The sequence below is a fragment of the Pseudophryne corroboree genome, chromosome 6 (assembly GCF_028390025.1).
Source record: "Pseudophryne corroboree isolate aPseCor3 chromosome 6, aPseCor3.hap2, whole genome shotgun sequence".
NCBI classification, from domain to species: Eukaryota; Metazoa; Chordata; class Amphibia; order Anura; family Myobatrachidae; genus Pseudophryne; species Pseudophryne corroboree.
In genome coordinates, this window is record NC_086449.1 from 107,783,630 (window position 1) to 107,855,718 (window position 72,089).

Consider the following 72,089-nt stretch of genomic DNA (forward strand, 5'->3'; position numbering starts at 1 on the left):
CGTTAGAGAAATACAGATAGAAATACTTTATTGAGAGCGGACAGCTTTCACCTCCAGGCAACTATCAATAGCCTTCCGTACTCTCAATTTTTGAGAGTCAAGAGGATCACTAGTGATGAAAACACGCTGGAAAACAACCTTGATATCATGTCCAACAAATTTAGAGCACGAGGTTATAAGGACGTGACAATAAAGGCTGCTAGAAACAAAGTCTCCTTAGGATCTAGACAGAGTACCCTCTTAACAAGCAAGAGGAATGATACTGCCAATGCTTTAAATTGGGTTCACAGATACACTGTAGCACACAAAAAAAATCAGAGAGAGTAGTGCTAATTTATGGCCCATGATACAGAATGACATCAAAAGTTTGAAACACACCAAAATTAGACATTGTTACCAGAGAGGAAAAAATATTCGAGACTGGATCGTACATGCCGACATTACTAAACAAATACAATCCAGGGACGGTATAACCAGACGGAGCAATGGCTGCCATAAATGTACAGGGTGCACTACTTGCAGCCACATGACAACTGGTAAATATTTTTTTTCATCCTCACACGGGCCGTAGATATGAAATTAGACATTCTGCAACGTGTACCAGTTCTTACATTGTTTACTTGATAAAATGCCCGTGTGGACTCTGTTATGTGAGGAAAACCATCCGTACCTGTCGGGAACGGATGGTCCTACACAGATCCGCAATTAGAGCAGCACTGAGTGGCAAAGGGTCTGATCAACCTATTGCCAGACATTTTAAAGAGGCCAGACATAATATGGCCAATTACCGTCATATGATCATTGATCATATTCCTGATGATGGCAGACAGGGGGATCAACACAAGAAGCTTCTACAATGTGAAGCAAAGTGGATCCACTTGTTGGACAGAGTGAAACCTAAAGGGTTGAATGATCATTTAAATTTGAGTATATTTCTATAAAGGGTCATACACAAGATTAGTTTTCACGATGATGAAATTGCCTTTGTATATTATGGTTCATCTTCATAATCTGTTTTACCTCTATGATTGAGTATAAGCTGAGTATCTATTTGTTTTTAATGTTCATGTTTGTTTTTGAATGTATTGTTTTTTCACATGGTGCTTTTCCACAACAGGTGTCTAAATACTCCTGATCCCGCTGACAGCAGGCTGTTGTGTACACTGACTCCGGGGATTTGCTAGGATCCCTACATGCGATCACTGTTGAGAAGACTGGACGACCTGGGTTGTTTTTAACAACTGCGGGTTGCTATGGTTACCCACGGTGATCGATGAGCGGTAGGAGAATAGCGATGTACCCGGAAACTGGAAATGACGCGTGCCGGATGCAGGAGGGAGTCTGAGACACGATGTGTGGAGGTAAGGGTATATAATATTTAGATGTATCACGATTTATTATGATTATGCTGCTTGAAAAAGGCTCAATAAAGCCGAAACGTTGCTCTGCAAGCTGTTGCTGTAATTGTCATTTCTTGAAAAAGACCGCTGAGTGCCGTATCTTGGATGATCTACATATACATACATCTATATATCTATCTATCTATACACACACACACACACACACACACACACACACGCGGAATAAATAATAAATCTGCCTGTTAATAAAGGATAATTACAGGGAAATTTTGTTTGTTTTGCATTTTATTTTTCAATCTTTTCAACTACAAAAAATAATCAAAAGTAACGCTGACATCTAAATTCCACTTTTTTTCTTCCTTAAACAATGTACCAATACAATGAAACAGCACCATCCTATGTCATCAGCAGTATAGGTTCAAGATTTGTTTGTTTTAAATAGAGTCTAGTACATTTTTCTAAAAGGACTTTTAAACAAAACATTTTAAGATGAACTCCCAACAAAATGTTACTCTAAAGGCCCATACACATTAGACGATGTCGCTCTGTGAGCGACATCGTCTAACGTTTCCCCCTCCCGCGCCGGCCGGACGGCGGCCGCCTGTACGCACTGAGCGATATGACCGCTCATATCGCTCAGTGACGTCACGCCCCCGCCAGCCCTGCATGAAGGTCGTGGACGACAGTCCACATCCTTCATGCATGCCCTACCGACAGCGACAATCGTTGCCGACCCGCGGGGCCGCGCATCGGTCGTCGCTGGCGGCATACACACGCAACGATAAAATGAGCGACGTCGCTCAAGGAGGGGGAAAATGAGCGACGTCACTCATTTTATCGTTAAGTGTGTATGGACCTTTAGTGACAGGCATTTTAAAACCACCACCACGTAATGTCAGGCAGCCTGCATCTCCTGGCGAGGATTATGCCCTTACTGGTGATATTTCTAAGCCAACCTCTTCGATGTCACAGTGTGGTGGCAACGATCTGAATGGGTCTCTTGGTGTTTCTCCAGGTTGAACCTTTTGGAGAACTTTTTCCCACACTCATAGCAGGTAAAGAGAGTCTCTCGTGAGTGGGTTCTCCGATGTTCCTCTACATGAGAGCCATGAGAAAGCAGTTGCCCACATTCCTTACATTTATACTTCTTCTTTTCCCGGATGTATTTTTCTGCTTGAAGCAAGTAGTCTCCAGCATCCTTAAGTACGCAGGTTCCACGTTTGACGCCCAATTTCTGCTGCTTTTTATCATTTAATTTCCCTTTGGTTATATCGGCAGAAGTGCCACTGGCCTTTTTTATTGATTCTTTCTTCTTAGAAGAATCGGATTGTCTCAGGTGATCCATTGTAAAGTCTTTGCCCCACACAGTCAACGTGTGCCATTACTATTAGGTATACATTGCCTGTCATGAGGGACACAAAGAACAGGAACACAAACATGAAAAGCACAAAAGGGACATAAATCACTCCAAACTACTAGGCGGCTATAATATAAAAAGATTAGGAAATCCTATAGTAAAATATTGATATTTTATTCACCTCCAATGGAAATTTCCTATGGAACTACAAAGCATAGATACAATTCATCTGTGATTGTATCCTCCATCCCCACAGACCTACACAATTTACTCACAGAGCACAGCCTGGTGTCGTAATAGTACAATATAGTGACCTGGATGTCCAGAGAATGCTAGGTTTCTGGACCTTCAGTCTTCTGTCCAATAACCAGAGAACCTAAAGATCCAGAGGCCCTTCTAGCAGCTGCGTCAGGCGTTCCAATGGAAGGAGACAACGTGATGTAGCGGATCCTAGCAAGTTCCAGCAGATGTGCTGTGTCACTGGGATCTGATTTCCAGCTTAATTTCTTAACCACTTAACTGGCATGGTCAGATCTCATGCAACTGCGCCGTCCCACCCTATCCCCCCATTTTTGACGAGGAAATCCGTTCTGCAGATGTGCATAATATAATGTTTAAATATTTTTAAAAATACTTTTTCGACTTTCTTAAATAAAATAAATGTTAAAAAATTTTGTTAACGCTTTTGAAGGGAAAAATCGTCAGTTAAGTGGTTAAGGATTAGATCTGCCAGCCAATAATAAGGCGGTACTTTGCCACTGCTAATAGGATAGCCGCGGGCTATCATATTACCCCTGATGCCGGCATCGATTTCTCCCGATGCCGGCACTTATCAGGGGATTATGCTTCAGGTGCCTTAGACACCCTTAGCACGATTCGCGATAACGGGCCGCCGGAGCCGCAAAAACACATGGGATCGAGGACTCCACGATCCCAAGTGTTATCACACAATCGCGGGTCCAATTTCGTCCAATAAATTTTTTTTTCTCTAATTGGATACAGTGATAATGACCATCGGTCACTAATCACTATGGGGGTAATTCTGAGTTTATCGCAGCAGAAACTTTGTTAACAGTTGGGCAAAACCATGTGCACTGCAGGGGAGGCAGATATAACATGTGCAGAGAGAGTTAGATTTGGGTGGGTTATTTTGTTTCTGTGCAGGGTAAATACTGGCTGCTTTATTTTTACACTGCAAATAAGAATTTACTTACCGATAATTCTATTTCTCGGAGTCCGTAGTGGATGCTGGGGTTCCTGAAAGGACCATGGGGAATAGCGGCTCCGCAGGAGACAGGGCACAAAAGTAAAGCTTTCCGATCAGGTGGTGTGCACTGGCTCCTCCCCCTATGACCCTCCTCCAAGCCAGTTAGGTACTGTGCCCGGACGAGCGTACACAATAAGGGAGGAATTTTGAATCCCGGGTAAGACTCATACCAGCCACACCAATCACACCGTACAACTTGTGATCAAAACCAGTTAACAGTATGATAACAGAGGAGCCTCTGAAAGATGGCTTCTTAACAATAACCCGAATTAGTTAACAATAACTATGTACAATTATTGCAGATAATCCGCACTTGGGATGGGCGCCCAGCATCCACTACGGACTCAGAGAAAATAAGAATTTACTTACCGATAATTCTATTTCTCGATCGTCCTAGTGGATGCTGGGGTTCCTGAAAGGACCATGGGGATTATACCAAAGCTCCCAAACGGGCGGGAGAGTGCGGATGACTCTGCAGCACCGAATGAGAGAACTCCAGGTCCTCCTTAGCCAGAGTATCAAATTTGTAAAATTTTACAAACGTGTTCTCCCCTGACCACGTAGCTGCTCGGCAAAGTTGTAATGCCGAGACCCCTCGGGCAGCCGCCCAAGATGAGCCCACCTTCCTTGTGGAGTGGGCCTTTACAGATTTAGGCTGTGGCAGGCCTGCCACAGAATGTGCAAGTTGGATTGTGCTACAGATCCAACGAGCAATCGTCTGCTTAGACGCAGGAGCACCCATCTTGTTGGGTGCATACAATATAAACAACGAGTCAGATTTTCTGACTCCAGCTGTCCTTGCAATATATATTTTTAATGCTCTGACAACGTCCAGTAACTTGGAGTCCTCCAAGTCACTTGTAGCCGCAGGCACTACAATAGGCTGGTTCAGATGAAATGCTGACACCACCTTAGGGAGAAAATGCGGACGAGTCCGCAGTTCTGCCCTGTCCGAATGGAAAATCAGATATGGGCTTTTGTAAGATAAAGCTGCCAGTTCTGACACTCTCCTGGCCGAAGCCAGGGCTAGTAACATGGTCACTTTCCATGCGAGATATTTTAAATCCACCTTTTTTAGTGGTTCAAACCAATGAGATTTTAGAAATTCCAAAACCACATTGAGATCCCACGGTGCCACTGGAGGCACCACAGGAGGCTGTATATGCAGCACTCCCTTAACAAAAGTCTGGACTTCAGGAACTGAAGCCAATTCTTTTTGAAAGAAAATCGACAGGGCCGAAATTTGAACCTTAATAGATCCCAATTTGAGACCCATAGACAATCCTGATTGCAGGAAATGTAGGAATCGACCCAGTTGAAATTCCTCCGTCGGAGCACTCCGATCCTCGCACCACGCAACATATCTTCGCCAAATGCGGTGATAGTGTTGCACGGTTACTTCCTTCCTTGCTTTAATCAAAGTAGGAATGACTTCTTCCGGCATGCCTTTTTCCTTTAGGATCCGGCGTTCAACCGCCATGCCGTCAAACGCAGCCGCGGTAAGTCTTGAAACAGACAGGGACCCTGCTGAAGCAAGTCCCTCCTTAGAGGTAGAGGCCACGGATCTTCCGTGATCATCTCTTGAAGTTCCGGGTACCAAGTCCTTCTTGGCCAATCCGGAACCACTAGTATCGTTCTTACGCCTCTTTGCCGTATAATTCTCAATACTTTTGGTATGAGAGGCAGAGAAGGAAACACATACACCGACTGGTACACCCAAGGCGTTACCAGCGCGTCCACAGCTATTGCCTGCGGATCTCTTGACCTGGCGCAATACCTGTCCAGTTTTTTGTTGAGGCGAGACGCCATCATGTCCACCATTGGTCTTTCCCAACGGGTTACCAGCATGTGGAAGACTTCCAGATGAAGTCCCCACTCTCCCGGGTGAAGGTCGTGTCTGCTGAGGAAGTCTGCTTCCCAGTTGTCCACTCCCGGGATGAACACTGCTGACAGTGCTATCACATGATTCTCTGCCCAGCGAAGAATCCTTGCAGCTTCTGCCATTGCACTCCTGCTTCTTGTGCCGCCCTGTCTGTTCACATGGGCGACTGCCGTGATGTTGTCCGACTGGATCAACACCGGTTTTCCTTGAAGCAGAGGTTCTGCCTGGCTTAGAGCATTGTAGATTTCTCTTAGTTCCAGAATGTTTATGTGAAGAGACGTTTCCAGGCTCGTCCACACTCCCTGGAAGTTTCTTCCTTGTGTGACTGCTCCCCAGCCTCTCAGGCTGGCGTCCGTGGTCACCAGGATCCAATCCTGTATGCCGAATCTGCGGCCCTCCAATAGATGAGCACTCTGCAACCACCACAGAAGAGATACCCTTGTCCTTGGAGACAGGGTTATCCGCTGGTGCATCTGAAGATGCGACCCTGACCATTTGTCTAACAGATCCCTCTGGAAAATTCGTGCATGGAATCTGCCGAATGGAATTGCTTCGTAAGAAGCCACCATTTTTCCCAGGACTCTTGTGCATTGATGTACAGACACCTTTCCTGGTTTTAGGAGGTTCCTGACAAGCTCGGACAACTCCTTGGCTTTTTCCTCCGGGAGAAAAACCTTTTTCTGAACCGTGTCCAGAATCATCCCTAGGAACAGCAGACGAGTTGTCGGCATTAACTGGGATTTTGGAATATTCAGAATCCAGCCGTGTTGTTTTAGCACTTCTTGAGACAGTGCTAATCCCCTCTCTAGCTGTTCTCTGGACCTTGCCCTTATTAGGAGATCGTCCAAGTATGGGATAATTAATACGCCTTTTCTTCGAAGAAGAATCATCATCTCGGCCATTACCTTTGTAAAGACCCGAGGTGCCGTGGACAATCCGAACGGCAGCGTCTGAAACTGATAGTGACAGTTTTGTACAACGAACCTGAGGTACCCCTGGTGTGAGGGGTAAATTGGAACGTGGAGGTACGCATCCTTGATGTCCAAGGACACCATAAAAGTCCCCTTCTTCCAGGTTCGCTATCACTGCTCTGAGTGACTCCATTTTGAACTTGAACTTCTTTATGTACAGGTTCAAGGACTTCAGATTTAGAATAGGTCTTACCGAGCCGTCCGGCTTCGGTACCACAAATAGAGTGGAATAATACCCCTTTCCCTGTTGTAGAAGAGGTACCTTGACTATCACCTGCTGAGAGTACAGCTTGTGAATGGCTTCCAAAACCGTCTCCCTTTCGGAGGGGGACGTTGGTAAAGCAGACTTCAGGAAACGGCGAGGCGGATCTGTCTCTAGTTCCAACCTGTACCCCTGAGATATTATCTGCAGGATCCAGGGATCTACCTGCGAGTGAGCCCACTGCGCGCTGAAATGCTTGAGACGACCGCCCACGAGTCCGCTTGAGAAGCCCCAGCGTCATGCTGAGGCTTTTGTAGAAGCGGGGGAGGGCTTCTGTTCCTGGGAAGGAGCTGCCTGTTGGTGTCTCTTCCCCCTTCCTCTGCCTCGTGGCAGATATGAATATCCCTTTGCTCTCTTGTTTTTAAAGGAACGAAAGGACTGCGGTTGAAAAGTCGGTGTCTTTTTCTGTTGGGGAGTAGCTTGAGGTAAAAAGGTGGATTTCCCGGCTGTAGCCGTGGCCACCAAATCTGATAGACCGACACCAAATAACTCCTCCCCTTTATACGGCAAAACTTCCATATGCCGTTTTGAGTCCGCATCGCCTGACCACTGTCGCGTCCATAAACTTCTTCTGGCCGAAATGGACATAGCACTTACCCGTGATGCCAGTGTGCAGATATCCCTCTGTGCATCACGCATATAAAGAAATGCATCCTTTATTTGCTCTAAAGACAGTAAAACATTGTCCCTATCCAGGGTATCAATATTTTCAATCAGGGACTCTGACCAAACTACTCCAGCACTGCACATCCAGGCTGACGCTATAGCTGGTCGTAGTATAACACCTGTATGTGTGTATATACTTTTTTGGATATTTTCCATCCTCCTATCTGTTGGATCTTTAAGTGCGGCCGTCTCAGGAGAGGGTAACGCCACTTGTTTAGATAAGCGTGTGAGCGCCTTATCCACCCTAGGAGGTGTTTCCCAGCGCGCCCTAACCTCTGACGGGAAAGGGTATAAAGCTAATAACTTCTTTGAAATTAGCATCTTTTTATCGGGGGCAACCCACGCTTCATCACATACATCATTTAGTTCTTCTGATTCAGGAAAAACTATAGGTAGTTTTTTCACACCCCACATAATACCCTGTTTAGTGGTACCAGTAGTATCAGCTAAATGTAACGCCTCCTTCATTGCCAAAATCATATAACGTGTGGCCCTACTGGAAAATACGGTTGATTCGTCACCGTCGCCACTGGAATCAGTGCCTGTGTCTGGGTCTGTGTCGACCGACTGAGGCAAAGGGCGTTTTACAGCCCCTGACGGTGTTTGAGGCGCCTGGACAGGCACTAACTGATTGTCCGGCCGTCTCATGTCGACAAACGACTGCTTTAGCGTGTTGACACTATCCCGTAATTCCATAAATAAAGGCATCCATTCTGGTGTCGACCCCCTAGGAGGTGACATCCCCATATTTGGCAATTGCTCCGCCTCCACACCAATATCGTCCTCATACATGTCGACACACACGTACCGACACACAGCAGACACACAGGGAATGCTCTTAACGAAGACAGGACCCCACTAGCCCTTTGGGGAGACAGAGGGAGAGTTTGCCAGCACACACCAAAAGCGCTATATATGACAGGGATAGCCTTATAATAAGTGCTCCCTGTATAGCTGCTTTTATAATATAATTTTTGCCACTATTTTGCCCCCCCTCTCTTGTTTTACCCTGTTTCTGTAGTGCAGTGCAGGGGAGAGACCTGGGAGCCGTCCTGACCAGCGGAGCTGTGTAAGGAAAATGGCGCTGTGTGCTGAGGAGATAGGCCCCGCCCCTTTTCCGGCGGGCTCGTCTCCCGCTCTTTAGTGTATTCTGGCAGGGGTTAAATATCTCCATATAGCCCCGGAGGCTATATGTGAGGTATTTTTTTTTAGCCAAATAGGTTTTCATTTGCCTCCCAGGGCGCTCCCCTCCCAGCGCCCTGCACCCTCAGTGACTGCCGTGTGAAGTGTGCTGAGAGGAAAATGGCGCACAGCTGCAGTGCTGTGCGCTACCTTTAGAAGACTGAGGAGTCTTCTGCCGCCGATTCTGGACCTCTTCATGTTTCAGCATCTGCAAGGGGGCCGGCGGCGCGGCTCCGGTGACCATCCAGGCTGTACCTGTGATCGTCCCTCTGGAGCTGATGTCCAGTAGCCAAGAAGCCAATCCATCCTGCAGGCAGGTGAGTTCACTTCTTCTCCCCTAAGTCCCTCGATGCAGTGATCCTGTTGCCAGCAGGACTCACTGTAAAATAAAAAACCTAAGCTAAACTTTCTCTAAGCAGCTCTTTAGGAGAGCCACCTAGATTGCACCCTTCTCGGCCGGGCACAAAAATCTAACTGGCTTGGAGGAGGGTCATAGGGGGAGGAGCCAGTGCACACCACCTGATCGGAAAGCTTTACTTTTGTGCCCTGTCTCCTGCGGAGCCGCTATTCCCCATGGTCCTTTCAGGAACCCCAGCATCCACTAGGACGATAGAGAAATTTAGATTGCAGATTGAACACACCGCACCCAAATCTAACTCTCTCTGCACATGTTATATCTGCCTCCCCTGCAGTGCACATGGTTTTGCCCAACTGCTAACAAAGTTCCTGCTGCGATCAACTCGGAATTACCCCCAATATCCGGACATTTTTACCAGCCGAAAGTGCTTCAGGGCTAATAGGATACTGCCCTAAGTGGCAACAGTGCTCAGAAGGGACTGAGCTAGGGATGGACATCGAAAGCTAATGGTTAGCAACCATCAATTGCCCATGATCCAATGGAAGTACTTTTCCAATCAATTCCATGTTTTTGACGGTTGCCAGCCATCGGATGCTGCTTTCCAATGCCCATCAGAAGGCTGACTGTTTTCAGCTGCAGAGGCCCAGAAGTGGGCAAGAAGCTCAGCTAGTATGTGCAGAGCTCCGACTGATTCTGCGTATGAGCACGCTGTAACCATTGATGGAAAGTCGTAGCCAGAGCAACCACCAAAGACATGCCACAGCAGCTGCATATGACTCAGTATTGGCCTGATTCTGAGTATGACGCAATGCTGATGGGCATGCGTCTAAAGGTGCACAACCACTCACACAGGATATCATAGTCAGGCAGAGAAGCTGCACCATAGCGCTGATGCAAGTTTTTAAAAGAAGCAATGAGACGGATTTGCTCCACCGCAAGGCGCTGCATGTAGGCACCTCAGTTTTTAAGAAAATAAGAATTTACTTACCGATAATTCTATTTCTCGTAGTCCGTAGTGGATGCTGGGGACTCCGTCAGGACCATGGGGAATAGCGGGCTCCGCAGGAGACAGGGCACATCTTAAAAGCTTTTTAGGTCACATGGTGTGTACTGGCTCCTCCCCCCATGACCCTCCTCCAAGCCTCAGTTAGGTACTGTGCCCGGACGAGCGTACACAATAAGGAAGGATCTTGAATCCCGGGTAAGACTCATACCAGCCACACCAATCACACCGTACAACTTGTGATCTGAACCCAGTTAACAGTATGATAACAAAACGAAGTAGCCTCCGAAAAGATGGCTCACAACAATAGTAATAACCCGATTTTTGTAACAATAACTATGTACAAGCATTGCAGACAATCCGCACTTGGGATGGGCGCCCAGCATCCACTACGGACTACGAGAAATAGAATTATCGGTAAGTAAATTCTTATTTTCTCTAACGTCCTAGTGGATGCTGGGGACTCCGTCAGGACCATGGGGATTATACCAAAGCTCCCAAACGGGCGGGAGAGTGCGGATGACTCTGCAGCACCGAATGAGAGAACTCCAGGTCCTCCTTAGCCAGAGTATCAAAATTTGTAAAATTTTACAAACGTGTTCTCCCCTGACCACGTAGCTGCTCGGCAAAGTTGTAATGCCGAGACTCCTCGGGCAGCCGCCCAGGATGAGCCCACCTTCCTTGTGGAATGGGCATCTACATATTTCGTCTGTGGCAGGCCTGCCACAGAATGTGCAAGCTGAATTGTACTACAAATCCAGCGTGCAATAGACTGCTTAGAAGCATGAGCACCCAGCTTGTTGGGTGTATACAGTATAAACAGCAAGTCAGACTTTCTGACTCCAGCCGTCCTAACTATATATATATATATATATATTTTTAGGGCCCTGACCACGTCTAGTAACTTGGAGTCCTCCAAGTCCCTAGTAGCCGCAGGCACCACAAGAGGTTGTTTCAGGTGAAAACGCTGACACCCCTTTATGAAGAAACTGGAGACGAGTCCCAGTTCTGTCCTGTTCAAATGGAAAATTTTAATATGGGCTTTTGTAAGACAAAGCCGCCCATTCTGACAATCGCCTGGCCGAGGCCAGGGCTAACAACATGGTCACTTCCCATGTGAGATATTTGTCAACAGCATGGTCACTTTCCATGTGAGATATTTCAAATCCACAGATTTGAGCGGTTCAAACCAATATGATTTTAAGAAATCCCAACACTATGTTGAGATCTCACGGTGCCCCTAGGGGCACAAAAAAACTGTATATGCAATACATCCTTTACAATCTGGACTTCAGGAACTGAAGTCAATTCTTTCTGGAAGAAAATCTACAGGGCCGAAATTTAAATGTTAATGAACCCCAATTTGAGGTCCAAAACACTCCTGTTTTCAGGAAGTGTAGAAATCGACCTAGTTGAATTTCCGTCGTGGAGCCTTCCTGGCCTCACCCACGCAACATATTTTCACCACATGTGGTGATGACGTTGTGCGGTCACCTCCTTCCTGGCTTTGACCAAGGTAGGTATGACCTCTTATGGAATGCCTTTTCCCCTCAGGATCCGGCATTCAACCGCCATGCCGTCAAACGCAGCCGCGGTAAGTCTTGGAATAGACATGGTACTTGCTGAATCAAGTCCCTTCTTAGCTCCCCAGGCCCTTAGTCCTCTGTGAGCATTTCTTGAAGTTCCGGGTACCAAGTCCCTCTTGGCCAATCCGGAGCCACTAGTATAGTTCATACTCCTCTATGTCTTATAATTCTCAATACCCTGGTTATGAGAAACAGAGGAGGGAACACATACACAGACTGGTACACCCACGGTGTTACCAGAACATCCACAGCTATCGCCTGAAGGTCTCATGACCTGGCGGAATACCTGTCCCGTTTTTTGTTCGGGCGGGACGCCATCATGTCCACCTTTGGTCTTTGTGGACCGTTGGCAATCATGTTGAAAAACTTCCCTATGAAGTTTCCACTCTCCCGGGTGGAGGTCATGCCTGCTGAGGAAGTCTGCTTCCCAGTCGTCCACTCCCGGAAAGAACACTGCTGACAGTGCTATCACATGATTTTCCGCCTAGCGAAAAATCCTTGCAGTTTTCACTGCCCTCCTGCTTCTTGTGCCGCCCTTCTGTTTACGTGGGCGACTGCCGTGATGTTATCCCACTGGATCAATACCGGCTGACCTTGAAGCAGAGGTCTAGCTAAGTTTAGAGCATTATAAATTTGCTCTAAGCTTATTTATGCGGAGAGAATTCTCCAGACTTAATCACACTTCCCTGGAAATTTTTTCCCTGTGTGACTGTTCCCCAGCCTCTCAGGCTGGCCTCCGTGGTCACCGGCATCCAATCCTGAATGCCGAATCTGCGGCCCTCTAGAAGATGAGCACTCTGTAATCACCACAGGAGAGACACCCTTTTCCTTGGATATAGGGTTATCCGCTGATGCATCTGAGGATGCGATCCGGACCATTTGTCCAGCAGATCCCACTGAAGAGTTCTTGCGGGAAATCTGCCGAATGGAATTGCTTCGTAATAAGCCACCATTTTTACCAGGACTCTTGTGCAATGATGCACTGACACTTTTCCTGGTTTTAGGAGGATCCCGATTAGCTCGGATAACTCCCTGGTTTTCTCCACTGGGAGAAACACGTTTTTCTGGACTGTGTCCAGAATCTTCCCTAGGAACAGTAGACGTGTCGTCGGAAAAAGCTGCGATTTTGGAATATTTAGAATCCACTCGTGCTGTCGTAGAACTACTTAAGATAGTGCTACTCCGACCTCCAACTGTTCTCTGGACCTTGCCCTTATCAGGAAAGCGTCCATGTTTCTTTTAAGAAAAATCCTCATTCCGGCCATTACCTTGGTAAAGACCCGGGGCGCCGTGGACAATCCAAACGGCAGCGTCTGAACTGATAGTGACAGTTCTGTACCAGGAACCTGAAGTACCCTTGGTGAGAAGGGCAAATTTGGACCTGTAGGTAAACGTCCCTGATATCCAGTGACATCATATCGTCCCCTTCTTCCTGGTTCGCTATCACTGCTCCGAGTGACTCCATCTTGATTTGAACGCTTGTATGTAAGTGTTCAAATATTTCAGATCTCACCGAGCCGGTTGGCTTCAGTACCACAATATAGTGTGGAATACTACCCCCTTCCTTGTTGTAAGAAGGGTACTTTGATTATCACCTGCTGGGAATACAGCCTGTGAATTGTGTGAGGGGGAGACGTCTCGAATTTCCAATGTACACCTGGGATATTACATGTAGGATCCCGGAGTTCCCTTGCGAGTGTTGCTGAAACTCTTGAGATGACCCCCTACCGCACCTGAGTCCGCTTGTACGGCCCCAGCGTTATGCTGCGGACTTGGCAGAAGCCGTGAGGAGCTTCTGTTCCTGGGAATGAGCTGCTTGCTGCAGTCTTCTTCCCTTTCCTCTCCCCCTGGGCAGATATGACTGGCCTTCGCCCGCCTGCCCGTATGGGGACGAAAGGACTGAGACTGAAAAGACTGTGTCCTTTTCTGCCAATATGTGACTCGGGGTAACAAAAGGTGGATTTTTCAGCTGTTGCCATGGCCACCAGGTCCAATGGACCGCCCCTTTATACGGCAATACTTCCATATGCCGTCTGGAATCTGCCTCACCTGACCACTGTCGTGTCTTCGTCTGGCAGATATGTACATCACATTTACTCTTGATGCCAGAATGCAAATATGCCTCTGCGCATCACACATATATAGAAATGCATCCTTAAAATGCTCTATAGACAATAAAATCCTGTCCCTGTCAAGGGTATCAAAATTTTCAGTCAGGAAATCCGACCAAGCCCCCTCAGCGCTGCACATCCAGGCTGAGGCGATTGCTGGTCGTAGTATAACACCAGTATGTGTGTATATACTGTTATGATATTTTCCAGCTTCCTATCAGCTGGCTCCTTGAGGGCGGCCGTATCTGGAAACGGTAACGCCATGTTTTTTTATAAGCGTGTGAGCGCCTTGTCCACCCTAAGGTGTGTTTTCCAACTCGCCCTTACTACTGGCGGGAAAAAGGGTATACCGCCCATAACTTTCTGTCGGAGGAACCCCACGTATCATCACACACTTCATTTAATTTATCTGATTCAGGCAAAACTACAAGTAGTTTATTCCCACCCTACAAAATACCCTTATTTGTGGTACTTGTGGTATCAGAAATACGTAACACCTCCTTCATTGCCCTTAACATGTAACTTGTGGCCCTAAAGGAAAAATACGTTTGTTTCTTCACCGTCGACACTGGGGTCAGTGTCCGTGTCAGTGTCTGTCGACCGACTGAGGTAAATGGGCGTTTTTACAAGCCCCTGACGGTGTCTGAGACGCCTGGACCGATACTAATTTGTCCGCCGGCTGTCTCATGTCGTCAACCGGCTTGCAGCGTGTTGACATTATCACGTAATTCCATAAGTAAGCTATCCATTCTGGTGTCGACTCCCTAGAGAGTGACATCACCATTACAGGCAATTTTCTCCGTCTCCTCACCAACATTTTCCTCATACATGTCGACACACACGTACCGACCTACAGCACACACATACAGGGAATGCTCTGATAGAGGACAGGACCCACTAGCCCTTTGGGGAGACAGAGGGAGAGTTTGCCAGCACACACCAAAAGCGCCATAATGTATATAACAACCCTAGAAGGTGTTGTTTCTATATATGGGCTCTTAATATATAATTATATCGCCAATTTATGCCCCCCTTCTCTTTAACCCTGTTTCTGTAGTGCAGGGGAGAGTGGGAGCCTTCCTCACCAGCGGAGCTGGTCAGGAAAATGGCGCTGAGTGCTGAGGAGAATAAGCTCCGCCCCTTTCACGGCGGGCTTTTCTCCCGGTTATTAGGAAAACTGGCCTGGGTTAAATACATACATATAGCCTTAATGGCTATATGTGATGTATTTATTTGCCAAATAGGTATTTATATTGCTGCCCAGGGCGCCCCCAGCAGCGCCCTGCACCCTCCGTGACCGTGTCAGTGAGCCGTGTAGCAACAATGGCGCACAGCTGCAGTGCTGTGCGCTACCTCTCTGAAGACTGTGAAGTCTTCTGCCGCCTGTTTCCGGACCTCCGTTCCGCCGTCTTTCTTCAGCGTCTGTAAGGGGGATCGGCGGCGCGGCTCCGGGACGAACCCCAGGCTGACCTGTGTTCCGACTCCCTCTGGAGCTCAGTGTCCAGTAGCCTAAAACTTCAATCCTCCTGCACGCAGGTGAGTTGCAAGTCTCTCCCCTAAGTCCCTCGTTGCAGTGATCCTGTCGCCAGCAGGAATCACTGATTAGAAACCTAAAAAAAAACTTTACTAAACAGCTCCTTAAGAGAGCCATCCAGTTTGCACCCTTCTCGGACGGGCACAAAAACCTAACTGAGGCTTGGAGGAGGGTCATGGGGGGAGGAGCCAGTACACACCATGTGACCTAAAAAGCTTTTAAGATGTGCCCTGTCTCCTGCGGAGCCCGCTATTCCCCATGGTCCTGACGGAGTCCCCAGCATCCACTAGGACGTTAGAGAAATTGGCAGCGACATTATCATAAAAATGCACCCACATCTGCCTGAGGCACTGAATCAGGCCCTAAATGTCGGTGAAGGAACCCAATAGTGGCAGTGAGTAACCACCTATAACTGGGAGCACCACACCGACACCCACAATCTACAATTGCCTGGCTTGGACAAGTAGAGCCATTAGGAGTGATGACTACGTTCTGAAAACCAGCTAAATAAAAAGTACAGAGTCACAGTAAGCCCATACAGTCTGAGAGGATGACTCGCCACACCATCATCCACCACAATGTAAGAGGTTACACTGGTAGTCAGCAACTAGCCGTCACTAACTACTCCCTCGGCCACCAGCCTTTCACTGGCTGAGGGTCAACTAAGCAGAAATGTGGTCCCCACTTGTAGCAGGGTATCGTTACCACAGGAAGCTTCCTTCACAGGCACCTGCAACCTCATACGCATACGCTCGGCTATGTGGATAGCTGCTACTGCACCTCTTTACTGGTCGTTCCGGCCGATTCCTCCTGATTGCCAACTCTGGCTCAGGCACTGCCGGGTACTTGGCAAATGAGGATACCACCCAACCTGTGCAATTCCATCTGCTGTCACGGGAATAACATTTATTGTTAATGATACTAATTTAACAGAACAGGTATTGCGAATATATTAACCTACTTGTATATCCTCCCCTCCAGGAAACCCTAAAGTGGAGCAAGCCGCATCCCAACCCCCCTACTACTCCATGCCACAATTTGTGCCATCAGACAGCAGAGGGTGGAGCTACGGTTACCACTTCAAGTTGCCAAGCACACATGCCACCCACTTCACTGTTGTCTGCATCCAGGTGGCTGGTCTACTCTCCCAGGGGGAGCTGAAGTTTGGGAGAATGGGCATGTATGCATTGGAAACCACCCAGCCAGAAATGCAGCATTTGCCCCTGACGTCCTGTGTCACTTACGCACTGTGCATCAGTTAGAGGTGTCAGTATTGGTGGTACAGTAAGACAAATACACACAAAATATTATCTACGAATACCCCTTTCACACATAGCCTAACAAACTGCCCAGATTTTTCACACTGCACAAATAACCCGGTATATTGCCTGGTTGATGTGTGGTGTGAAAGGGGTAAGTCCCGAATTACTGGGTCACCTGACCCGATATTTCAACCCAGGGATAAAGCAGGGTTACCCGGGCGATGCGATCCAGGACCCGTTCACACTAAAGAGAAGGCGGCACGGAGACGACCTTATCTCCAAGCACCGCCTCTGCACCTGATGACGCCAGCGCCACATCCGCCCCCGATGATAACTTGACCTGGCATATTGCTTGGAGATACCATCACACACATAGTTGCCGATTCAGCTTAGAACAAGCAAAATTGGGCTTGTTTTTTTTTCCGAAGTTGCTTTATTTTTTTGATGGTTGCTTGTTTTTGGGCTTATAATTTTTTTTGCGGATTGTGTTTGGGCTTTTTTATTTTATTTTTTTTAAAGGTACCACTGGCACCGACCATCAGAGGTAGTCATTCAACACAGATACCCACAAAGACATAGGTGAGAAGCTGTGGATGAATAGATGTATTGGGGTTTTTTAAATTGTGTCAAATGGCTGTGAAGTGACAGTGAAAGAATGATAGTAAGCGAGTGCTTTTCTGCAAGATAAGGAGATTATTCAGAGTTTGTCGCAGATTTTGCTATTTTAGCATAATCTGCGACCACCAAAATCGCACACTGGGGGCCGCCCAGAATAGGGCAAGGCCACCCAGCATGTGTGGTGCTGCCCCGCAATGCGATCTCAATTCAAATAGCGATTGACTCCTGCCTATGCAGCATAGCTCCATAAGCAGGGGCACCGCCGCCATGTTTCCAATCGCAGAAACGCAGGAGACATCATTGGCCGGCCCTGAAAACAGCCATGACACGTCTGTGTTTACTGTGACACTGCCCCCCCCCCCCCCCTTCCCAATGTCGCAACACCGCCCATAGACACCCGTCGCCTATCATTTATTATGCGAATGCACCCTTCCGGGATGCGATCCCATCATGATAGCATGCGCAGGTGGCTGAAAATCAGTCTGTGTCAGGCCCATAATGTCTACCACCGATTGGAGGTGATGTAGTTAACCCGGCTGTCGGGATCCCGGCATTAAGGATCCGGATGTCGAAATCCTGACAGATGGGAATGCCGACAGCACTCGCCATGGGTTTTCCCACTCGTGTGTGTCCACAACACCCATAGAGTGACAATAAAACCTGTGGCGAGTGCAATGAGCCGCCGTGCCATGGTGATCGCACTCTTTGCACTTGCCGCACTGCCGGTATTCTGGCAGCCAGGATGCCGCTGTTGGTTTATTGACGGCTGGCATCCCACCTGCCGGGATATCATTACCATTCCGACTGGAGAACCAGATACCAGAAGAAAAAGTTCAAGAAAGTGAAAGCTATCCACTTGATTTCAGGTTCCACAACTTACTGTATCTTCAGTCCATCCAGCAGCCAGACATAGCACTAATAATTATATGTATTTTAATTAGGAAACCAAAAACTTAAGTTGGGCTTTTTTGGCGGCTTTTTAGGAAGGGTTTGGGCTTATTTTTTAGTCATCAGTTGCTTGTTTTTCATTTAATAGTTGGCAACAGTGATCACAGCATACACTGCCAGAAGGAAGGCCTGTGTCACTGGAAGACCCGGGTCTGATGTTAACAGCGACAACACGGAAATAACCCGGGTCCAACCAGCATGTGTAAAAATAAGAATTTACTTACCGATAATTCTATTTCTCATAGTCCGTAGTGGATGCTGGGGACTCCGTAAGGACCATGGGGAATAGCGGCTCCGCAGGAGACTGGGCACATCTAAAGAAAGCTTTAGGACTAACTGGTGTGCACTGGCTCCTCCCCCTATGACCCTCCTCCAAGCCTCAGTTAGGATACTGTGCCCGGACGAGCGTACACAATAAGGAAGGATTTTGAATACCGGGTAAGACTCATACCAGCCACACCAATCACACCGTATAACTTGTGATCTGAACCCAGTCAACAGTATGATAACAGAGGAGCCTCTGAAAAGATGGCTCCCAACAATAATAACCCGATTTTTGTAACAATAACTATGTACAAGTATTGCAGACAATCCGCACTTGGGATGGGCGCCCAGCATCCACTACGGACTATGAGAAATAGAATTATCGGTAAGTAAATTCTTATTTTCTCTAACGTCCTAAGTGGATGCTGGGGACTCCGTAAGGACCATGGGGATTATACCAAAGCTCCCAAACGGGCGGGAGAGTGCGGATGACTCTGCAGCACCGAATGAGAGAACTCCAGGTCCTCCTCAGCCAGGGTATCAAATTTGTAGAATTTAGCAAACGTGTTTGCCCCTGACCAAGTAGCTGCTCGGCAAAGTTGTAAAGCCGAGACCCCTCGGGCAGCCGCCCAAGATGAGCCCACTTTCCTTGTGGAACGGGCTTTAACAGATTTTAGCTGTGGCAGGCCTGCCACAGAATGTGCAAGCTGAATTGTACTACAAATCCAACGAGCAATAGTCTGCTTAGAAGCAGGAGCACCCAGCTTGTTGGGTGCATACAGGATAAACAGCGAGTCAGATTTCCTGACTCCAGCCGTCCTGGAAATATTTTCAGGGCCCTGACAACATCCAGCAACTTGGATTCCTCCAAGTCCCTAGTAGCCGCAGGCACCACAATAGGTTGGTTCAGGTGAAAACGCTGGAACCACCTTAGGGAGAAACTGAGGACGAGTCCTCAATTCCGCCCTGTCCGAATGGAAAATCAGATAAGGGCTTTTACAGGATAAAGCCGCCAATTCTGACACGCGCCTGGCCCAGGCCAGGGCCAACAGCATGACCACTTTCCATGTGAGATTTTAATTCCACAGATTTAAGTGGTTCAAACCAATGTGACTTTTGGAACCCAAACTACATTGCGATCCCAAATTGCCACTGGAGGCACAAAAGGAGGCTGTATATGCAGTACCCCTTTTACAAACGTCTAAACTTCAGGGACTGAAGCTAGTTCTTTTTTGGAAGAAAATTGACAGGGCCGAAATCTGAACCTTAATGGACCCCAATTTCAGGCCCATAGACACTCCTGTTTGCAGGAAATGTAGGAATCGACCCAGTTGAATTTCCTCCGTCGGGCCTTACTGGCCTCGCACTACGCAACATATTTTCGCCAATTGCGGTGATAATGTTTTTGCGGTTACAACCTTCCTGGCTTTAGATAAGGATATGGATGACTTCATCCGGAATGCCTTTTTTCCTTCAGGATCCGGTGTTCAACCGGCATGCCGTCAAACGCAGCCGCGTTAAGTCTTGGAACAGACAGGGTCCTTGCTGGAGCAGGTCCCTTCTTAGAGGTAGAGGCCACGGATCCTCCGTGAGCATCTCTTGAAGTTCCGGTTACCAAGTCCTTCTTGGCCAATCCGGAGCCACGAATATAGTGCTTTCTCCTCTCCATCTTATCAATCTCAGTACCTTGGGTATGAGAGGCAGAGGAGGGAACACATACACTGACTGGTACACCCACGGTGTTACCAGAGCGTCTACAACTATTGCCTGAGGGTCTCTTGACCTGGCGCAATATCTTTCGAGTTTTTTAATCATGTGGACGACTTCTGGGTGAAGTCCCCACTCTCCCGGGTGGAGGTCGTGCTGAGGAAGTCTGCTTCCCAGTTGTCCACTCCCGGAATGAATACTGTTGACAGTGCTATCACATGATTTTCCACCCAGCGAAGAATCCCTGCAGCTTCTGCCATTGCCCTCCTGCTTCTTGTGCCACCCTGTCTGTTTACGTGGGTGACTGCCATGATGTTGTCCGACTGGATCAACACCGGCTGACCTTGAAGCAGAGGTCTTGCTAAGCTTAGAGCATTGTAAATGGCCCTTAGCTTCAGGATATTTATGTGAAGTGATGTATCCAGGCTTGACCCTAAGCCCTGGATATTCCTTCCCTGTGTGACTGCTCCCCAGCCTCGCAGGCTGGCATCCGTGGTCACCAGGACCCAGTCCTGAATGCCGAATCTGCGGCCCTCTTGAAGATGAGCACTCTGCAACCACCACAGGATGGATACCCTTGTCCTTGGTGACAGGGTTATCCGCTGATGCATCTGAAAATGCGACCCGGACCATTTGTCCAGTAGGTTCCACTGGAAAGTTCTTGCGTGGAATCTAACGAATGGGATTGCGTCGTAGGAAGCCACCATTTTTACACAGAACCCTTGTGCATTGATGCACTGAGACTTGGTTCGGTTTTAGGAGGTTCCTGACTAGCTCGGATAACTCCCTGGCTTTCTCTTCCGGGAGAAACACCTTTTTTCTGGACTGTGTCCAAGAACATCCCTAGGAAACAGAAGACAAGTCGTCGGAACCAGCTGCGATTTTGGAATATTGAGAATCCAATCGTGCTGCCGCAACACTACCCGAGATAGTGCTACACCGACTTCCAACTGTTCCCTGGATCTTACCCTTATCAGGGAATCGTCCAAGTAAGGGATAACTAAAATTCCCTTCCTTCGAAGGGATATCATTTCGGCCATTACCTTGGTAAAGACCCGGGGTGCCGTGGACCATCCCTACGGCAGCGTCTGAACTGATAGTGACAGTTCTGTACCATAACCTGAGGTACCCTTGGTGAGAAGGGTAAATTTTGACATGAAGGTAAGCATCCTTGATGTCCCGAGACATCATGTAGTCCCCTTCTTCCAGGTTCGCAATCACTGCTCTGAGTGACTCAATCTTGAATTTGAACCTCTGTATGTAAGTGTTCAAAGATTTTAGATTTTAGATTTAGAATCGGTCTCACCGAGCCGGCTGGCTTCGGTACCACAATAGTGTGGAATAATACCCCGTTCCCTGTTGCAGGAGGGGTACCTTGATTATCACCTGCTGGGAATACAGCTTGTGAATGGCTTCCAAAACTGCCTCCCTGTCAGAGGGAGACGTCGGTAAAGCCGACTTTTGGAAACGGCGAGGGGGAGACGTCTCGAATTCCAATATGTACCCTTGAGATATTACCTGAAGGATCCAGGGGTCTACTTGCGAGTGAGCCCACTGCGCACTGAAATTCATTGAGAACGGGCCCCCACCGTGCCTGAGCTTGTAAGGCCCTAGCGTCATACTGAGGGCTTGGCAGAGGCGGGAAAGGGTTTCTGTTCCTGGGAACTGGCTAATCTCTTCAGTCTTTTTCCTCTCCCTCTGTCACGAGCAGAAAAGAGGAACCTTTTGTCCGCTTGCCAACAAAGGACTGCGCCTGATAATACGGTGTCTTATTTTGAGAGGCGACCTGGGGTACAAACGTGGATTTCCCAGTTGTTGCCGTGGCCACCAGGTCTAAAAGACCGACCCCAAATGTCCCTTTTCAAAGGCAATACTTCCAAATGCCGTTTGGAATCCGCATCACCTGACCATTTTACTGGTAGAATTGGACAACGCACTTATACTTGATGCCAGTCGGCAAATATTCCGCTGTGCATCATGCATATATAGAAATGCATCTTTTAAATGCTCTATAGGCAATAATATACTATCCTTATCTAGGATATCAATATTTCCAGTCAGGGAATCCGACCATGCCAACCCAGCACTGCACCTCCAGGCTGAGGCGATTGCTGGTCGCAGTATAACACCAGTATGTGTGTGAATACATTTTTGGATACCCTCCTGCTTTCTATCAGCAGGATCCTTAAGGGCGGCCATCTCATGAGAGGGTAGAGCCCTTGTTCTTACAAGCGTGTGAGCGCCTTATCCCCCCTAGGGGGTGTTTCCCAACGCACCCTAACCTCTGGCGGGAAAGGGTATACACCAATACTTTTTAAGAAATCATCAATTGTTATCGGGGGGAAACCCACGCATCATCACACACCTCATTTTATTTCTCAGATTCAGGAAAACTACAGGTAGTTTTTCCCTCACCGAACATAATACCCCTTTTTGGTGGTACTCGTATTATCAGAAATGTATAAAACATTTTCCATTGTCTCAATCATGTAACGTGTGGCCCTACTGGAAATCACGGTTGTCTCTTCACCGTCGACACAGGAGTCAGTATCCGTGTCGGCGTCTGTATCTGCCATCTGAGGTAATGGGCGCTTTAGAGCCCCTGACGGCCTATGAGACGTCTGGACAGGCACAAGCTGAGTAGCCGGCTGTCTCATGTCAACCACTGTTTTTTTTTTTTGTTTTTTTTTTTATACAGAGCTGACACTGTCACGTAATTTTCAACAGTACATCCACTCAGGTGTCGACCCCCTAGGTGGTGACATCACTGTTACAGACACTCTGCTCCGTCTCCACATCATTTTTCTCCTCATACATGTCGACACAAACGTACCGACACAGCACACACACAGGGAATGCTCTGATAGAGGACAGGACCCCACTAGCCCTTTGGGGAGACAGAGGGAGAGTATGCCAGCACACACCAGAGCGCTATATATATATATACACACAGGGATAACCTTATATAAGTGTTTTTCCCCTTATAGCTGCTGTATGTTTTAATACTGCGCCTAATTAGTGCCCCCCTCTCTTTTTTTAACCCTTTCTGTAGTGTAGTGACTGCAGGGAAGAGCCAGGGAGCTTCCCTCCAACTGAGCTGTGAGGGAAAATGGCGCCAGTGTGCTGAGGAGATAGGCTCCGCCCCCTTTTCGGCGGCCTTATCTCCCGTTTTTCTGTATATTCTGGCAGGGGTTAAATGCATCCATATAGCCCAGGAGCTACATGTGATGTATTTTTTGCCATGTAAGGTATTTTTATCATGTTTTATTGCGTCTCAGGGCGCCCCCCCCCCAGCGCCCTGCACCCTCAGTGACCAGAGTATGAAGTGTGCTGAGAGCAATGGCGCACAGCTGCAGTGCTGTGCGCTACCTTATTGAAGACAGGAACGTCTTCTGCCGCCGATTTTTCCGGACCTCTTCGCTCTTCTGGCTCTGTAAGGGGGCCGGCGGCGCGGCTCCGGGACCCATCCAGGCTGGGCCTGTGATCGTCCCTCTGGAGCTAATGTCCAGTAGCCAAGAAGCCCAATCCACTCTGCACGCAGGTGAGTTCGCTTCTTCTCCCCTTAGTCCCTCGATGCAGTGAGCCTGTTCCCAGCAGGTCTCACTGAAAATAACAAACCTAAAAATAAGAATTTACTTACCGATAATTCTATTTCTCGTAGTCCGTAGTGGATGCTGGGGACTCCGTAAGGACCATGGGGAATAGCGGCTCCGCAGGAGACTGGGCACATCTAAAGAAAGCTTTAGGACTAACTGGTGTGCACTGGCTCCTCCCCCTATGACCCTCCTCCAAGCCTCAGTTAGGAAACTGTGCCCGGACGAGTGTACACAATAAGGAAGGATTTTGAATCCCGGGTAAGACTCATACCAGCCACACCAATCACACCGTATAACTTGTGATCTGAACCCAGTTAACAGTATGATAACAGAGGAGCCTCTGAAAAGATGGCTCCCAACAATAATAACCCGATTTTTGTAACAATAACTATGTACAAGTATTGCAGACAATCCGCACTTGGGATGGGCGCCCAGCATCCACTACGGACTATGAGAAATAGAATTATCGGTAAGTAAATTCTTATTTTCTCTAACGTCCTAAGTGGATGCTGGGGACTCCGTAAGGACCATGGGGATTATACCAAAGCTCCCAAACGGGCGGGAGAGTGCGGATGACTCTGCAGCACCGAATGAGAGAACTCCAGGTCCTCCTCAGCCAGGGTATCAAATTTGTAGAATTTAGCAAACGTGTTTGCCCCTGACCAAGTAGCTGCTCGGCAAAGTTGTAAAGCCGAGACCCCTCGGGCAGCCGCCCAAGATGAGCCCACTTTCCTTGTGGAACGGGCTTTTACAGATTTTAGCTGTGGCAGGCCTGCCACAGAATGTGCAAGCTGAATTGTACTACAAATCCAACGAGCAATAGTCTGCTTAGAAGCAGGAGCACCCAGCATGTTGGGTGCATACAGGATAAACAGCGAGTCAGATTTCCTGACTCCAGCCGTCCTGGAACATATTTTCAGGGCCCTGACAACATCCAGCAACTTGGATTCCTCCAAGTCCCTAGTAGCCGCAGGCACCACAATAGGTTGGTTCAGGTGAAAACGCTGGAACCACCTTAGGGAGAAACTGAGGACGAGTCCTCAATTCCGCCCTGTCCGAATGGAAAATCAGATAAGGGCTTTTACAGGATAAAGCCGCCAATCCTGACACGCGCCTGGCCCAGGCCAGGGCCAACAGCATGACCACTTTCCATGTGAGATATTTTAACTCCACAGATTTAAGTGGTTCAAACCAATGTGACTTGGAACCCAAACTACATTGAGATCCCAAATTGCCACTGGAGGCACAAAAGGAGGCTGTATATGCAGTACCCCTTTTACAAACGTCTAAACTTCAGGGACTGAAGCTAGTTCTTTTTTGGAAGAAAATTGACAGGGCCGAAATCTGAACCTTAATGGACCCCAATTTCAGGCCCATAGACACTCCTGTTTGCAGGAAATGTAGGAATCGACCCAGTTGAATTTCCTCCATCGGGCCTTACTGGCCTCGCACTACGCAACATATTTTCGCCAATTGCGGTGATAATGTTTTTGCGGTTACATCCTTCCTGGCTTTTGATCAGGATAGGGATGACTTCATCCGGAATGCCTTTTTTCCTTCAGGATCCGGTGTTCAACCGCCATGCCGTCAAACGCAGCCGCGGTAAGTCTTGGAACAGACAGGGTCCTTGCTGGAGCAGGACCCTTCTTAGAGGTAGAGGCCACAGATCCTCTCTTGAAGTTCCGGTTACCAAGTCCTTTTTGGCCCATCCGGAGTCACGAATATAGTGCTTACTCCTCTCCATCTTATCAATCACACTACCTTGGGTATGAGAGGCAGAGGAGGGAACACATACACTGACTGGTACACCCACGGTGTTACCAGAGCGTCTACAACTATTGCCTGAGGGTCTCTTGACCTGGCGCAATACCTGTCGAGTTTTTTAATCATGTGGACGACTTCTGGGTGAAGTCCCCACTCTCCCGGGTGGAGGCCGTGCTGAGGAAGTCTGCTTCCCAGTTGTCCACTCCCGGAATGAATACTGTTGACAGTGCTATTACATGATTTTCCGCCCAGCGGAGAATCCTTGCAGCTTCTGCCATTGCCCTCCTGCTTCTTGTGCCACCCTGTCTGTTTACGTGGGTGACTGCCATGATGTTGTCCGACTGGATCAACACCGGCTGACCTTGAAGCAGAGGTCTCGCTAAGCTTAGAGCATTGTAAATGGCCCTTAGCTTCAGGATATTTATGTGAAGTGATGTATCCAGGCTTGACCCTAAGCCCTGGATATTCCTTCCCTGTGTGACTGCTCCCCAGCCTCGCAGGCTGGCATCCGTGGTCACCAGGACCCAGTCCTGAATGCCGAATCTGCGGCCCTCTAGAAGATGAGCACTCTGCAACCACCACAGGATGGATACCCTTGTCCATGGTGACAGGGTTATCCGCTGATGCATCTGAAAATGCGACCCGGACCATTTGTCCAGTAGGTTCCACTGGAAAGTTCTTGCGTGGAATCTAACGAATGGGATTGCTTCGTAGGAAGCCACCATTTTTTCCCAGAACCCTTGTGCATTGATGCACTGAGACTTGGTTCGGTTTTAGGAGGTTCCTGATTAGCTCGGATAACTCCCTGGCTTTCTCTTCCGGGAGAAACACCTTTTTTCTGGACTGTGTCCAGGATCATCCCTAGGAAACAGACGACAAGTCGTCGGAACCAGCTGCGATTTCGGAATATTGAGAACCCAATCGTGCTGCCGCAACACTACCTGAGATAGTGCTACACCGACCTCCAACTGTTCCCTGGATCTTACCCTTATCAGGGAATCGTCCAAGTAAGGGATAACTAAAATTTCCTTCCTTCGAAGGGATATCATTTCGTCCATTACCTTGGTAAAGACCCGGGGTGCCGTGGACCATCCCTACGGCAGCGTCTGAACTGATAGTGACAGTTCAGTACCATAACCTGAGGTACCCTTGGTAAGAAGGGTAATTTTTGACATGAAGGTAAGCATCCTTGATGTCCCGAGACATCATGTAGTCCCGTTCTTCCAGGTTCGCAATCACTGCTCTGAGTGACTCAATCTTGAATTTGAACCTCTGTATGTAAGTGTTCAAAGATTTTAGATTTAGAATCGGTCTCACCGAGCCGTCTGGCTTCGGTACCACAATAGTGTGGAATAATACCCCGTTCCCTGTTGCAGGAGGGGTACCTTGATTATCACCTGCTGGGAATACAGCTTGTGAATGGCTTCCAAAACTGCCTCCCTGTCAGAGGGAGACGTCGGTAAAGTCGACTTTTGGAAACGGCGAGGGGGAGACGTCTCGAATTCCAATATGTACCCCTGAGATATTACCTGAAGGATCCAGGGGTCTACTTGCGAGTGAGCCCACTGAAATTCATTGAGAACGGGCCCCCACCGTGCCTGAGCTTGTAAAGCCCTAGCGTCATACTGAGGGCTTGGCAGAGGCGGGAAAGGGTTTCTGTTCCTGGGAACTGGCTGATCTCTGCAGCCTTTTTCCTCTCCCTCTGTCACGAGCAGAAAAGAGGAACCTTTTGTCCGCTTGCCAACAAAGGAGTGCGCCTGATAATACGGCGTCTTATTTTGAGAGGCGACCTGGGGTACAAACGTGGATTTCCCAGCTGTTGCCGTGGCCACCAGGTCTAAAAGACCGACCCCAAATGTCCCCTTTCAAAGGCAATACTTCCAAATGCCGCTTGGAATCCGCATCACCTGACCATTTTACTGGTAGAATTGGACAACGCACTTATACTTGATGCCAGTCGGCAATTATTCCGCTGTGCATCATGCATATATAGAAATGCATCTTTTAAATGCTCTATAGGCCATAATATACTATCCTTATCTAGGATATCAATATTTCCAGTCAAGGAATCCGACCATGCCAACCCAGCACTGCACCTCCAGGCTGAGGCGATAGCTGGTCGCAGTATAACACCAGTATGTGTGTAAATACCTTTTTTGGATACCCTCCTGCTTTCTATCAGCAGGATCCTTAAGGGCGGCCATCTCATGAGAGGGTAGAGCCCTTGTTCTTACAAGCGTGTGAGCGCCTTATCCCCCCTAGGGGGTGTTTCCCAATGCATCCTAACCTCTGGCGGGAAAGGGTATGCAGCCAATACTTTTTAAGAAATTATTAATTGTTATCGGGGGGAAACCCACGCATCATCACACACCTCATTTTATTTCTCAGATTCAGGAAAACTACAGGTAGTTTTTCCCTCACCGAACATAATACCCCTTTTTTGGTGGTACTCGTATTATCAGAAATGTATAAAAACATTTTCCATTGTCTCAATCATGTAACGTGTGGTCCCACTGGAAATCACGGTTGTCTCTTCACCGTCGACACAGGAGTCAGTATCCGTGTCGGCGTCTGTATCTGCCATCTGAGGTAACGGCCGCTTTAGAGCCCCTGACGGCTTATGAGACGTCTGGACAGGCACAAGCTGAGTAGCCGGCTGTCTCATGTCAACCACTGTTTTTTTATATAGAGCTGACACTGTCACGTAATTTTCAACAGTACATCCACTCAGGTGTCGACCCCCTAGGGGGTGACATCACTGTTACAGACACTCTGCTCCGTCTCCACATCATTTTTCTCCTCATACATGTCGACACAAACGTACCGACACACAGCACACGCACAGGGAATGCTCTGATAGAGGACAGGACCCCACTAGCCCTTTGGGGAGACAGAGGGAGAGTATGCCAGCACACACCAGAGCGCTATATATATATACAGGGATAACCTTATATAAGTGTTTTTCCCCTTATAGCTGCTGTATGTTTTAATACTGCGCCTAATTAGTGCCCCCCTCTCTTTTTTTAACCCTTTCTGTCTGCAGGGAAGAGCCAGGGAGCTTCCCTCCAACTGAGCTGTGAGGGAAAATGGCGCCAGTGTGCTGAGGAGATAGGCTCCGCCCCCTTTTCGGCGGCCTTATCTCCCGGTTTTTTGTATATTCTGGCAGGGGTTAAATGCATCCATATAGCCCAGGAGCTATATGTGATGCATTTTTTGCCATGTAAGGTATTTCTGTAATGTTTTATTGCGTCTCAGGGCGCCCCGCCCAGCGCCCTGCACCCTCAGTGACCGGAGTATGAAGTGTGCTGAGAGCAATGGCGCACAGCTGCAGTGCTGTGCGCTACCTTATTGAAGACAGGAACGTCTTCTGCCGCCGATTTTTCCGGACCTCTTCGCTCTTCTGGCTCTGTAAGGGGGCCGGCGGCGCGGCTCTGGGACCCATCCAGGCTGGACCTGTGATCGTCCCTCTGGAGCTAATGTCCAGTAGCCAAGAAGCCCAATCCACTCTGCACGCAGGTGAGTTCGCTTCTTCTCCCCTTAGTCCCTCGATGCAGTGAGCCTGTTGCCAGCAGGACTCACTGAAAATAACAAACCTAAACTAAAACTTTCACTAAGAAGCTCAGGAGAGCCCCTAGTGTGCACCCTTCTCGTTCGGGCACAGAGATCTAACTGAGGCTTGGAGGAGGGTCATAGGGGGAGGAGCCAGTGCACACCAGGTAGTCATAAAGCTTTCTTTAGATGTGCCCAGTCTCCTGCGGAGCCGCTATTCCCCATGGTCCTTACGGAGTCCCCAGCATCCACTTAGGACGTTAGAGAAAGGGGGGTTTGCAGCTTAGTCCCGAGTCAGAGCCATGAAATTCCCGGCTCTTACATCAGAAAGGAGTGATAGTGTGGAGCACAGTGAGCAGGTATAAGCATCGCAGCCAAAGTTCTACCTCCTGCTCCTTTATAGTCATCGCCTTCATCAGAACAATCCTCCATTTTCCTCCCATATTACTGCTGGAATTTACCCTCATTAAGGTCATACATTTACCATAAAAGTAAGGGGACAGCAGCAGGACTGAGAGAGTCACTGTAAACACTGTGTGTACCTGATACATACCCCCTTCCTCCCTAACTGGGGACACTGGTCTCTCCCTGCAGCAACATCCACTGGGTAGTGTCCTCCCGTAATAATGCGTGAGAGAGATATACGAGAGATCATAAGCAGAACACTCACCTGCAGCCGCAGCAGCACTTCCCGGGAGAGGGCTCAGCCAAAGGCATGCCGGGAGATGTAGTCCGCCCGCACTCCTGGAGGACGCTGAGAACGTGCAGGGGAGGGACTACAAATATCAGATCCAAGGGATGACGTAACAGTCATGTGATCAGATGTGTGCACTTGAAGCATTTGGGCGTGTTTCGGAGTAACGGCGAAGGTCACGGTGTCTGTGGGCAACTAAAACAGGGCCGGTTCTTAGCTTAGTGGCGCCCCCGGCAAAATATATGGGCGTGGCTTCAAATGGGGGCGTGGCCACGACGCTGAAAGAAAAAAATAAATAAAAAAAAAGTATACTTACCATCCCCGTTCCTGATCCAGACCGCTGCAGACCCCCTCCGCCGCCGGCGGCGCCGCTCTTCTCCTCTCTTCTATCTATGGGAGAGACGTTATTACGTCTCTCCCATAGAACAGCATAGACACTAGAGGTCAATTATGACCCCTAGTGTCTGTGCCACTATGCTGGGCGGTGCGCAATGACGTCATCGCGCATCGCACAGCAAAGGTCCTCTACATGAAGGGAAACTAGGCCGTAGCGTCTAGTTTCCCTTCATGGAGAGGACCTTTGCTGTGCGGTGCGCGATGACGTCATCGCACACCGCACAACTAGGGTCTTCTCAATGAAGGGAAACTAGACGCTACGCGTCTGGTTTCCTTCAAAGCGGGGGGACACAGCAGGGCACTGCGGGGGGCACAGTGGCGGATCTTGCCCTGGTGCGGCGCCCTCCGGAAGGCGGCACCCCGGGCAAAAGTACCGCTTGCCCGTGGCAAGAACCGTCACTGGCAACTAATTAGCATGTAAATAATAATATATGTATAATTGGGACTAGTCTCCGCTATACTGTAACATTAATTGCACATTACGCTGTGATGAATGGAGAGAGCTGCTGTGCTATTGTGTGAATGGAAAGGACTAGTGTGATGTGCTGCGGTTTAGGGTGGATGGAGAAAGCTCCATAACCTCCAACTGTACCTTTTTGGCAGGTACAGTACCTTTTTGTTTATGGTCTGTACCAATTTTTGACTCTCCAAATTTCCTTTGAAAGTATAGGGCCCCCTTAACCCGTGGCCACGCCCCCTTTTCCAATTTGTACTGATTTTTTTGTGTAAAATGTCATACTCTCCAACATTTTACACATAAAGGGGGTCATTCCGAGTTGATCGCTAGCTGCCGTTGTTCGCAGCGCAGCGATCAGGCTAAAAATCGGCATTTCTGCGCATGCACCGCAATGGCACATGCGACGTACGGGTACAAAGGCCTTTGGGGTTTTGCACAGGTTCTAGCGATGTTTTCATTCGCACTGGCGACCGCAAGAAGATTGACAGGAAGGGGGCGTTACTGGGTGTCAACTGGCCGTTTTCAGGGAGTGCTTAGAAAAACGCAGGCGTGCCAGGGAAAACGCAGGCGTGGCTGGGCGAACGCTGGGCAGGTGTGTGACATCAAAAGCCAACCTTCCAACGTTAGAATCAACGCACACGAAGAGTAACTACAGGGCTGGTCTTGTTTTGCACAAAAATAAGAATTTACTCACCGGTAATTCTATTTCTCGTAGTCCGTAGTGGATGCTGGGTACTCCGTAAGGACCATGGGGTATAGACGGGCTCCGCAGGAGACTGGGCACTCTTAAAAGAAAGATTAGGTACTATATCTGGTGTGCACTGGCTCCTCCCTCTATGCCCCTCCTCCAGACCTCAGTTAGGGAAACTGTGCCCGGAAAAGCTGACATTACTAGGAAAGGATTTGGAATCCAGGGTAAGACTCATACCAGCCACACCAATCACACTGTACAATCACACTGATAACTATACCCAGTTAACAGTATGAACAATAACTGAGCCTCTCTCAACAGATGGCTCATACAATAACCCTTTAGTTAAGCAATAACTATATACATGTATTGCAGAGAGTCCGCACTTGGGACAGGCTCCCAGCATCCACTACGGACTACGAGAAATAGAATTACCGGTGAGTAAATTCTTATTTTCTCTGACGTCCTAGTGGATGCTGGGTACTCCGTAAGGACCATGGGGATTATACCAAAGCTCCCAAACGGGCGGGAGAGTGCGGATGACTCTGCAGCACCGAATGAGAGAACTCCAGGTCCTCCTCAGCCAGGGTATCAAACTTGTAGAATTTTGCAAAAGTGTTTGAACCCGACCAAGTAGCAGCTCGGCAAAGTTGTAAAGCCGAGACCCCTCGGGCAGCCGCCCAAGAAGAGCCCACCTTCCTCGTGGAATGGGCTTTTACTGATTTAGGATGCGGCAGTCCAGCCGCAGAATGTGCAAGCTGAATGGTGCTACAGATCCAGCGAGCAATAGTCTGCTTTGAAGCAGGAGCACCCAGCTTGTTGGGTGCATGCAGGATAAATAGCGAGTCAGTTTTTCTGACTCTAGCCGTCCTGGAAACATAAAGTTTCAGGGCCCGGACTACGTCCAGCAACTTGGGATCCTCCAAGTCTCTAGTAGCCGCAGGCACCACAATAGGTTGGTTCAAATGAAAAGATGATACCACCTTAGGGAGAAATTGGGGAATAGTCCTCCATTCTGCCCTTTCCATATGGAAGATCAGATATGGGCTTTTACATGACAAAGCCGCCAAATCTGACACACGCCTAGTCCAAGCTAAGGCCAAAAGCATGACCACTTTCCACGTGAGATATTTTAGCTCCATGGTCTTAAGTGGCTCAAACCAGTGGGATTTTAGGAATCCAACACACGTTAAGATCCCAAGGTGCCACTGGAGGCACAAAAGGGGCTGAATATGCAGCACCCCTGTAACAACGTCCAAACTTCAGGCAGTGAAGCCAGTTCTTTTTGAGAGAAAAAGGGATAGGGCCGAAATCTTGGCCTTTATGGATCCTAATTTTTTTTTAGGCCCATAGTCACTCCTGACTGTAGGAAGTGCAGGAATCGACCCCCCTGGAATTTCTCTGTAGGGCCTTCCCGGCCACACACCAAGCAACCTATTTTCGCCATATACAGTGAAAAAGTCTTGCTGTCACGTCTTTCCTAGCCTTTATCAGCGTAGGAATAACTGCATCCGGAATGCCCTTTTCCGCTAGGATCCGGCGTTCAACCGCCATGCCGACCAACGCAGCCGCGTTAAGTCTTGGATCAGACAGGGTCCCTGTTGCAACATGTCCTGACTGAGAGGCAGAGGCCATGGGTCCTCTGACAGCATTTCTTGCAGTTCCAGGTACCGAGTCCTTCTTGGCCAATCCGGAGCAAAGAATATTGTTCACACTCCTCCGTTTATTACAATTCTCAGCCCTTGGGTCTGAGAGGAAGAGGAGGGAATATATAGACCGACTGGAACACCCACGGTGTTACTAGTGCGACCACAGCTATCGCCTGAGAGTCCCTTGACCCAGCGTAAAACCTTTTTTATCTTTTTATTGAGGTGGGACGCCATGTAGTCCACCTGAGGCAGTTTCCATCAATTTGCAAAACTGCGTGAAGACTTCCTGATGAAGTCACCACTTTCCCGGGTGGAGGTCGTGTCCACTCCCGGAATGAACACTGCTGACAGTGCGCTTACTTGATTCTCCGCCCAGCGAAGAATTCTGGTGGCTTCTACCCTCGCCACCCTGCTCCTTGTGCCGCCCTGGCGGTTTACATGAGCCCCTGCGGTCTGACTGAATCAGAACCGGTTGGTCGCGAAGCAGGAACTCCGCTTGACTTAGGGCATTGTATATGGCCCTTAGTTCCAGGATATTGATGTGAAGGCAAGTCTGTTGGCTTGACCACAAACCTTGGAATTTTCTTCCCTGTGTAACTGCCCCCCACCCTCGGAGGCTTGCATCCGTGGTCACCAGGACCCAGTCCTGAATGCCGAATCTGCGGCCCTCGAGAAGGTGAGCACTCCGCAGCCACCACAGGAGAGACACCCTGGCCCTGGGGGATAGGGTGATTAACCGATGCATCTGAAGATGTGATCCGGACCACTTGTCCAGTAAGTTCCATTGTCCTTGCATGGAACCAGCGAAGGGGATGGCCTCGTATGATGCCATCATCCTTCCCAGGACTCGAGTGCAGTGATGCACTGACACCTGTTTTGGTTTTCAATGGATTCCTGACCAGTGTCATGAGCTCCTCTATCGGGAGATAAACCCTCTTCTGGTCTGTGTCTAGGATCATGCCTAGGCGAGGCAGATGAGCTGTAAGAACCAACTGCGACTTTGGAATATATAGAATCCAGTCGTGTTGCCGTTTCACTTCTAGAGAAGGTGATACGCTGTCCAGCAACTGCTCTCTTGATCTCGCTTTTATGAGGAGATCATCCAAGTATGTGATAATAGTGACACCTTGCTTCCGCAGAGGCACCATCATATCCGCCATTACCTTGGTGAAATTGGTAATGACAATCCCGTACCGCAATTCTGAGGTGCGCCTGATGAGGTGGATAAATGGGGACACGAAGGTATGCATCCCTTATGTCCCGATTAATTTCAGGCATGCAATGACCGCTCTTAGCGATTCCATCTTGAACCTGAACCTTTTCAGGTATATGTTCAGGGATTTTAATTCAATATGGGTCTAACCGAACCGTCTGGTTTCGGGTTTATAACATGGTCGAATAATAACACCCTCTTGTTGAAGGAGGGGACCCTTGACCACCACCTGTTGAAGATACAATTTACGAATTGCAGTTAACACTGGCTCCCTCTCTTGGGGGGAAGCCCGCCGGGTCCTCGGTGAGGGGGCATCTTCTCACAGTCCAGCCTGTATCCCTGCGATACAATTTCTATTGCCCAGGGATCTAACAGGGAGTGAACCCACTTGTGGCTGAACTTACGAAGGCGTATCCCCACCGGGCCTAGCTCCGCCTGTGGAGCCCCAGCGACATGCGGTGGATTTTTGTAGAGGCCGGGGAGGACTTCTGTTTCCTCTGCCCCCGGCTTTGATAAGAAAGGACGCACCTCAGACTTTCTTGTTTCTTTATTCGAAAAGCTGCATTTAATAATGTCGTGCTGTCCTAGGCTGTGCAGGAATATAAGGCAAAATATCAGAATTACCAGCTATAACTGTGGAGACCAGGCCCGAGAACCTTTCTCCACACAATCCTCAGCCTTCCATATGCCTCTTAAGTCGGCATCATCTGTCCAATGTTTATTCTACAGGACACGTCAAGCAGAAATCGACACAGCTTTTGTCTCTAGGACCCAGTATACTCATGTCCCTTTGGGCATGCTTTATAATTTTATATCTATCACTTAAGACAGCATATTAAAATATTTATATGCATACTAGGGTCTCAATCTCTGCTGATAAGGTACCTGTCCACGCTTCCACAGCGCTATAAACCCATGCCGACACAATCGCCGGTCTGGGTAGTATACTAGAATGTGCACGCTATCTGCAGGATCCCTGAGAATAGCTAGTGCAAACAGGACACCCAAGGGGAAGATTCTCAACACATCCTGGCCCTAGTGAAGAAAGGATACAGCCTGAGAATTCTCTTGTGGGAAGCTGCCGTCTCTTGTCTGGAGATTCCCGCTCTTTTTCCTCATGAGAGGAGGGAAATTTACCTCAGCATTCTTCCCCTTAACATGTGTACTCTCGTGTCAGGGACAGATGAGTCATCACTGATATGCAAATCATCTTTCATTCCAATAATCATATATTGAATATCTTTTAGCCCTCTTGGCTGTAACTTTGCATTATCGTAGTCGACAGTGGAGTTAAACTCCGTGTCGATACTTTGTTATTTTGGATAGTGAACATAGAGAGACTCTGAAGGACTCTGTGACATAGGGACAGACCAGGGTAGATTTCCTTTCTGCTCCCTAACCTTTTGTGCAATAATTTTACCTCAGCACTTACACATATCCAAACAGGTGTCGGCGTTGTTGACGGAGACACCCTCCCACACACTTATCCGCTCTATCACCTCCTTAGAGGAGCCTTTTACCTCAGACATGTCGACACACGCGTACCGACACACCACACACACAGGGGATGCTCTATTTGAAGACAGTTCCCCCACCAGGCCCTTTGGAGAGACAGAGAGAGAGTATGCCAGCACACACCACAGCGCTATATAATACAGGGATGTACACTATACTGAGTGATTTTTCCCCTATAGCAGCTTATATACACAGTTTTGCGCCTAAATTTATGTGCCCCCCCCCCCCCTCTCTTTTTTACCCTTTGTGTAACAGGATACTGCAGGGGAGAGCCTGGGGAGCTTCCTTCCAGCTGAGCTGTGAAGAGAAAATGGCGCCGGTGTGCTGAGGAAGAAGGCCCGGCCCCCTCAGCGGCGGGCTTCTGTCCTTTTATGTACTTTAATGGCGGGGGTTAATGCACATATACAGTTTATCAGACTGTATTATGTGCTTTTCGCCAAGTAAGGTAATCTAATTGCAGCCCAGGGCGCCCCCCCCCCCAGCGCCCTGCACCCATCAGTGACCGGAGTGTGTGGTGTGCTAAGGGAGCAATGGCGCACAGCTGCAGTGCTGTGCGCTACCTTAATGAAGACCGGAGTCTTCAGCCGCCGATTTTCAACTTCTCTTCGTTCTTCTGGCTCTGCAAGGGGGACGGCGGCGCGGCTCCGGGACCGGACGACCGAGGACTGGGCCTGTGTTCGATCCCTCTGGAGCTAATGGTGTCCAGTAGCCTTAGAAGCCCAAGCTAGCTGCAAGCAGGTAGGTTCGCTTCTCTCCCCTCAGTCCCACGTAGCAGTGAGTCTGTTGCCAGCAGATCTCACTGAAAATAAAAAAACCTAACAAATACTTTCTTTTCTAGGAAGCTCAGGAGAGCCCCTAGGGTGCATCCAGCTCTGACCGGGCACAGATACTAACTGAGGTCTGGAGGAGGGGCATAGAGGGAGGAGCCAGTGCACACCAGATATAGTACCTAATCTTTCTTTTAAGAGTGCCCAGTCTCCTGCGGAGCCCATCTATACCCCATGGTCCTTACGGAGTACCCAGCATCCACTAGGACGTCAGAGAAATGTATTTGCAGGCGCTCTGCTGCACAAGCGTTCGCACTTCTGCAAAGCAAAAATACACTCCCCGGTGGGCAGCGACAATGCGTTTGCACGGCTGCTAAAAATTGCTAGCGAGCGATCAACTCGGAATGACCACCAAAAACCGGTACAAATCCGAAAAGGGGGCGTGTCCACAGATAAAGGGGCGTGGTCACATCCATTTTCCTATATAATGGTAGTTTGGAGAGCCAAAAATCGGTACAGACCATTCAAAAAACGTACTGTACCTGCTAAAAAGGTACAGGTGGAGGGTATGAAATGTTGGAGGGTGTGATAGCTGTATGATGCACTGCAGGGTGGATGGAGAGGACTAGTGTGATGTGCTGCAGGGTGGATGGAGAGGACTAGTGTGATGTGCTGCAGGGTGGATGGAGAGATGTGTGATGTGCTGCAGGGTGGATGGAGAGATGTGTGACGTGCTGCAGGGTGGATGGAGAGATGTGTGACGTGCTGCAGGATGGATGGAGAGGACTAGTGTGACGTGCTGCAGGTTGGATGGAGAGGACTATTGTGACATGCTGCAGCGTGGATGGAGAGGACTAGTGTGATGTGCTGCAGGGTGGATGGAGAGGACTAGTGTGATGTGCTGCTGGGTGGATGGAGAGATGTGTGATGTGCTGCAGGGTGGATGGAGAGATGTGTGATGTGCTGCAGGGTGGATGGAGAGGAGTGTGACGTGCTGCAGGGTGGATGGAGAGGACTAGTGTGATGTGCTGCAGGGTGGATGGAGAGGACTAGTGTGATGTGCTGCTGGGTGGATGGAGAGATGTGTGATGTCCTGCAGGGTGGATGGAGAGGAGTGTGACGTGCTGCAGGGTGGATGGAGAGGACTAGTGTGATGTGCTGCAGGTTGGATGGAGAGGACTATTGTGACATGCTGCAGGGTGGATGGAGAGGACTAGTGTGATGTGCTGCTGGGTGGATGGAGAGATGTGTGATGTCCTGCAGGGTGGATGGAGAGGAGTGTGACGTGCTGCAGGGTGGATGGAGAGGACTAGTGTGATGTGCTGCAGGTTGGATGGAGAAGACTATTGTGACATGCTGCAGGGTGGATGGAGAGGACTAGTGTGATGTGCTGCAGGGTGGATGGAGAGGACTAGTGTGATGTGCTGCAGGGTGGATGGAGAGATGTGTGATGTGCTGCAGGGTGGATGGAGAGGAGTGTGACGTGCTGCAGGGTGGATGGAGAGGACTAGTGTGATGTGCTGCAGGGTGGATGGAGAGGACTAGTGTGATGTGCTGCTGGGTGGATGGAGAGATGTGTGATGTCCTGCAGGGTGGATGGAGAGGAGTGTGACGTGCTGCAGGGTGGATGGAGAGGACTAGTGTGATGTGCTGCAGGGTGGATGGAGAGGACTAGTGTGATGTGCTGCAGGGTGGATGGAGAGGACTAGTGTGATGTGCTGCAGGGTGGATGGAGAGATGTGTGATGAGCTGCAGGTTGGATGGAGAAGACTAGTGTGATGTGCTGCAGGGTGGATGGAGAAGACTAGTGTGATGTGCTGCAGGGTGACTGATCAGTTACTCTGCATTCCTATACTAGTTTCTATGTAGTAAAAATTCACATCCATTGTGTAGATGACACTACTATGTTCTACTTTGTACTGTATTCAAAGAAGAAGAAAAAAAGTCTTTTTTCCAATTTAGAGTTTATAATACACACTTGTGTATGTGATCTAATTTTGAATTGGTTAATGAATAAATGGTAAATTAAAGGTTACAGTGAAGGAAGAGTGTATTTTATATATTGGGTTTGTTGTATTTAATGTTTCCCCTCCCTGGTGGATTTCTTCTTCTCTTTCTGGGTTGTCATTTGTCTCTCCCGGTATACTGGGCGCCGGGATCCCGACAGTCGGCAACCTGAAGACCACCCGTCTCTTCTTCCTTCTTTCTCCTCAACTTTTTCTGTACTGTACCTGCTAAAAAGGTACAGGTGGAGGGTATGAAATGTTGGAGGGTGTGATAGCTGTATGATGCACTGCAGGGTGGATGGAGAGGACTAGTGTGATGTGCTGCAGGGTGGATGGAGAGGACTAGTGTGATGTGCTGCAGGGTGGATGGAGAGATGTGTGATGTGCTGCAGGGTGGATGGAGAGATGTGTGACGTGCTGCAGGGTGGATGGAGAGATGTGTGACGTGCTGCAGGATGGATGGAGAGGACTAGTGTGACGTGCTGCAGGTTGGATGGAGAGGACTATTGTGACATGCTGCAGCGTGGATGGAGAGGACTAGTGTGATGTGCTGCAGGGTGGATGGAGAGGACTAGTGTGATGTGCTGCTGGGTGGATGGAGAGATGTGTGATGTGCTGCAGGGTGGATGGAGAGATGTGTGATGTGCTGCAGGGTGGATGGAGAGGAGTGTGACGTGCTGCAGGGTGGATGGAGAGGACTAGTGTGATGTGCTGCAGGGTGGATGGAGAGGACTAGTGTGATGTGCTGCTGGGTGGATGGAGAGATGTGTGATGTCCTGCAGGGTGGATGGAGAGGAGTGTGACGTGCTGCAGGGTGGATGGAGAGGACTAGTGTGATGTGCTGCAGGTTGGATGGAGAGGACTATTGTGACATGCTGCAGGGTGGATGGAGAGGACTAGTGTGATGTGCTGCTGGGTGGATGGAGAGATGTGTGATGTCCTGCAGGGTGGATGGAGAGGAGTGTGACGTGCTGCAGGGTGGATGGAGAGGACTAGTGTGATGTGCTGCAGGTTGGATGGAGAGGACTATTGTGACATGCTGCAGGGTGGATGGAGAGGACTAGTGTGATGTGCTGCAGGGTGGATGGAGAGGACTAGTGTGATGTGCTGCAGGGTGGATGGAGAGATGTGTGATGTGCTGCAGGGTGGATGGAGAGGAGTGTGACGTGCTGCAGGGTGGATGGAGAGGACTAGTGTGATGTGCTGCAGGGTGGATGGAGAGGACTAGTGTGATGTGCTGCTGGGTGGATGGAGAGATGTGTGATGTCCTGCAGGGTGGATGGAGAGGAGTGTGACGTGCTGCAGGGTGGATGGAGAGGACTAGTGTGATGTGCTGCAGGGTGGATGGAGAGGACTAGTGTGATGTGCTGCAGGGTGGATGGAGAGGACTAGTGTGATGTGCTGCAGGGTAGATGGAGAGATGTGTGATGAGCTGCAGGTTGGATGGAGAAGACTAGTGTGATGTGCTGCAGGGTGGATGGAGAAGACTAGTGTGATGTGCTGCAGGGTGACTGATCAGTTACTCTGCATTCCTATACTAGTTTCTATGTAGTAAAAATTCACATCCATTGTGTAGATGACACTACTATGTTCTACTTTGTACTGTATTCAAAGAAGAAGAAAAAAAGTCTTTTTTCCAATTTAGAGTTTATAATACACACTTGTGTATGTGATCTAATTTTGAATTGGTTAATGAATAAATGGTAAATTAAAGGTTACAGTGAAGGAAGAGTGTATTTTATATATTGGGTTTGTTGTATTTAATGTTTCCCCTCCCTGGTGGATTTCTTCTTCTCTTTCTGGGTTGTCATTTGTCTCTCCCGGTATACTGGGCGCCGGGATCCCGACAGTCGGCAACCTGAAGACCACCCGTCTCTTCTTCCTTCTTTCTCCTCAACTTTTTCTGTCTAATTACAGGGTGTATCAAAGGTTAACATGTGGTCAAATCTCAGAAAATGCAATTTTAGGGGGTTTGACCACATTTCTGGACCTTGGACCCAATAGGTCTATAGATGATGTTGCCTAATTGATCAGTGGTGGGATGCATTCCATGCAAAATGCGATGCTTGATGCATCCTGTCCTAATATCAGCGGGAACACGTTCTGCGCCTTAAATCTGACGTACATGCGCTGACAGACTTTTATTACGTAGACATAAATATGGCCAAATGAACTCACGTGTAGTTATACCTGGATTTATGCATTCTAGCCTCAGAAGTTTGGTTGAAGTTGTTATATAATGTTAGGAGCCCTGAAATTGTTCTATGAATCCTTCTTGTTATATACCTAAAGTACAGTGGAATATATTGGCACTATATAAATAAACAGTAATAAATAAATATTTCAAGACTTTTTTTATTTATTTACTACTTATATCAAAATGATAATGGAGAAAGAAAGTGTAAAATAAGCGGAATCCAGGGGGCACTGTTAGATGCTCCTGCAGCAGCGAGCGCTGGTCCATTCAACGGAATCGCACTGGCATTGACAGGTGTTTGTATTAATGACTTTAAATGATGTTCTACATCTCATTCCACATGAGCAACAAGTAGGGATATATCCTGAAACACAGGGAAGATCACATGTTATCCTGCTAGCAAATTCTCTGGTTAGTTAAGTAATTACTTGTACATGGCGGACAGTAGGTGTTAAACAAGATGCAAGCTCTCAAGCTATTGTTGTATTTCAAATTATTTTTCCTAACTATGTAATTGTGGAAATGCCTCAAGCAGATAGAACGGTAGGGGACGACAGACTGGTCATTGTTGTATCTAAAGGCCAGTACTCACGGTCCGATGCAGGAGAGATGTGTGCTGAGCGTGCGGGGGGGTGGGGGGAGACGTGGGGGATGCCGCTCATTTCACCCAGCGGGTGAAGTGAGCGACCCGCTAGATTGGCCTGCACAAGCCAATCTAGCACCAGCGATAGCGATGCGCGGGGCTGCTCATCGCTATCGCTGTTAGGGCTACACACGGAGCGATCTTGCTGAAAATCTAAGCAGTCTAGTCAGATTGCTTAGATTATCGCTCAGTGTGTACCCCCCTTTACAGTGGGGTAGATGTATTAAGCCTGAGAAGTGATAAGTGGAAGGTGATAACGCACCAGCCAATCAGCTCCTAACTGTCTTTTTTCAAACCTGTAATGATTGGATGCTGCTGCGTTATCACCTTCCACTTATCACTTCTTGGTCACTGCTTTATAACTTCTCCAGGCTTAATACATCTGCCCCAGTGTGGCAGGCATAGGAAAAGAGAGTAAGGGCACACTTGCCCACCCTCCTGGAATGTCCCGGAGACCCCTGAAAATCAGTTGGCGCTCCAGACCACCAAGAAGAGTGGACAAGTCATGTGCCCCCCTCCCACACCCGCAGCACACTATTACTGCCAACACCCCCCCCCCCCCCCACACACACACACACACACACACACACATCCACACGGCAATGGTCCAAAAGTGGGCAGTCCAATGTCATGATTCGCGCTGAATCACATTGTGTCCCCGCCTTTCGCCTCACAATGCTGCTAATCTCAACATTGTGTAGTGGTGGACGGGGTCATAATGAGGTGGTCATGACCCCCATTTGGCATCACATCCCACCCATGCCACGCCATGACACCCCTTCCCCCCCCACACCCGCTGTGCCGACCTAGCTGTACCATCCCATTGTGGGCAGCCAGAATGTCACAAGTATAAGTAAGGGGGAGACTTATCAAAGCCCGGAGACAGATAAAGGGGGACATGTACTAAGCAGTGATAAGAGTGGAGAATTGAGCCAGTGGAGAAGTTGCTCTGTATACTTTTATAGTATGCAAATTATAAATGTTACGTCAATGCTGACTGGTTGCCATGGGCAACTTCTCCACTGGCTCACTTTCTCTGACGTCCTAGTGGATGCTGGGAACTCCGTAAGGACCATGGGGAATAGCGGCTCCGCAGGAGACTGGGCACAACTAAAAGAAAGCTTTTAGACTACCTGGTGTGCACTGGCTCCTCCCACCATGACCCCCCTCCAAGCCCCAGTTAGATTTCTGTGCCCGGCCGAGCTGGATGCACACTAGGGGCTCTCCTGAGCTACTAGAAAGAAAGTTTATTTTAGGTTTTTTATTTTACAGTGAGACCTGCTGGCAACAGGCTCACTGCATCGAGGGACTAAGGGGAGAAGAAGCGAACCTACCTGCTTGCAGCTAGCTTGGGCTTCTTAGGCTACTGGACACCATTAGCTCCAGAGGGATCGACCGCATGGAACTGGCCTTGGTGTTCGTTCCCGGAGCCGCGCCGCCGTCCCCCTTACAGAGCCAGAAGCAAGAAGAGGTCCGGAAAATCGGCGGCAGAAGACATCAGTCTTCACCAAGGTAGCGCACAGCACTGCAGCTGTGCGCCATTGCTCCTCATGCACACTTCACACTCCGGTCACTGAGGGTGCAGGGCGCTGGGGGGGGGCGCCCTGAGCAGCAATAAAAACACCTTGGCTGGCAAATATATCACAATATATAGCCCCAGAGGCTATATATGTGATAAATACCCCTGCCAGAAACCATAAAAAAGCGGGAGAAAAGTCCGCGAAAAAGGGGCGGAGCTTTCTCCCTCAGCACACTGGCGCCATTTTCTCTTCACAGTGCAGCTGGAAGACAGCTCCCCAGGCTCTCCCCTGTAGTTTGCAGGCTCAAAGGGTTAAAAAGAGAGGGGGGGCACTAAATTTAGGCGCAATATTGTATATACAAGCAGCTATTGGGAAAAATTCACTCAATATAGTGTTAATCCCTAAATTATATAGCGCTCTGGTGTGTGCTGGCATACTCTCTCTCTGTCTCCCCAAAGGGCTGTGTGGGGTCCTGTCCTCAGTCAGAGCATTCCCTGTGTGTGTGCGGTGTGTCGGTACGGCTGTGTCGACACGTTTGATGAGGAGGCTTATGTGGTGGCAGAGCAGATGCCGATAAATGTGATGTCGCCCCCTGTGGGGCCGACACCAGAGTGGATGGATAGGTGGAAGGTATAAACCGACAGTGTCAACTCCTTACATAAAAGGCTGGATGACGTAACAGCTGTGGGACAGCCGGCTTCTCAGCCGCGCCTGCCCAGGCGTCTCAAAGGCCATCAGGGGCTCAAAAACGCCCGCTCCCTCAGATGGCAGACACAGATGTCGACACGGAGTCTGACTCCAGTGTCGACGAGGTTGAGACATATACACAATCCACTAGGAACATCCGTTACATGATCCCGGCAATAAAAAATGTGTTACACATTTCTGACATTAACCCAAGTACCACTAAAAAAGGGTTTTATGTGTGGGGAGAAAAAGCAGGCAGTGTTTTGTTCCCCCATCAAATGAGTGAATGAAGTGTGAAAAAGCGTGGGTTCCCCCGATAAGAAACTGGTAATTTCTAAAAAGTTACTGATGGCGTACCCTTTCCCGCCAGAGGATAAGTTACGCCGGGAGATATCCCCTAGGGTGGATAAGGCGCTCACACGTTTGTCAAAAAAGGTGGCACTGCCGTCTTAGGATACGGCCACTTTGAAGGTACCTGCTGATAAAAAGCAGGAGGCTATCCTGAAGTCTGTATTTACACACTCAGGTACTAGACTGAGACCTGCAGATAGTGCTGCTGCAGCGTGGTCTGTGACCCTGTCAAACAGGGATACTATTTTGCGGACATAAGAGCATATTAAAGGACGTCGTCTTATATATGAGGGATGCACAGAGGGATATTTTGCCGGCTGGCATCCAGAATTAATGCAATGTCCATTCTGTCAGGAGGGTATTAGAGACCCGACACTGGACAGGTGATGCTGACTTTAAAAGGCACATAGAGCCATATAAGGGTGAGGAATTGTTTGGGGATGGTCTCTGGGACCTCGTATCCACAGCAACAGCAGCAATTTTTACCTCAGGTTTCCTCACAGCCTAAGAAAGCACTGTATTATCAGGTACGGTCCTTTCGGCTTCAGAAAAGCAAGCGGGTCAAAGGCGCTTCCTTTCTGCACAGAGACGAGGGAAGAGGGAAAAAGCTGCACCAGTCAGCCAGTTCCCAGAATCAAAAATCTTCCCCCGCTTCCTCTGAGTCCACCGCATGACACGGGGGCTCCACAGGCGTAGCCAGTTACGGTGGGGGGCCGCCTCAAAAATTTCAGCGATCAGTGGGCTCGCTCACAGGTGGATCCCTGGATCCTTCAAGTAGTATCATCTGGGGTACAAGCTGTAATTCGAGGCGGGGTTACTATTCCACACTGTTTGTGGTACCGAAACCGGACGGTTCGGTGAGACCCATGTTAAATTTGAAATCCTTGAACACATACATAAAAAAATTCAAGTTCAAGATGGAATCGCTCAGGGCGGTTATTGCAAGCCTGGAGGAGGGGGATTACATGGTATCCCTGGACATCAAGGATGCTTACCTACATGTCCCCATTTAGCATCCTCACCAGGAGTACCTCAGATTTGTGGTACAGGATTGCCATTACCAATTCCAAACACTGCCGTTTGTACTGTCCACGGCACGAGGGTCTTTACCAAGGTAATGGCAGAAATGATGATACTCCTTCGAAAAAAGGGAGTTTTAATTATCCCTTACTTGGACGATCTCCTTATAAAGGCGAGGTCCAAGGAGCAGTTGTTGGTCGGAGTAGCACTATCTCGGGAAGTGCTACAACAGCACGGATGGATTCTATACATTCCAAAGTCACAGCTGGTTCCTACCACACGCCTACTGTTCCTGGGGGTGGTTCTGGACACAGAACAGAAAAAAGTATTTCTCCCGCAGGAGAAAGCCAAGGAGCTGTCATCTCTAGTCAGAGACCTCCTGAAACCAAAACAGGTATCGGTGCATCACTGCACACGAGTCCTGGGAAAAATGATAGCTTCTTACGAAGCAGAATTCCATTCGGCAGGTTCCATGCAAGAACCTTTCAGTGGGACCTCTTGGACAAGTGGTCGGGATCGCATCTTCAGATGCATCGGCTGATAACCCTGTCTCCAAGGACCAGGGTATCTCTACTGTGGTGGCTGCAGAGTGCTCATCTTCAAGAGGGCCGCAGATTCGGCATACAGGACTGGGTCCTGGTAACCACGGACGCCAGCCTTCGAGGCTGGGGGGCAGTCACACAGGGAAGAAATTTCCAAGGACTTTGGTCAAGTCAGGAGTCGTCCCTACACATAAATATTCTGGAACTGAGGGCCATTTACAATGCCCTAAGTCTGGCAAGGCCTCTGCTTCAAAACCAGCCGGTACTGATCCAATCAGACAACATCACGGCAGTCGCCCATGTAAACCAACAGGGCGGCACAAGAAGCAGGATGGCGATGGCAGAAGCCACAAGGATTCTCCGATGGGCGGAAAATCACGTCTTAGCACTGTCAGCAGTGTTCATTCCGGGAGTGGTCAACTGGGAAGCAGACTTCCTCAGCAGACACGACCTACACCCGGGAGAGTGGGGACTTCATCCAGAAGTCTTCCAACTGTTGGTAAACTGTTGGGAAAGACCACAGGTGGACATGATGGCGTCCCACCTAAACAAAAAACTAGATATTGCGCCAGGTCAAGGGACCCTCAGGCGATAGCTGTGGACGCTCTAGTGACACCGTGGGTGTACCAGTCGGTTTATGTATTCCCTCCTCTGCCTTTCATACCAAAGGTACTGAGAATAATAAAAAGACGAGGAGTAAGAACGATACTCGTGGTTCCGGATGGGCCAAGAAGAGCTTGGTACCCAGAACTTCAAGAAATGATATCAGAGGACCCATGGCCTCTACCGCTCAGACAGGATCTGCTACAGCAGGGACCATGTCTGTTCCAAGACTTACCGCGGCTGCGTTTGACGGCATGGCGGTTGAATTCCGGATCCTAAAGGAAAAGGGCATTCCGGAGGAAGTCATTCCTACGCTGATAAAAGCCAGGAAAGAAGTAACCGCAAACCATTATCACCGTATTTGGCGAAAATATGTTGCGTGGTGTGAGGCCAGGAAGGCCCCAACAGAGGAATTTCAGCTGGGTCGTTTTCTGCATTTCCTGCAAACAGGACTGTCTATGGGCCTCAAATTAGAGTCCATTAAGGTTCAAATTTCGGCCCTGTCAATATTCTTCCAAAAAGAACTGGCTTCTGTTCCTGAAGTTCAGACGTTTGTCAAGGGAGTACTGCATATACAGCCTCCTTTTGTGCCTCCAGTGGCACCTTGGGATCTCAATGTAGTTTTGGGATTCCTAAAATCACATTGGTTTGAACCACTCACCACTGTGGACTTAAAATATCTCACATGGAAAGTGGTAATGCTGTTAGCCCTGGCTTCAGCCAGGCGTGTCTCAGAATTGGCGGCTTTATCCTATAAAAGCCCTTACCTAATTTTTCATACGGACAGGGCAGAATTGAGGACTCGTCCTCAATTTCTCCCTAAGGTGGTTTCAGCTTTTCACTTAAACCAGCCTATTGTGGTGCCTGCGGCTACTAGGGACTTGGAGGATTCCAAGTTGCTGGACGTTGTCAGGGCCCTGAAAATATATGTTTCCAGGACGGCTGGAGTCAGAAAATCTGATTCGCTGTTTATCCTGTATGCACCCAACAAGCTGGGTGCTCCTGCTTCTAAGCAGACGATTGCTCGTTGGATTTGTAGTACAATTCAGCTTGCACATTCTGTGGCAGGCCTGCCACAGCCAAAATCTGTAAAAGCCCATTCCACACGGAAAGTGGGCTCATCTTGGGCGGCTGCCCGAGGGGTCTCGGCTTTACAACTTTGCCGAGCAGCTACTTGGTCAGGGGCAAACACGTTTGCTAAATTCTACAAATTTGATACCCTGGCTGAGGAGGACCTGGAGTTCTCTCATTCGGTGCTGCAGAGTCATCCGCACTCTCCTGCCCGTTTGGGAGCTTTGGTATAATCCCCATGGTCCTTTCGGAGTCCCCAGCATCCACTAGGACGTTAGAGAAAATAAGAATTTACTTACCGATAATTCTATTTCTCATAGTCCGTAGTGGATGCTGGGCGCCCATCCCAAGTGCGGATTGTCTGCATTACTTGTACATAGTTATTGTTACAAAAAATCGGGTTATTGTTGTTGTGAGCCATCTTTTCAGAGGCTCCTTCTGTTATCATGCTGTTAACTGGGTTCAGATCACAAGTTGTACGGTGTGATTTGTGTGGCTGGTATGAGTCTTACCCGGGATTCAAAATCCTTCCTTATTGTGTACGCTCGTCCGGGCACAGTATCCTAACTGAGGCTTGGAGGAGGGTCATAGGGGGAGGAGCCAGTGCACACCAGGTAGTCCTAAAGCTTTTTACTTTTGTGCCCAGTCTCCTGCGGAGCCGCTATTCCCCATGGTCCTTTCGGAGTCCCCAGCATCCACTACGGACTATGAGAAATAGAATTATCGGTAAGTAAATTCTTATTATAATACCCGTTATTATACTCCTCAGTCAGTCACTGCATTTATTATATATCAGTTTCCCCCCGCCTTACTAATTGTAGCAGCCTAGGAGGTCCCTCATCCCGTATACAAAATGAAACAAATACTGTAATAAAGTACACTGGAAGACCTTATGTTTTTCTCTGTGCGCGTCCCGGCTTCTCTCTCTGATCATACACACACGACTCATGACATGTCACATGCACAATACTGCAGGACTGGAGACACAGGTTAGAGCTGGCATCCTGGCTGGCTGTCTAATTACGGACATCCTGCCGTGAGTATTCAGCTAACCCAGTCTCCAACAATTTCGGCAGAGCTTGCGGACTGCCAAAAATGCCCTTTATATAGCCTTGCTGACAGGCCGCCCTGAAACACACAGGGCCCTAAGCAGCCATTTTGGGATGCCTTGTGGTAAATCTGCTACCGGATGTACCAGGCAGAGGGTTCCCCCACAACCTTCCCCGGCAATGGCCACCACGCATGTGCGATCAGCAGGACCAGCATGCACAATAACCCGGCAGCACTCTGAGCCCATATGAAAAGGAGCCCTAGTCCTTGCGGGTGTTCATTGATTCCTCCTGCCAGAAGACTTGCAGCCCAGTCTTGGGCGCTAACATAACATTTTACTCTATGCAAACTGAGGTAAGTCCAACTCCATACCAGCTCCTTTATGAACATACAGGTTATCCATTCACTAGGAAATAAGGATATCATGGAGGCATGGCTGACTTTAAGATATCTCACCTGAAGGGCAGGAGGCTGTATTTCTATTGGTTTTCACATCTGTGCAGTCCAGCTTTCCCAACCTCCAACTTTCTCCGGTATCGCCTCCTCTGTATCCTTCCCCACCACTATTAGGACCTCCTCCACTGTTGGAACCTCCTCCGTAACTTCCACCTCCACTGTTGGGACGTCCTCCGTAACCTCCACTGGGGGAACCTCCTCCGTAGCCTCCACCTCCTCCACTGCTGGAACCTCCTCCTCCACTGTTGGGACCTCCTCCACTTGTGGGACCTCCTCCTCGGTAACCCCCACCTCCTCCACTGTTGGGACCTCCTCCGTAACTTCCACCTCCTCCACTGTTGGGACCTTCTCCGTAACTTCCACCTCCTCCACTGCTGGGATGGCCTCCATAACCTCCACCTCCGCCACTGTGGGAACCTCCTCCTCCTCCACTGCTGGAACCTCCTCCTCCACTGTTGGGACCTCCTCCGTAACTTCCACCTCCTCCACTGTTGGGACCTTCTCCGTAACTTCCACCTCCTCCACTGCTGGGATGACCTCCATAACCTCCACCTCCGCCACTGTGAGAACCTCCTCCTCCTCCACTGCTGGAACCTCCTCCTCCACTGTTGGGACCTCCTCCATAACCTCCACCTCCACTGCTGGGACTTCCTCCTCGGTAACCCCCACCCCCTCCACTGCTGGGACCTTCTCCTCCACTGTTGGGACCTCCTCCACCTCCTCCACTGCTGGGACTTCCTCCTCGGTAACCCCCACCTCCTCCACTGCTGGGACCTCCTCCGTAACCCCCACCTCCTCCACTGGTGGGACCTCCTCCTCCGCCGCTGTTAGAACCTCTGCCTCCACTGTTAGAACCTACTCCTCCTCCAATGTCAAAACTTCTTCCGTTGTTATTTAACCAGAAATATGGCGGCAGCAGCTGTGAATCTTTAAAATTACAAGAAAGTTACTGGTTACACAACTGAGTTCTGCAAATGACATTAGAGACCCAACATATTTACACTGACATAGTATTATATGGCTGACTCACTGAAAAATAGCAAATTAACTTTCTGCTGGAGATATAATTACCTAAAGGCCCCTGTACATATGAGGCAATTCCCTGATCCTGCCGGAAACACCAATCCGCCATCGTTGATAGGCTTTCGTCAGGGAATTGGGGAAATTAACCATGTTAAAAATGCCCGATTTGCCAATCCAGACAGTTTCCGTCCGGGATAGGGGAATCGGGATTTTTTTTAAATGTTTAATATTCCCGATCCCCTGACCCGGCCATCAGAAGATCGGAGCATTGCCACAATATATGTCAGGTGTATGGGCGCCTTAAGTCATATTTGCTGACTGCCTGCTATCTGAATGTGGGGTACTGGGCCATAACTGTACAGGTTGAGTATCCCATATCCAAATATTCCGAAATACGGAATATTCCGAAATACGGACTTTTTTGAGAGAGAGTGACATACTGAAATCTTTGTTTTCTGTGGCTCAATGTACTCAAACTTTGTTTAAAACACAAAGTTATTAAAAATATTGTATTAAATCACCTTCAGGTTGCGTGTATAAGGTGTATATGAAACATAAATGAATTGTGTGAATGTACACACACTTTGTTTAATGCACAAAGTTATCAAAAATATTGGCTAAAATGACCTTCAGGCTGTGTGTATAAGCTGTATATGAAACATAAATGCATTCTGTGCTTAGACTTGGGTCCCATCGCCATGATATCTCATTATGGTATGCAATTACAGGTTGAGTCTCCCTTATCCAAAATGCTTGGGACCAGAGGTATTTTGGATATGGGATTTTTCCGTATTTTGGAATAATTGCATACCATAATGAGATATCATGGTGATGGGACCTAAGTCTAAGCACAGAATGCGTTTATGTTACATATACACCTTATACACACAGCCTGAAGGTAATTTTAGCCAATATTTTTTATAACTTTGTGCACTAAACAAAGTGTGTGTACATTCACACAATTCATTTATGTTTCATATACACCTTATACACACAGCCTGAAGGTCATTTAATACAATATTTTAATAACTTTGTGTATTAAACAAAGTTTGTGTACATTGAGCCATCAAAAAACAAAGGTTTCACTATCTCAGTCTCACTCAAAAAAGTCCGTATTTCGGAATATTCCGTATTTCGGAATATTTGGATATGGGATACTCAACCTGTATTCCAAAATACGGAAAAATCTGTTATCCAAAATACCTCTGGTCCCAAGCCTTTTGGATAAGGGATACTCAACCTGTATAACTAAATACAGTACAATGACACTGAGCTTTGGTAACATAAGAACATTGCTATTTTTTATATTAGCTAAATATTATGATTATCCATTCAATTTTTTTATTACTTGTCTGAATAAAAGTAAAGCTGTCACTGTAGGGTTATACTGGTGTCTTCAAAACGGGAGGTAGTCACGTGAACGGCGTTCAAGAGATCACTGGTTACAATACAGACGCCGGAATCCTGCTCCCATACAATGCCGACTAACAGGGACTATTCCCACTCGTGGGTGTCCACGACACCCATAGAGTGGGAATATACTGTAACCTGTGGCGAGTGTAGCTCGCCACCGAGGCCGCAGGGGGCAGGAGCACTGTGTATGACCATCTATCACATTTTAGAAATCCACAGGTGACTTAGAAAACGTTAACCATTAGGGATCCCTGACTACTGAGTTTAGGAACCACTGGTCTAGACAGACATTCAATAGGTCGACACCATATAATCAACATGCATTAGGTCGACAGGTAAAAGGTAGACAATGCTTAAAGTCGACATGAGAATGGTACATATGGTCAAAACAAGTTTTTGGGGGTGTTTTTTCACATATTTTTCAACTTTTACCTGATTTGCCATCCATGTGGACTAGAAATGGGAATAGTAACCTGTGCCTGGCGCAGCGAGGCATCTTTCCAAAAGCGTGGTGAGTATAGCGAGACCGCGAGGGTCTACATATGCTGTAATTGGGGTCACATACCATGAAACAGAAAATGACACAAAAAATAAACTTGTGTCAACTTTTTCTGTGTCGACCATTTCCATGTTGGCCTTTAGTACCTGTCAGCCTTTTCTACTATCTACCTTTTGACTGTCGACCTAATGCGTTTCGACCATATGGGGTCGATCTAATGACCGTTTATCTAGTTACTTTAGATCTTGTATACCACATCCCTGTGCCGGGAGGCACTCGATATCCCGGCTGTCAGGATCCCGGCGCTCTGCATATCGGCGCCGGGATCCCGACAACTATTCTCCCTCTCAGGGTATCCACGACACTCCTGGAGGGAGAATAAATAGCGTGGTGCGCGTAGTGCGCCACCGTGCCCGCAGCGTGGTGAGTGCAGCGAGTACACAAGGGGCTCTTTTGCGCGCGATAGTGCATCATTTGCTAGTTGTCTACTGTGTACACACTTTGAGTGACTAGATCTATGCAAGTTAATATTCCTATGTGGCTACAGGATATGGGAGTGATTCCGAGTCGTACAGATCTGTCCATGGGCACACATTACGAGTTTCTGCATTAAGCGGATTCGCAGATGCAAATTTAACCTTTTCTGAGTATGGCCAGATCGCTCTTTCCAGGGTGTTTGGGGCGGGAATTGAGCAGTGGCAATGCGATCACACATAACTGCCCTGACTTTTGGGAGCGTCTTGCTAAAGCTCTGCGCAAGTCATGCGTACGGTGAAGAGAAGCCTGTGTGTGACGGGTCTCTTGCACATAGCATGGGACTCCGGGCACTAAACCCAGAGCTATAGCCATGGCCATGGGATAAGATTTGTGGCTAGTTGAATCTGCTCCTGTGAAATACAGTTACTGTACTCCTACAGCCAAAATATACACACTGTGGTAATCAACACTGCAAGAGAATCCACATAAACTATCGGATATCAAATATTAATGTTGTTAAAGTCATAATGAAAAATAAATCCAACAGGTTAAACAACTTCCACATTTATTATGACTGTAAACGGCTTTGGGGCTAATTCAGACCTGATCGCTGCTGTGTGTTTTCGCACAGTGGGTGATCAGGTCTGAACTGCGCATGCGCCGCAGTGTGCCAGCGCATGCCAGAGATACGATCGGCATCTCTGCCCAGCAATCGCCTCTGCCTGATTGTCAGGCGGAGGCGTTCGCTGGGCGGGAGGGGGCGTGCCGGCGGCGTTGGGCTGCCGTTTTTGGGGCACGGTCCGGCCAACGCAGGCGTGCCCGGACCGTGCGGGGGGTGGGCCACGGCGGCTGCGTGACATCACGTGCAGCCGCTGCGACCCGGAGAGCGACGGGTAGTTACCTGCCAGCGTGCAAGAGCTGCACTGGTAGGGCGCTACTCTTCAGGTACAAAAGCATCGCCGACGTGCAATGCTTTTGTACCTGTGCGGTGGGGAGGGCCAGACATGCGGGGCAGACTAGCCCTGTGCTGGGCGTCCCACCACATGTCAGGGTGGCTGATCGCGGCTACGATCAGGTCTGAATTTGCCCCTATGTGTAGTGACGGCACGGTACGTGTGAGATGGTGTATGTGCATGTGGAAGGAAGCACCAGATACTTACATGATGATGCTATAACCAACAAGCCGACCAAGAGCGTCAGCAACGCCATTTTCCTGCAACAGAGTAATTACATTTTAATATGCTTTCCTATTGCTGTGCACCTTACTGCTGTGTACTGACCCTACACTTACCTCTAATGTACACGTCACTACGTAGACCTGCTGCAGACCTACTGTCTAAAATCTGGTTCCCATTTTCAAATTGCTCATTTTAAGGAAATAACCCTGATGCCCCCATTGTATTTATCTAGATGCATCCAATCTTTATTCTTTCTAAAAGACATGAAGGTCCATTCAACGTTCATTTAATCCCCACCATCTAGAGCTCATGCTACTGTATGTTATATACTAGTTCATGCGATGTCACTTAATTTACCGGTACTGGACCCCTTCTACATTACACCTCATCTGCTATCTCTATTGGACAAGGCCCTTCTACATTACACCTCATCTGCTGTCTGTACTGGATTATTTCTACATTACACCTCATCTGCTATCTGTACTGGATTATTTCTACATTACACCTCATCTGCTATCTGTACTGGACCCCTTCTACATTACACCTCATCTGCTATCTGTACTGGATTATTTCGACATTACAACTAATCTGCTATCTGTACTGGACCCCTTCTACATTACACCTCATCTGCTATCTGTACTGGATTATTTCTACATTACAACTAATCTGCTATCTGTACTGGACCCCTTCTACATTACACCTCATCTGCTATCTATACTGTACCCTTTCTACATTACACCTCATCTGCAGTCTGTACTGGACCCCTTCTACATTACACCTCATCTGCTATCTGTACTGGATTATATCTACATTACACCTCATCTGCTATCTGTACTGGATTATATCTACATTACACGTCATCTGCCGTCTGTACTGGACCCCTTCTACATTACACCTCATCTGCAATTTGTACTGCTCCCTTTCTACATTACACCACATCTGCTATATGTACTAGACCCTTCCTACACTACACCTCATCTGCAATCTGTACTGGACCCTTTCTACGTAACACCACATCTGTTATCTGTCCTGTTCCCTTTCTACATTACACCTCATCTGTTATCTGTACTGGATTATTTCTACATTACACCTAATCTGCTATCTGTACTGGACCCCTTCTACATTACACCTCATCTGCAGTCTGTACTGGACCTCTTCTACATTATACCTCATCAGCTATATGTACTGGATCCCTTCTACATTACACCTCACCTGCGATCTGTACTGGATTATTTCTATATTACACCTCATCTGCTATATGTACTGGACCCCTTCTACATTACACCTCACCTGCTATCTGTACTGGATTATTTCTACATTACACCTCATCTGCTATCTGTACTGGATTATTTCTACATTATACCTCATCTGCTATCTGTACTGGACCCTTTCTACGTTACACCTCATCTGCAATTTGTGCTGCTCCCTTTCTACATTACACCACATCTGCTATATGTACTAGACCCTTCCTACATTACACCTCATCTGCAGTCTGTACTGGACCCTTTCTACATTACACCACATCTGCTATCTGTGCTGTTTACTTTCTACATTACACCTCATCTGCTATCTGTACTGTACCCTTACTACATTACACCTCATCTGCTATCTGTACTGGACCCCTTCTACATTACACCTCATCTGCTATCTGTACTGGACCCCTTCTACATTACACCTCATCTGCTATCTGTACTGTACCCCTTCTACATTACACCTCATCTGCTATCTGTACTGTACCCTTTCTACATTACACCTCATCTGCTATCTGTACTGGATTATTTCTACATTACACCTCATCTGCTATCTGTACTGGTCCCCTTCTACATTACACCTCATCTGCTATCTGTACTGTACCCTTTCTACATTACACCTCATCTGCTATCTGTACTGGATTATATCTACATTACACCTCATCTGCAATCTGTACTGGACACTTTCTACGTTACACCACATCTGTTATCTGTGCTGTTCCCTTTCTACATTACACCTCATCTGTTATCTGTACTGGATTATTTCTACATTACACCTCATCTGCTATCTGTACTGGATTATATCTACATTACACCTCATCTGCTATCTGTACTGGATTATATCTACATTACACGTCATCTGCTGTCTGTACTGGACCCCTTCTACATTACACCTCATCTACTATCTGTACTGTACCCTTTCTACATTACACTTCATCTGCTGTCTGTACTGGACCCTTTCTACATTACACCTCATCTGCAGTCTGTACTGGACCCTTTCTACATTACACCACATCTGCTATCTGTGCTGTTCTCTTTCTACATTACACCACAACTGCTGTCTGTGCTGTTTACTTTCTACATTACACCTCATCTGCTATCTGTACTGGATTATTTCTACATTACACCTCATCCGCTATCTGTACTGTACCCTTTCTACATTACACCTCATCTGCTATCTGTACTGGACCCCTTCTACATTACACCTCATCTGCTATCTGTACTGGACCCCTTCTACATTACACCTCATCTGCTATCTGTACTGGACCCTTTCTACATTACACCTCATCTGCTATCTGTACTGGACCCCTTCTACATTACACCTCATCTGCTATCTGTACTGGACCCTTTCTACATTACACCTCATCTGCTATCTGTACTGGACCCCTTCTACATTACACCTCATCTGCTATCTGTACTGGACCCTTTCTACATTACACCTCATCTGCTATCTGTACTGTACCCCTTCTACATTACACCTCATCTGCTATCTGTACTGTACCCTTTCTACATTACACCTCATCTGCTATCTGTACTGGACCCCTTCTAAATTACACCTCATCTGCTATCTGTACTGGACCCCTTCTACGTTACACCTCATCTGCTATCTGTACAGTACCCTTTCTACATTACACCTCATCTGCTATCTGTACTGGACCCCTTCTACATTACACCTCATCTGCTATCTGTACTGTACCCTTTCTACATTACACCTCATCTGCTATCTGTACTGGACCCCTTCTACATTACACCACATCTGCTATCTGTACTGGATTATATCTACATTACAACTCATCTGCAATCTGTACTGGACACTTTGTACGTTACACCACATCTGTTATCTGTGCTGTTCCCTTTCTACATTACACCTCATCTGCTATCTGTACTGTACCCTTTCTACATTACACCTCATCTGCTATCTGTACTGGACCCCTTCTACATTACACCTCATCTGCTATCTGTACTGGACCCCTTCTACGTTACACCTCATCTGCTATCTGTACAGTACCCTTTCTACATTACACCTCATCTGCTATCTGTACTGGACCCCTTCTACATTACACCTCATCTGCTATCTGTACTGTACCCTTTCTACATTACACCTCATCTGCTATCTGTACTGGACCCCTTCTACATTACACCACATCTGCTATCTGTACTGGATTATATCTACATTACAACTCATCTGCAATCTGTACTGGACACTTTGTACGTTACACCACATCTGTTATCTGTGCTGTTCCCTTTCTACATTACACCTCATCTGTTATCTGTACTGGATTATTTCTACATTACACCTGATCTGCTATCTGTACTGGATTATATCTACATTACACCTCATCTGCTATCTGTACTGGATTATATCTACATTACACGTCATCTGCTGTCTGTACTGGACCCCTTCTACATTACACCTCATCTGCTATCTGTACTGGACCCTTTCTACGTTACACAACATCTGTTATCTGTGCTGTTCCCTTTCTACATTACACCTCGTCTGTTATCTGTACTGGATTATTTCTACATTACACCTCATCTGCTATCTGTACTGTGCCCTTTCTACATTACACCTCATCTGTTATCTGTAATGGATTATTTCTACATTACACCTCATCTGCTATCTGTACTGTACCCTTTCTACATTACACCTCATCTGCTATATGTACTAGACCCCTTCTACATTATACCTCATCTGCAATATGTAGTGGACCCTTTCTACATTACACCTCATCTGCTATCTGTACTGGATTATATCTACATTACACATCATCTGCTATCTGTACTGATTTATATATACATTACACGTCATCTGCTATCTGTACTGTACCCTTTTTACATTACACCTCATCTGCTATCTGTACTGTACCCTTTCTACATTACACCTCATCTGCTATATGTACTAGACCCCTTCTACATTATACCTCATCTGCAATATGTAGTGGACCCTTTCTACATTACACCTCATCTGCTATCTGTACTGGATTATATCTACATTACACATCATCTGCTATCTGTACTGATTTATATATACATTACACGTCATCTGCTATCTGTACTGTACCCTTTATACATTACATCTCATCTGATGTCTGTACTGGACCCTTTCTACATTACACTTCATCTGCTGTCTGTACTAGACCCCTTCTACATTATACCTCATCTGCAATATGTAGTGGACCCTTTCTATATTACACCTCATCTGCTATCTGTACTGGATTATATCTACATTACACATCATCTGCTATCTGTACTGATTTATATATACATTACACGTCATCTGCTATCTGTACTGTACCCTTTATACATTACATCTCATCTGATGTCTGTACTGGACCCTTTCTACATTACACTTCATCTGCTGTCTGTACTGGACCCTTTATACATTACATCTCATCTGCTGTCTGTACTGGACCCTTTATACATTACACCTCATCTGCTATCTGTACTGGACCCTTTCATCTGTAACACCGCATCTGCTATCTGAACTGGACCCTTTCTACATTACACCTCATCTGATATCTGTACTGTACCCTTTCTACATTACACCTCATCTGCTATCTGTACTGGACCCCTTCTACATTACACCTCATCTGCTATCTGTACTGGACCCCTTCTACGTTACACCTCATCTGCTATCTGTACTGTACCCTTTCTACATTACACCTCATCTGCTATATGTACTAGACCCCTTCTACATTATACCTCATCTGCAATATGTAGTGGACCCTTTCTACATTACACCTCATCTGCTATCTGTACTGGATTATATCTACATTACACATCATCTGCTATCTGTACTGATTTATATATACATTACACGTCATCTGCTATCTGTACTGTACCCTTTATACATTACATCTCATCTGATGTCTGTACTGGACCCTTTCTACATTACACTTCATCTGCTGTCTGTACTGGACCCTTTATACATTACATCTCATCTGCTGTCTGTACTGGACCCTTTATACATTACACCTCATCTGCTATCTGTACTGGACCCTTTCATCTGTAACACCGCATCTGCTATCTGAACTGGACCCTTTATACATTACACCTCATCTGCTATCTGCATCATCATGTTTCCATGTTATCTCTGTATTGGCGGACACCCTTCTGTCTGTTTGTTATGCATGTCATGTACCCTCTCTCCACAATTGCGTCTGTAATCAACTCACTATTCTTTTGTTACCTGCCGACTTTACTAGTTAATTTAAGACACACATGACCCTACCTTGCTCCTACAACCCCTCTCCTTACCTTTCTTTGCAAAGTACAAACCCTGCCACTACTGTACACTGTTCCTTTTTATACCACGGCAACCTGTGAAATACCCACGCTCTCTCCCTGTGCCACCCTGTAATTTAGAATACAGGTGTGTACTCACTCAGTTGATTTCAGGACACCACCCTTTACTAACCTATGGAAATATTTAACAGATCACTGAATTTACATCCTCCTATGATTTGCAGGGAATAGAAAAAAAAAATCGTAATTTGTTGTACTGCAAAATATGAGTAAGTAACTAATTTTTGATTTAGGGTTAACATTTGTGTCAGACATAGAACCCAAAGGTGATATTAACTTACTGCAGGGGCACAGGCACTGGTTCAGTTACATTATACAAGCAGGGGTCAGGGGCACAGGCATTGATTTAGACCAACGGTGCGATACAGAGGAGGGGTAATAGAGAATATATTGTAGCAAAGAAGCACAACCTAATACTCTGCTACCTGATCAATGCTCACAGTGAGCGTATATATAAGCGGAGCTTGATGTGGATTTGTCGACTGGCCATTTATATATGCAGAAGAGCACTGCCGACAAGCAGGAGAGAAAACAGGAATAGGGATGGACACCGTAAGCACAGCAGTGCATGGCTGCCGGTCTTCAGAAATCAACTCATTCAATGCATCATGACCATATAATGGTATAACCGCACATAAGGTGAGCTGCAAACACACCCTCCATCGGATAGGCATCAGAAAGCAGCAACCAGTGGCTGGCAGCCATCGCAAACTTGGTATTCGATGGAAAAAGTAATTCCAACTAATCGGGAGCAGCAATTGTTGCTAATCATCGGCTTCTGATGTCCATCCCTAAGCAGGACTAGGTGAGATGGTGAGATGGAGCACGCTGGAGAGGACAACAGAGTTCTAGGGGCAGTGAGACCCTGCCACCACACCCGGTAGGATGGTGCTAGACACCGCTTTATGATAAGGAGTCACAGCATAACTTCATAGAACTGCTTTAATCCATTTCATGCAAATATTAAAACATTATTCATATATACACACATTTTATACATATAGAGAGGGCCCGGCACTCACAAAACCAGGGTAGCTTGATCCGGTGCCCACATAAAAGTATTGTGGTAATATTCATCCAGGATGCGACACTCAGGATACATTCCCAGAGTAAACGGCAAATCAACCTTCTATCAACGTTTCAGTTTAATCAACTGTTTTCAAGATCCTAATTTTGCGAAAAGAAGGCACTCAAAGGGGAGTTTAGACTAAAGCTGGGTATACACTCTGTGAGTGATATCACCTAGTGTTTTCCCTACCCCCCCCCCCCCCCCCCGGGTGGCTGATATAGGGGGTCACTCAGACCCGAACGCAGCCGCGCCTCTGTACGCAGTGCCTGCATTCGGGTGGTCTGCACACACGCACTGGAAATGAAAAAGAAGTCCCAGTTATCATAATCACATTTGGAATGCGATCTTGATGTAACATTAGCACCCAAGATTGCATTGCAAGATGTGATTACACCGCAGAGAAGGAGCATGGACAAGGGCTCCAAAAGGAGCCCATCCCTGCGATGTGTTCACTTCAGTGCCAGGACTCCTTCACATGTGCGGTCCACTGACTAAGCAAATGCTGCTGACATTTCTGGGAAGAGTACTGGAGGAACCCTCTCCCATGCTTTCTAAAATTTTTAGCCATAGACTATAATGGACTAATGCCAACTTCAGATGGCTTTAGCTGTGGGGCCAATCTCCAGAATCTGAGCTTAGTAAATCTTAGAGCATCACATCCCCCATAGAAACCTTTAGGGGTTGTGGCTGCTCTCAGAAATGGAGAGATCGCAGCTGTTGTAGTCCCTCCTTCATACATGGGGGCGATACTAAATATTTCTCCGTCAGGGTCCACAGGTTATCCACAGGATAACAATGGGATATGATGAAGCGGCAGCGGATTTGCACCAATCGGTCAAAGCTTTTCCGGCCTCCCAGCATGCAACGGGCCTGTCCATATAACCCCGCCTCCTTGCTCAGGCAAATCATTTTTTTGTTTGGTGCGGCAGGAGCCGAACCATGTTCAGAGGGCTGCTGTTTTTTAGCAGCCCCACTCTTTCTTATTTTATTTTTATAGTCTTACAATTTTTTTTGAGTAATCTTTCTAAACAGGGTCTTATACATACCTTAGAAAGAGTCGCTCCAACAACTCTCCGCTGGTCCGCGACAACGATTACCCACGAGTACAGTGCTGTTTCGGCGGGCGTCTGTGTCGGATATACTAGCAGGTCCAGCAGACGTTACCAGGCTGTGGCCAGAGCACGGGCAGAAGGTAAGGCATCGGTTCTGCTTAGAAGGGGAATACGGACACAGCCGCACTGTTTTGGGAGGAGACCACCAAACAGTCGCTGTCGCGGCTTCCCCCTCGGGTGCACCAGCAGTAGGCCTTAGGGATCAGAGGCTCCAGGAATAGTATGAGGCCTTGATCCCTAGGGTTGATGTCAATAGTGGGGATTAAGACGCTCTCCTGGTCGCCCCTCCCCCTGGTTCATGACCAGTTTCCTCCGAGTCTCCCGCCATGAACTGTTTCCCACTTCCGTCTCAGACACTGTACATGTAGGGGACACAGTCACAGCATAGGCGGCTGTGTGACTGGTGCGTCCATGTTCACCGAGCATCTGTGCTCACTATAGGTTCATGGACGCGGCAGTGTACACTATTAGCATCTGCATCCACTCAGCGTTCGCTAACGTATTGATCGGTCCTGGAAGTGAGGCAAGTCTCCCTGTATCCCACTCTACTGAGTACGGGTAATACAGCACTAAAGTCTCTATCTACCTTTTGAGTTCTAATAGTTAGATAAGTGCCTATTGCATACATGAGTCTGTATTCATTTACTGTAGTTTTTCGCATTTGCGTCTGAATACGCTAGATCTGTTTAAACATGATGCAGTAATTTGTGCTCCTACATACTTAAAATTTAGTTGTAGTTGATGTGCTCATATTGCTTAATATACTAATGTATAACATGTGACTGACTGCTAGTGTGATTGCTAACTTTACTGTATTTGTGTCAGTTTGGTTATTCCGATCCTCAATGCTGGTGCATGGGTAGGGTCGGATTGTATATCACTTTAATAAATTTAAAGTTATTACAGTAACAAATTGTGTAGTACACTGTGGAAGTGTTGATTATTTATCATGTCTAAGAGCAGCAAAGGTGAGGAAGGTACACTCACAGCAACACCAACACTCATATCACGTTTGTCTTGCAAAACTGTGTTATCCTCTCAGGATCTGGTTCAGGATGGTTTGTGTGCAAATTGTTTTAGCTTTCATCAGGGGTTAATGAAAAATACAAGGCAAATTCAGGTGCAGATGGATCCACCTTGGGCTATGTTTGCACAGACTTTATCCAGTATAGCTGAACGGATAATTCCTCCAACTCCTGTACCAGGGATAGGTTACACTATTAACCCTTACATGCAGCTCCCCACCTATAGTGTATCACTTCCATAAGCAGCTTCTCAAAAGAAACAAGCTGATAAACCGGTGGTAAGTAAATCTTCACACTCACAGGCTACACATGATTCAGATGAGGATTCATCGGAAGATGAAAGCTCAATTAATTCTACTTCGGCATACGAAGAGGAGGAGGACGGTCTCAGCTCAGTGGATATAGCGGAGTTAATTAAAGCAATGAAAGCCATTCTATCCTTAGAGGATTCAGCAGAGCCTGTGTTAAAAACCAAGGCACCTGTGTTTAAACATCCCAAAACGGTTAAGACGGAGTTTCCAGGGTCAGATCAGCTGACGGAAATAAGAAGATTAGAATTCCTAATAAATGGAATTCCATTTATCCTCTCCCAGCTGGGGATTGTTTAAAAATGAAGGTGGCTCCTTAAAGTAGATACGCATGTAATTCGATTAGTGCGAAAAGCTACATTACCTTTTCCTTCAAATCATTAAATTATGTCACGCATAGGTGAGTAGATGGTTTTCTAAAAACCATTTTTTCCCTGTCTGGGGCAGTCATAAGGCCAGCCATGGCTTCAGCTTGGATGGCAAAGGCAATGGCTGCATGGGCTGATGCAATGGAGGGGGATTTTTCTAAAGCTTCTAGAGAGCAAATATCCCATATAGCTCTTATAAAACAGGCTGCAACGTTCTTGGAAGAAGCAGCATTGGATATGGGTACTACTGTCTCCAGGGCATCAGCTTCAACATGTCAAAGTCGAAAAATATTGCAGTACACACATCACGTACAAACAACACACAGATGGCCTCCGCGCGTGTACTTGTTCTGCCGTGCGTGCACATATCCGCAATTTGCGTATGGTCGCTCCCGCGGTCCTGCGCATTAGCGTGTGGTATGAGTTTACGGTAGAGTTTGTAAACGCATGGAAAGCTATCAAAACACTTTACATATTTAATCCAAATAGTGCACAATGTACACATAGTCTCCCTGCACCACATCAGTAAGTTACAACAGTTTAAATGGTAACAGAACAAAGGGATTCACCTTTACAGGATAGAAGGGGACAGAACAAGGTTATAAGGTGGTGTTTGGTATCCAGCTGAAGGGTATTGTAAGGGTAATATTCCGGTGTTGGTTTGAAGAAGATCGCATGTTCCTGCGAATAGTTATGTGCAGGAGCAGAATATAGATATAAACTGTATTTACTGTACATTAAGTATGCGGCGGGAACCCAGAGGAGACCACCCACAAGTGCATCTTGAACAGACATCGCCCACCTATTCAAACCAACCTATGACCTCTCCTGTACTGTAAATGACCATCCCTGTGTCCAATGGACAAAGAGATTACAGTGTCCATTGTGTCAAGTTTTGGAAGATTGTATAAAAGATGCCTGCTGCAGGCCTGGTCACACAAGACTCACAAAGTTATCTATCTAGATGACCGAGGACCAGACTGGGTAGCGTGGCGAAATCCAAACAAGTATGTATCATTGACTGTAGCCATTATTCTTTGTATTGTATTGCTTTGTTATTGTAACCCCCTTTCAGTAATAATACGCTGTGGTGTCGGAACCCAGTAGTTTAATTACAATCTGGTGTTGTGTCTTCCTTTCCCTGCTAAGGTTTAAAGTGTATTATTATCACATTGCATAGCTGTTAAGGGTTCACGGTGTATTATTGGGTGTGTACGCGCTGTGTGTACTTTGTACAGCCAGTGCGGCATTTGTACGCAAAGTCCGACTTGGTACGTGACTCTACGCTAACGGTGTAAAAAGTCTGTAGGTTGCGGATTAAGTATAGCGGCCGCAGTGGCTTCATTTAAAGTGTATGAAATGTCTTTTTAAAGTGTTGCTTTTAGTCCTGTATGAAAATCAGCATTCTCTATTGGGGGCATCGTCCGGTTTTCCACATACTCACAGCCTAACAGGTCACAGCAGACTTAATCTATCAGCAAAAGGGCGGACAGAAAGTATCCTACGTAACCTTTTCTTGGTCGATGGATACACTGAAAACCCTACTTGTGTGCTGATTAGATGACGTCTGCTCTGTATGGTTTGTAGAGATGCTGGTAGAACCCATAAAATAAACAGGAAAAAAGCTATTTAAAAATCTGTGAATTTTTTTTTTGGCTCCAAAAGCGTACGCAACAAAAGGCACCCATACTTTGTATACCCTCTCACATTGTTGCCATAAGACTCAGATTGCTAGATTCATTTAGATCTGTGTGAAACCGGATACATTTGTTGCTATATAGTTAAAACTAAAATAAATGTTTAAGGAAGTAAGTGTAAAGCACAAACGCAGTCTGGCCTGGTTGTAAAGGGTTTATACAGAAAAAAACTGTGTTGTGTTAAGTGAGCGATTATAGTTAGTATTGCTCACATTTATAGAAGTTGTGGGATTTGTTTTATTGCGGATGTACGGTTTTGTACACGTGTCTCGGACAAAGTACAGGACTGCGCACGCAGCGTAAGACACGCACGGTCGCGTGTTTACGCAAAGTGCGTAAGAGTACAGGCGCTAAGTATAAATTACACAATAGTGTCGTTTAGTTCAAAGGTGGGACAGTAGCCATACTACAATAGCACAAAACTGCCCGGTTTCTAAAGCAGATTAGTATAAAACTTTTTTTAAACTGTATTGCCTCTGGGGGTAAAGCTGCCTATCTGAATTAATTAAAATTTTCTGTACAGAAAAACAAAGTGTATTTGAGTGAGCGAACGTAGGAGTGAGTGGATATTCGAACCCAGGGAATTCAGGATCCCGTCGTGTGGTACATCGAGTGAGTGGAGGCTTGGTGGCGTGAGGCGGCTGACTCACGTTAGTATAAGGTTTAATACGTAAGTCGTGAGGAGACTTACACAGGAGCATGGTAGGGAATTGTGAATTGTGTTGTGACCCATATAGTTTTTGATACGCTCCGGCTGATGTTTCGCAGCTTGTGATTTGATTCCAGTGGTCGTACGGCAGATGAGTAACAAGTACCTATATGCTGTGCGATTGGACCGCGCGTTTGTGGGTGCGATATATAGCGCAACGTGATATCCTTTTTATGAGCTTTTGCGTAAAATCGCGGTATCATTAGTGCTGTATAGAGCATACGCAAGCGTGATTTGTGTATAATAAAGTGCATAGAGAGTTTTCGCTGGTCTCTCTCAGGAAAATCTCCAACGACAGATACTTTACTGGAAAGGGTAAGTTATTCCTAAAAACTTCCAGTAAATATAGGTCAATAGGGGCCCTAAGTTGGGTACATTGCCTTCGCTATCGACAGTGTATGGTAGTACTGGCCAACGTGGGCGTGAGCGGGTGAAGAGCGCTCGGAGAACTTTCACCGTCACCTTATATTGAGTATTTTGGTGTTTGTGGGAAAAGGCCCACAATTATGGGAGCCAGTTGCTCAAGTAAGGGACGTTTAACCAGGGTTCAGGTTGAAGAGCCGCGGCCCAGGGGGTCAGCGAAGTTTAAAGGAAAAAGTATTGTGTGGGAAATATGGCCCACACGCTGAAGACTTTTTGTCTGAATGGGAACGTATGACTGACAAAGATAGGGAACCATTCCCTAGGGTGGGCAGCTTTGAACCAGAGGTACTGCAGAATGTAAGCAGTAAAATAGGTCTTCTTAAATCCAGAAAACAAAGGATTAGACATAACGATTGTTTAAAATTATGGCAACAAGAGGGGGAGATGCAAAGGGAACAAACTTGTAAAGCAGGTTCCAAACCTAGCAGGAATGGAGACACAAACACACCATTACCGACATAGGTCGAAGGGAAAAACATGGCTACAATCAATGGTACATCTGTAAATGATAGTAGTATACAAGAGCAATGTATTAACCCTAACCTTTGCAAGTTGTATCCTGTTTTGAAGTCTTTTCAAGGTCATAGGTCACTGGAAGATGAAGGATCCAGCCAAATCACAGCTCTCATTCAGGCAGTCGCTTTGCAGGAAACTCAGGTGGGGCCTGTCCACCCAGTTAGAGCAGTACCAGTGTTCCCCACTGAAAGAACTGGTGAGGTCACAGCTACCGGTAAGTGTGAGACAGTTCATTACACAGAGACAACAACACCTCACAGTAAACAGATTAGGAACGGAATGGTAGAATTACACCCTGTTTTGGAAATAGTAACTCCCAATGGGGGAACTGATAGTCAGGGAGTAATCCTCCCCAGGAATAATGCAATGTATTGCCCGTGGCCCAGAGATGAGCTGCGGTCAATCATTTCAGAATTCCCTGACCTGGCATTTAGCCAGATGTCAGAAGTTTATCAGAGATCTGGGTAATGCGTATGAACCGACAAACAAACACTGGCAGATATTTTTGAAAGCGTGCCTACCCCCTAATATTGGACACCCAAAAATTTATCACTGATTGTAGATTAGAGTTGGATAGTCGTATGACTGACAAACACAATCAGGAGAACTTAGAGCAAATTAACATGCAACTAGAGTTGTATTTCCCCACAACTGTTAAGTGGAGAAGAATTTTCTCCATAAAACAGAGGGAAAATTAACTGACATCTGAATATTTCCATCGGGCCCTGCAAATAATGGATAGATACATTGGGGTATCAGATACAGGGAACGATGCGAATTACAGGGAGGTGGCTGTCTCTGTGCTAATGGACGGACTCAATAAGACAGTAAGGGACAGGGTACAAACAGCTTTGCCTAATTGGAGAGGGGTCACAGTAGCTTGTCTTAGAGAGTGCGCAATTGAACACCACAAGAATATTGTTAGGCGTAGAAAACAACAGGAGGAGAGGCTGAGGATTGAAAGTATACAGGCTCTTACACCAAAGTCTCATCAGCCTAAACCCCAAATCCCTGGTGGTGAGAAAAGGCCAATAATATGTTACACTTGTAAAAATAAAGGACATTTTGCTAGAGATTGTAAGAGTAGTAGAGCACATAGCCAATATAGACCCCTAGACAGAGAAAACAAGCCACGTTATTAAACACATAGACGGGTTCAAGGGACAAATAGTAAGGAATCACGAGCCATATAGAAAACACAGATTCGGTTAATGGGAAGAACGGAATAAATGTAACTTTACCCTTTTAACAAAATTTACTGGGGTTGAGAAGAGGTCTCTAAACTTTTGCTTCTTTCTCTAGCAGAAGTGACCACTAATTAACTTAACAGAAGTTTTGTTAGAGATAGTATACATATAGCGTGCTCCCGCCCAGAAAGTACGAATTATGTTGGATACCCACGAAGACTAATGTTGCATTTCACTGTTTTAGATGCATGTCCATCACAGGTAGAGGAAATGATCTCACAGATACCGGGTTCCCTATGAACTTAGAATGGACAGGACACTGGATTGATGGCTGGGATAGTCCCAGTAGAGATATAACACACATAGAATTTTTTTAGGGGAGCGTAAGGGAGCAGACCGAGTAGAGAATCATTCCCCCGTAGTGCCCAATCCAGATGTCAAATTTTGTAAAATCTTCTTTGCCTCTATAAACTTACCTGTTATTAATTTCTATGTGATTTTTTTTTTCTTCTAAGTTTCCTCCTCATCTCTTACGTTCACCGACAGGAGGATACAACACATGGACCCGATTACAGTTCAAACGCCACATGCCTACTCGGTCTTTCAGAGCTCTGCCCAAATCCAGTATATCTCACCAGCATAAGGACACCAGTATTTATGCAGTGTGCCTGGTCATGCACAAAGGGTGGAGAATGAGAATACTGGTGAAGGGAGACTGTGCACAGACACGGATATGCATGATGGTGTGACAGCCTGTTGGTGAATGCCAAACCTGACATTTCCAAATCTGACATTTTTCTTTTCTTTATTTACTATATCTCCCTCTCTTCTCTCATCCAGAGACGGTTTACTTCACACAACTGATAACACACGATAGTAAATTAAAATGAAAAAGATTTGTGTTCTTTACAGGATAAGGCGGTCTGGAGGTCAAAGGGGTATGGCCAGGAATCCTCAGGACTGTGGACAGATGGACAAGGTAAGCCGGTGGCCCCCAGAGTATATCTTCCAAGCTTAGCTGAGGCGGCACACGGTCTGACTCATCTGGGCAAAGAGGGTATGTGCAAGCTGGTAAGAGCCTACTGGTGTGCGCCAGGATTCTCCTCTCATGCAGGTAAGAGAGCAATGACATGCTTTGCTTGCTTGAGGAAGAATACTGGAAAGTCAATACCAACAGAGCCATCCCATATCCCTCCGACAGACGGACCTTTTCAGGTAATACAAATCGATTTCATACAGTTACCACCCTGTAGGAATTTGAAATATGTGTTAGTTTGTATTGATGTATTTTCCAACTGGGTAGAAGCGTTCCCTGATGCCACAAATACTGCTACGTTCACTGCGAAGAAAATGGTGCAGGAATTTGTGTGTAGATATCGTATCCCTAGAATAATTGAAAGTGACAGGGGTACCCATTTTACAGGTGAAGTCTTTCAGGTCATGTGCAAACTGATGGGTATTAATAGCAAGCTGCATACTCCGTACCGTCCACAGGCGAGTGCAAAGGTGGAGAGAGTGAACAGCACTATTAAGAACAAGCTGAGCAAATTAATGGCTGAAACTGGATTGTCGTGGCCAGAAGCTTTGCCACTAGTGTTGTACAGCATCAGAACCACTCCCAGGTCTCCCCTTAACCTATCACCCTTCGAAATTCTTTTTGGTCGACAACCTCATGTAATGATAGACCCCCAGGATGATTTGAAATGTAATAATGAAGTGACTGTGAAATATTTGGTTGGGATGAGCCAGCAGCTGAGAAATCAACAAAGAAATCTAAAGCTGGTGATTCCTGACCTACCGAACAGCAATTGTCATGACATTGAGCCTGGGGATTATGTGATGATTCGAAATTTCTTACGCTCAGGTTTCCTCATAGACAGGTGGGAAGGACCATACCAAGTCTTGTTAACCAGCACGACAGCATTGAAGGTCGCCGAAAGAGAGACTTGGGTCCACTCGTCCCACTGCAAGAAGGTCGCTGACCCGGAGAGAACTCGTGACAAAGAGCAGAGTGTAGAGAATCTCGTATCACTGGAGTGTCTGTTCCGGGAAAGTTGAGAGGCAGGACTGATGAAAGGCATCTGAGCACAGAGAGTAACAAGACCTAGAACGGTTGTCGTACCACTTTCTTTTTTCACCTCCCCCTGCATTTTTCCTTTCTTTTCTCCTTCTTTTCCGCCTTTCCCCTAACGAAATGGATCGATCACAAGAGACTGCTTTTCGGGTTCTGTTAGTAATTCTAGTTTTGAGAAGGACAGTTTGTTTTGGTGAGGGTCCCAGAGAGGTCGAGCAGGGATCTGGAATGGGTTCTGATGGCAAGTATGAATTTGTAGGATCTCAGGATCAGCACATCACTTTAGTAAAGGCTGGCATCAGTAAGCGCTCTGGTAGTCAGGGAGCTCAGAGGCACTGTGAAGGGTTATTGTCTGATGAATATTGTATTTGTAGGAATTGTGAGAATATAGTAGAGGATGGGTGCATCCAGAGATGTCAGTCCAACCTTAATATCAACATGGACCGCCATCCGTTGAGTGATTACCACTCACTAGTGGGTAAGGTCTTAAACCAGACAGAATGCTGGGTGTGCTCACAAGTACCTCAAGGTCAGAGTAAGTCAGGATTAGTACCATACCCTTTAGCAATAGATGAGGTACTCGAATTGCGGGGTGGGAGACCATTGGACAAGAAATTCAATATCTCTAGGCCCCCTAGTTTGAAGCTCCACCAGTATCATGTAGACAGGTCCTTATTGTGTTTTAATATTTTCAATTACCGAAAACTGGGAAATTGGGAAGTGACGTGGAATAACCAGACAATGAGCTTTTCACACAGAGCTGATAGGATACCCATAGACTCTGAACTTGTACGCCAAATAGCCAACAGTGGGAGGTATTTCCGGTATAGGTATACTCGTAGAAGCAAGACCATGTGGGTTGGAAAACTATCATCAGGGTTTTGTGCTCATATCATCCAGCCCGATACTTGTACTGAGCAGATGGGAGAACTAGGGATTGGTTTCTTTACTTGGAAAATTTGTAATATGGTGATGTTATATTTTGTCCCCTATGTTCTCCCAGATGATGCCTATTTCATATGTGGGAGGAAGACATACAAGTGGCTTGCCCCGAGCTCAGAGGGATTGTGTTATATTGGTAGAGTACTACCAGAGGTCATTACCATAACCCATGAGAACATGAAAGATGTTCACCGCAGTGCTCAGGCTCCTTATACTCATACTCACTATGAACACATCATCAAGAGACACCTCATAGATAGGGCAGAGCACGCAGCCTCTGATTTGATCCACGAATCCACCGGGATTCAGTTCCTTCTCGCATTAGACATTACCCGTACTGCCAGAGGAACTATAAATTATAGGTATATCCATGCGCTAGCGAACTTGATAGATAATATCACTGAGATGTATGACGACACCTTCAGGTATACGGGAAGGGAGTTACAAGCTTACAAGAAGGAACTGATTCAGCACAGGATGGTCCTTAATTATGTCACAGCCGTGACAGGTGGGTACTGTGTTACTCTGGCAACTCAATATGGTGTGAAGTGCTGTACTTATATTACAAACAGCACTGATGACCCAACGGAGATTATCGATCGAAAGATGGACGATATCTTGCAGTTGAATTGGGAGTTCAGGAGGAAGCACAACCTTACCTTAGCGACTGAGTAATGAACTGACCAGCTGGGTCTCATGGTTGAACCCACGCAAATGGTTCTCAAGTTTAGGAGAGTGGGCTCAGAATGTCATTATGAGTGTTGGGAAGTTTCTCCTTTGTATCCTGGGAGTCGTCATAATTATTGGTTCGATATTTAGGTGTGTTCAAATTCTAATGCGGCGCAAGCACGGCACAAATTTGATGAGTCTAAGGAGCGAGGGCGCTGTTATAGCAGCAGATTTAATTTATGACCCATCCATAGAGACAGTGTTATGATAAGGATTGCAAATGAATTTCATGGCCTGTTTCTTTCACCCGTTTTTCTTTTGTTTCCTCCTCTGCCCAGATACATCCATCCGGAAAAGACATCAGCCCTACCCAAAATGTTTATGTGAATGTATTTTACATATATGTGTCTTATCTTCATCTCTGCAACCTCCAGTTAATGGCACACAGTCAACAGGTGATATCCACATAGACTAGCACTCACATATGTTTCCCCCTCCATGTATCATCAACTAAATGTGCACCCCATTTGTTGGAACAAAAAGCCGAAAAGAGCTCGGTAGTGTTTGTTGGCCCATTTACAGACCCTTAATACGGGATAAGAAGGTTAATGTATACTTCTCACCCTTACAGGATTCACCCTTACAGGATAGGAGGGGACAGAACAAGGTTATAAGGTGGTGTTTGGTATCCAGCTGTAGTGTATTGTAAGGGTAATATTCCGGTGTTGGTTTGAAGAAGATCGCATGTTCCTGCGAATAGTTATGTGCAGGAGCAGAATATAGATATAAACTGTATTTACTGTACATTAAGTATGCGTCGGGAACCCAGAGGAGACCACCCACAAGTGCATCATGAACAGACATCGCCCACCTATTCAAACCAACCTATGACCTCTCCTGTACTGTAAATGACCATCCCTGTGTCCAATGGACAAAGAGATTACAGTGTCCATTGTGTTAAGTTTTGGAAGATTGTATAAAGATGCCTGCTGCAGGCCTGGTCACACAAGACTCACAAAGTTATCTATATAGACGACCGAGGACCAGACTGGGTAGCGCAGCAAAATCC

General features: G+C 47.2%; 1 protein-coding gene and 1 long non-coding RNA gene across 2 annotated transcripts; both read right to left on the minus strand.

The window, feature by feature from the left end:
* Window positions 1-1,628: 1,628 nt before the first annotated feature.
* Window positions 1,629-30,214, minus strand: LOC134934918 (uncharacterized). The gene is made up of 2 exons (XR_010179840.1): window positions 29,919-30,214; window positions 1,629-2,763 (listed from the first exon to the last, which is right to left on the minus strand). It is a non-coding gene; the product is annotated as an uncharacterized LOC134934918 (long non-coding RNA).
* A 10,797-nt stretch (window positions 30,215-41,011) lies between these two features.
* On the minus strand, window positions 41,012-53,415 carry LOC134934919 (uncharacterized). Its single transcript, XM_063930250.1, has 3 exons — window positions 53,349-53,415; window positions 48,777-49,703; window positions 41,012-41,197 (listed from the first exon to the last, which is right to left on the minus strand). The coding sequence occupies exons 1-3, from the start codon at window positions 53,395-53,397 to the stop codon at window positions 41,067-41,069; spliced, it is 1,107 nt and encodes a 368-aa protein (XP_063786320.1). The 5' UTR covers window positions 53,398-53,415; the 3' UTR covers window positions 41,012-41,066.
* Between the last annotated feature and the right edge of the window lie 18,674 nt (window positions 53,416-72,089).

Bases quoted from the DNA above. Each gene is read 5' to 3' on its own strand.
- LOC134934919 (XM_063930250.1), bottom strand. From the start codon at position 53,397: ATGGCGTTGCTGACGCTCTTGGTCGGCTTGTTGGTTATAGCATCATCA. The intron at 49,704-53,348 runs GTAAGTATCTGG...GTAATTTTAAAG, and splicing joins GTTGGTTATAGCATCATCAT to ATTCACAGCTGCTGCCGCCA. The intron at 41,198-48,776 runs GTGAGATATCTT...CCTGTGTTTCAG, and splicing joins TACAGCCTCCTGCCCTTCAG to GATATATCCCTACTTGTTGC.